The sequence below is a fragment of the Poromitra crassiceps genome (genome assembly GCF_964638095.1).
Source record: "Poromitra crassiceps genome assembly, chromosome: 21".
In the NCBI taxonomy this organism is placed as follows: domain Eukaryota; kingdom Metazoa; phylum Chordata; class Actinopteri; order Beryciformes; family Melamphaidae; genus Poromitra; species Poromitra crassiceps.
In genome coordinates, this window is record NC_139638.1 from 74,640 (window position 1) to 146,728 (window position 72,089).

The following is a 72,089-nucleotide window of genomic DNA, read 5'->3' on the forward strand; positions in this document are numbered from 1 at the left end:
TTCTGTCTCTCTACCTCTCACTCACAGGCCTCAAAGAGGGTAATGATACAGATATATCAGAAATGGGATTGGGGGAGCCATTTTCTAGTTCATCTCATATGCTCATCCAAGCAGCCACCTGAAGGGATAAAATATAGTGGAGGAGCGACCCTGGTGATGGGACACTCGGTGCAATGGAATGATGAGAGTGCATTGTGGTCTGGCAACAGACCGCCGTGGTCGAGGCCTTTAGCTTCGACTACACCTTCCCCTTAACCTAACCCTAACCCTAACCCTAACCCTAACCCTAACCCTCTAACCCTAAATTGTGCCATTGATTACTGAAGTAAAACAGAACATTTTCATCTCATATACTGTAATGCTATATCAAAGCAAGACAAAATAAAGATAACACTAAAGTCCAGTGTACTATAACAGGGTTAAACAAGGCTAAACGGTAGCAGCAGTTGACCTACATATTTAACATTTTCAGAAATAAAAATTATGTTCAAAATGAACAAAATCAACTATCACAGAGCCAGGCTACACTTGCCAATACTGCAATATTCTTCAACAAGGTCTATTTAAACATTTAAGAACAAGATGAAATAAAATTTCACTAAATCAACTGCACCACTGGCACAACTTAACCCAGGCCTTTTGACACAAATCACCCCATCCCCACCATTTTAACAAACTTGTATCATATACTGTAGGTGGTTTGGAGCTAACATCATGCTAACAGTATAGCCTCATATTGTAAATGGATGGACTGCATTTATATAGCGCTTTTATCCAAAGCGCTTTACAATGTGCCTACATTCACCCATTCACACACCGAAGGTGGCCAGCTTCCACGCAGGGTGCTGGCACAGACATCGGGAGCAATTCGGGGTTCAGTGTCTTGCCCAAGGACACTTCGACATGCGGACTGGAGGAGCCGGGGATCGAACCACCAACCTTCTGATTCGTGGACGACCTGCTCTACCTCCTGAGCCACAGCTGCCCCCGTATTGTAGCTTACTAAAACACTAACACATGTGTGAAATGTTTTCAAGCTTGTCTATAATTGTTCAGACACAACAATCAATAAACCTTGATCATAAAAAAATTACTTGATCAAGAGGCAAAAAACAGTTTTTTGAACTTGTGCTTAGCTCTTGTGCCATCTGCCTCCCTTCTTTGCAGAGTGAGTAAAATGGATGCCTCTTCAAAAATGTGTGGTCACATGACCAATTTCTTCTATGGTTTTCTAGATACAAGGGGTGGCACAACTTCCCCCCTGGCACAACTCACCCCACTCTCCCCTACAGCCTGACAATGACACAGAGCTGTTGTGATGATGAAAATGTACTTTTAGAAAAACATTTCTTAAAAAAAAATAAAAAAATAAAAAAAACGCTTCAGCGAGCATAACGAGCCCTACCCGACCCGAGACATAATTGTTTATTTAAAAACCAGGCCCTACCCGAAGTCTGAACAATCCTCATCTTGATGGTTTAATGTCTGCAGTCTGTGATGATGAATCAAATCCATTACAGCAGATCATGTGGTACGTGGCACACAACAACTTCTGTAGTCAGGTGTGGCAGAGGTCAGCAACCTATGGCCGGGTGCCACCTCTGGCTCGCGAAGGGATAACTTGTGGCACAGCAGTGCACAGTAGCAATCAGTGCACAACTGAATTTTTTGGTAGGAATGTTGGAGTGCCCTGCCAAATTACTATTTCACAGTCATTTGCAGTTGCGCGGCATGTTATTTAGGATATTTATAGTAGTGACCCACTCCTGTCTCTGATTAGTTGTCTTCCAAGGAGCATGCTATGTATCTGGTATAATGCTCTCATTTAAATGACCTGATTTTGGATGGAATAATATTACACATCTGTTGGAGATTTACATTGTGATGAGTCATTAATCTTGGTGTGGCACACTGATTGACAAGCAAATTTGAAAATGGCACTTCATCTCAAAAAGGTTGCCGACTCCTTTTTTTTTTTTTACTACCAAAGAGGATTTGGGCCATATGTGAAAAATGTATTTGAGTTCTGAGTTTAAGTCAGGATTCTGAGAATAAAGTCAGAATTCTGAAAATAAGGTTAGAAATAAGAATTCTGACTTTAACTCATTCAGTGCCAGCCACTTTTGGAGAACGGATGCTCCCAGTGCCAGAGTTTTCAGAGCGTTTTCAGTGATTTCTCGAGGCCCACAGAATATTGTGTGATATTACTATGTAAACACCGAACACGCACAAGAACGAGCTGGCTCTATTGTATCATCAGCAAAAAAAAGTTTATTGATACCATTTTCCGTTCTTTAGTTATGAGCCGGAGAAGATAGGTTGTTTTCAGCGTTTTCAGGCTTTTCAAATTATTAGCTGAGATAATCCGCCTTTTGTGAAATGCAGCATTTCAAGCACATTCACTGAGTCTGAAGATAATATTTTCTGATGTAGTGACGTAGTTGTTGTGTGATGCCCTGCGTGCACCACCCCCCTCCCCCCCTCCCCCCGTAAACTCCTCCCCACACTGCACACAGCCTCACGCAACCATTATATTTTCGGAGTGCTGCGTGTGTGTGCTGCTGTCGGCTCTCAGCGCCACAGCAGGGAAGAGCCAACCCGGATTGCTGAATGGTTTGGCGTCAGGGGCTGCTTTCCTGGCTGCTAATCGGTTGGAGAAACTATACAGACAGACAGACAGACAGACAGGGACAGAGGGGCTCAGTTGTGAGCGCGGATTGACTCCTGTTCGGAGCCAATGTCAGCTCCCGCGACAGAGCAAATGGCTCTGGGAGCATGCATCGGGTTGTCTTTGATCCACGGCTTTTAGGCTGTTTCTCGGACCTGTCTCTAATCTGGACTGCACCGAGCAAGCACTGTCGCCACCTAATGAGTCCGTAAAATAGGTTATACACCTCCAATAGCTACTATAGTTGTACAGGAGCTGCGGAAGGCTTTGATCGACGTCCCACCGTCAAAAAACGCATTGGACGTCGAAGGACGTCCGTGGCATTCTACGTCACTATTTAATTGGACGTCGAAGGACGTCCATGGCATTCAATGAGTTAATGTCAGAATTCTGGAGGGGAAAAAGTCAGAATTCTGAAATTAAACTCAGAATTCTCAGATTAAAGTCAGAATTCTGAGGGGGAAAAGTCAGCATTCTGATTTTAATCAGCATCAAAGGGTTGGATTTGGGGGGTTAGATCACCATATGATTCCCGAGCGCGGCACTGCTGCCGCTCACCGCTTCCGCTCACCGCTTCCCCAGGGGATGGGTCAAATGCGGAGAACAAATTTTGCACACTCAGGTGTGTGACAATCAGTGGGACTTTACCTTTACGTTATGCCCCAATTCTGAGGAAAGAAGTCAGCATACTGTTACATGTGACATCATTGATGATGTCATTGATGATGTCACTGATGATATTACCGATGTACCGAAACTTGAATGTCCTAGTTTTTATTTTCTGACTTCAAAGTTGGGTCACATCATGTGAAAAAAGGTTGGGAACCCCTGGTGTAAGGAGTAGGCCTAATGGAACCCCTGGTGTAAGGAGTAGGCCTAATGAACCCCTGGTGTAAGGAGTAGGCCTAATGGGCTCTTAAAGTGGGATCGTGTTTACCGTGAATATGACAGAAGTCCACTTGAACGGCCCCCTCATGTGGTGTTCACGACATGGACATTTTCTGAAAGCTTTGCGATCACGACTCGTGACGTGTCTCGTGTGACGTTTTCACAAAATGGCGGACGCCATGGAGGTGTATGGAAAGGAAATATATTGTTATTTTAGCCGTATAGAGCTTTTCATAGTCATTTTATAACATGTCTGAGGAACATTGATATTCTCAACAGTCTCATCTTTTTCCCTCTGTCATTATGCCTTTGCATTTCCTGCATTAATGTAGTTAGCTGCTGGCTAGAGTGGGAATTATCTGGGCCGTGATGCCCTGAGAACATGCCAATGTTGCGCCGTCGAAGGGCAGATAGTTCACTCATGTTTTTGCCAAGTAGGCCTACATTAATAACATGCCAGACAATCAACAGTGTTGTTGAGATAGGAAATAAGGATCTTTAACTGTGACTGTTTATGAACTTTTAGAAATAAAATATGCTTGGATAAGAGTCATTGATTGGTCTGTCATGCTACATAGGTGCAACTAAGGTATTTACCAACATTTGATAAAATTGCCCTGGAAAAGATCCAAAAATGCCCCCGAAATATATTTCACATGGACAAAAATAGCCATTGTTTAAAAAAAGTTAAATAAAAAACTGTGGAAGAAATTCTGCACATTTATTTGATGACCCAAATAAAATCTCCTGCGACACACCTGTGGGTTCCGACTCACCTTTTGGGAAACACTGTAACCTATGATGCCCCCCCCCCCCGAATGAAAAGTATGCTGCGTATCAGGTTTGGTTGACACAGCAATTAAGGCACATCAGCACATCAGTGTAAGTACTGTAAGTTATTTCAATTAATCTTCTGCCAAGTACTTAGCTGAGCTTGTCTAAACTTTTCATCACTCATTGTATTGAACTATGCTGGCTGGCAAACACTGATCTGGCACTCCATAGCAGGTTAAAAACCAGTGCAAGTTCAGTTCAGGTCAACTTTATTATGATCCAAGAGCACAATTTGTTTGACCCAAAGCGGCACAGCAATAAACAGCACAAAGAACAACACAAAAACAATACAAAAGTTACAATAATGCAGTGCGTTGTAGTCTAGGGGAAAGTACAGTGCATTACAGTAAAGCATTACTACAGCAAAGTGTGAGCGTGTATCTATTTAGCAACAAAGGAGTGTTTCCCTCTGTGTTAATCCTCAGTGTCTTCAACAGGAACCTGAGGGAGAGTCTAGAACTCTGAATGTATGGGGTTGTCACACCAAGAAGGATGGCATAGGCTTTCTGCAGGGCTTTCAGTATAGAACTCTGAATGTATAGGGTGGGCATTGGTCAACATCAAGCTTTCTGCAGGACTTTCAAGATTTCAACATGTTTATTGTCACTCCAGTTACACTCTTGTGAAATTCTCAGGCCATCTGTCTGTCTGTCTGTCTGTCTGTCTGTCTGTCTGTCTGTCTGTCTGTCTGTCTGCCTGCCTGTCTGTCTGTCTGTCTGTCTGTCTGTCTGTCTGTCTGTCTGTCTGTCTGCCTGCCTGCCTGTCTGTCTGTCTGTCTGTCTGTCTGTCTGTCTGTCTGTCTGTCTGCCTGCCTTCCTGCCTGCCTGCCTGTCTGTCTGTCTGTCTGTCTGTCTGTCTGTCTGTCTGCCCGCCCGTCCGCCCGTCTGTCTACTGACATGTATCAGGGTCTGTGAGGGCTGAGCCATTTCACAGGGACACATTTCAACCACTTTAACTCTGTTTTGAGGGGAAGCTGTGTGTCTGTGTGTGTGTGTGTGTGTGTGTGTGTGTGTGTGTATGTGTGTGTGTGTGTGTGTGTGTGTGTGTGTCTGTATGTGTTGGGTGCCAGCTTGTTGACTCAACCTCTCTCTCATGAGAACCAACTAGGTCGCCTTGCCACAAACACACCTGAAACCACACACGCGCGTACACACACACACCTGAAATGACACACACACAAGCACACCTGAAACCACACACGCGCGTACACACACACCTGAAATGACACACACACAAACACACCTGAAACCACACACGCGCGTACACACACACCTGAAATGACGCACGCGTGCACGCGCATACAGTACACACACGCAGCTGAAACCATGTGCACTCACTCACACACACACACACACACACACACACACACACACACACCTAAAACCATGTGCACACAGACACACACACCTGAAACCATGCGCGAACACACACACACCTGAAACCATGCGCGAACACACACACACCTGAAACCATGCACACACACACACACACACACACACACACACACACACACACACACACACACCTGAAACCACCACACACACACACACACACACCTGAAACACACCTGTACTTGTATTTTTGTCCGACGTGACATGTGCTTTTGCCTTCTTGGCCAGATCACCCTTGAAAAAGAGACCAGTCTCAATGGGTTTTTATTTTCTGGTAAATAAAGGTTTGACTATCTGTCTAGCTGTATAAAGTGTCAGCATCCTTAACTTTGTAGTGTTAACTATCTGCAGGGCCGGCCCGCCCTATATGCGAACCAAGCGGCTGCCTAGGGCCCCGGGAGTTGGGGGGCCCCCCCCAATTTTTTTTTTTTTTTTTTTTTAAATAAACATAGGCTATAATATTATAGGCTGTGTGTGGTAGTTAAAACATAGGTTGACGTTTATTAGTGGCCGGGCCAGCGAAGCGGCCAGGCCACTTCTTGTATTTGCCTTTATTTTTTTATTTTATTTGTTTTCCTCCCGGGAAGTTCGACTTCCCATGGATGAAAACTAACCAAACTTTGCACAAAGGTCCAGTCCCATGCCAAACGTCTTTGACACAAATTTGGGGCCAATAGTCCTAACGGTGGCACGACAGCGACCGTCTAAAGTTTAAAACTTAAAAAATTCATAAAAAAATCAGGCATACGTGCTACGGCTTTGCAACTTTCACCGAAATGTGCGCCTAAATGAGGGGAAACTTTTGTACAATGCAACCTATGGCCAATTATGAAGTTTAAAGACCGCAAAACTGCAAAAACTGCAAAAACGAATTAAACCCTACTCCTCCCACATTCTTTCTTCAAACGACACCAAACTTCAGTATCTGCATCGTTAGACTGTTCTACACAAAAGTATCAAACCAGATTCTCGATCGGTCAAAAATTTAGCCCACAGTGCATCAAAACGTTGAATTCTGGCCCCGTGTATAGCCTAATTACCTTAATTACCTTTGGCAATTAGGTTGTATTTGTGATGTCATCAGTCAGTCAAGCAATTGTGATGCCATCACTGATGTCACTCGAGCAATTGTGATGTCATAATACCTTAAAGCCTTGAAACTTGCCCAGCCACGACCCATTGCTGCGCAGCAGCCACTTTTTTGGCGCGTAATAACCCCCACAATTTCTGCGCCACATAGACATGCCCGAACTCAAAACATGCGGCTTATTGAGGACAGGTGTGCTATGACTTTTCTAAGGGTTTGGTCAAGCGGTTTGGCACTTCTTTTGAATGGACCCAGACCCGGCCGGGTCCGGGTCGGAACCTTGGGTATTCGGGGGGTCGGGCATACCCGAAGACCTCTAGCTCAAAGCCTTGAGACTTGCCCAGCCACGACCCATTGCTGCGCAGCAGCTATAATTTATGTTTGTAGTTTAAACAAAAACATAAATACTGTAGGCTACATACAACACAAAAGGCTGTTATTTACCTTTTGTCGCCACCTGGTGAGTAAATATATATGTAACTAAAACCATTAAAATTGACAACCGGTCCTGCATGTATCTACCGGTCCTTGGCACAAAAAAGGTTGGGAACCCCTGGTTTAACTGACCTGGCAACCCCTATGGCTGCTGGGTTCTACACGCTTGCTTGACACTGATAGGGCTACAAACGAGCGTCATTGTCATGTTTGTTTGTTTTAAATATTCTTCTAAATATGGCTAAAAGTCCAAAAACGTCAAATTTTCTTCGGCGCTGCCCTACCGGGCAGCACCGAGAGTCCCCTCCTTACAGCACCCCCTACTTAAAAGTACTTCCAGCGCGGATGCCCCCAAACCCCCGCCCCTGGGAGGGGGCCCCTGATCTATATCCTGCTTAGGGCCCCCAGATGGCTAGGGCCGGCCCTGACTATCTGTCTAGCTGTATAAAGTGTCAGCATCCTTAACTTTGTAGTATTAACTATCTGTCTAGCTGTATAAAGGGTCAGCATCCTTAACTTTGTAGTGTTACCTCTGTCTAGCTGTATAAAGTTTCAGCATCCTTAACTTCGTAGTGTAGCTATCTGTCTAGCTGTATAACGTTTCACAAATATTTTATAAATGAGACCAAATAAATGCATTTAGATTTCTCATCAGTGAAACAATATCCACAATTTAAATAAAAGACTGTGGAAGAAATTCTGCACATTTTTTTGGTGACCCGAATCAAATCTCGTGCGACACACCTGTGGGTTCCGACCCACCTTTTGGGAAACACTGTAACCTATGATCCCCCCCCCCCCCCCCCCCGCCCCCCTCCTGAATGAAAAGTATGCTGCGTATCAGGTTTGGTTGACACAGCAATTAAGGCACATCAGCACATCAGTGCAAGTACTGTAAGTTATTTCAATTAATCTTCTGCCAAGTACTTAGATGAGCTTGTCTAAACTTTTCATCACTCATTGTATTGAACTATGCTGGCTGGCAAACACTGATCTGGCACTCCATAGCAGGTTAAAAACCAGTGCAAGTTCAGTTCAGGTCAACTTTATTATGATCCAAGAGCACAATTTGTTTGACCCAAAGCGGCACAGCAATAAACAGCACAAAGAACAACACAAAAACAATACAAAAGTTACAATAATGCAGTGCATTGTAGTCTAGGGGAAAGTACAGTGCATTACAGTAAAGCATTACTACAGCAAAGTGTGAGCGTGTATCTATTTAACATCAAAGGAGTGTTTCCCTCTGTGTTAATCCTCAGTGTCTTCAACAGGAACCTGAGGGAGAGTCTAGAACTCTGAATGTATGTATAAATTTGAAAAGAGACAACAATAAGCAATAATGTGGGTTTAAATTGGCTAAGTGGGTGGCTGTCTGCCTGTGGTTGGTGGTCTGGTTCAGTCACGATTGTGATGTCATCAGTGATGCCACTCGGTCAATTGTGATGTCATCAGTCACATCAGTGGGACAACAGTGGGAGTATACGACAGGTGGCGCATCATCTCCAGAGTCTCCACCCTAGGAATCGAGGGTCATAGGTCCTATTAGTAAGAAGCATTTTGTCAATTTGCGATGTATGGTGTTTACCTCTGGACAATTATTTGGGTTAACAAGTATAGGCTACAACCCACCCCCCCACCCCATCCTGAATTAACAGCACACTACCTATCATGTTTGGGTGACAGCAATTACTAAGGAATTGTTTAACCCATCATGTGCAGATATATATATATATATATATATATATATATATATATATATATATATATATATATATATATATATATGTGTTATTGGAGTGCTGTCCTGGAGTAATTCCTTTCTGTGACATTTTTTGAGGATTCAGCACAGAAACTATTGAGGGTTGAGTGCATTTTTCCGGTATTTCGATTTGTCTTTGGTGAAAATATTGATAGATGCATATATGTTTCTCATAGGATGATTGCGGGATTGAATGATATCTGGAGGGGAAAAAGCAAAAAAAAAAAGCAAGCGCAATTATTTAAAAAAATTTGGATAAATAAACTTCAGTCCCCCATATACGTGACTAAATATGAGACTAGAACAACTGAAACTGAATCATATATCCCTATAATATCATTGGCATCATCGTTGTTTATTTTGTGATGTGATCTTTGTTGTTTATTTTGTGTACTGGTGTGGACTACTTAGCTATTTGTTGTGGCCTGTCTTATATAGGGTCTTTTGAGCTTCACATCCAAATATGTACCAAGCTATCCCAGCAAGCAAAATTACGTCATGATAAAGTTCATTTAGCAACTTAATACATAAAATATGTCCAGATTAACAATTATGCAACATAAAAAAAAACTACCCCATCCAGGATTTGAACCCAGGTGTCCCTTGAGGAAGCACAATATTTTACCACTGTGCTGATCATCCTCAAAATAAAATTATTTGGCACTACATCTAACCATAGCACTTCCGTATTCCTATGCACAGACGACAGCTATCAGGTTTGGGTGACAGTGACACAGCAATTACGAAGGAATTGTTTGTGTTTGAGTTGAGTGGCTTTTATCACATCATCCATCAGTTTCAGGGAAGTTATTTTAATTAAAGGCTATTGAACTTCGGTAAAGTACTTTCCTGTCATTATCTAAACTTTTCATCACTCATTCACCTATGCTGGCAAACTCCATCCATCTGGCACTCCCAGCAGGTTCAAACCAGTTCAGCTGAAATTCATTTCAGTTCAACTTTATTATGATCCCAAATCCCAGCCAAAAGAGGCACAGCAGAGCTCAACAGCAGGGTATTCGCCGTCTCTTGAAAAGTATTAAACGTTGATACATCAATTTAAGGAAAATGAAGGCCGTTAAAACGTCTTAAACATTCTTAATCGCCATTTGAGAGGTATTGCATTTTGTAGCTATTGTGCTGATGGCGTTAAATGGGCATATGATATCGTTCCATATCGATCACAGACCGCTGAATTGAATCAATATCGTATTGTGGCAGACTTTGTGATATCAGCTAATATTGTATCGTTGTCCAAAGAATCTATATAATATTGTATCGTGATGAAACTTGTGATTTACACTCCTATCGCCCATGTGACAAAAGTAGCGTGGTCTTGAAAAAGTCTTAAAAAAAGGTTAGACTAATTTCAAAAATGAAGACTACTTCTGCAGCCAATAGAGAGCCGCAGGAACGAGTCTGGAAATCATCGATGCTAACACTCCTGGTCCTTCACTGTTTTCGCCTATGCGATTTTTGAATGGGTTTTTGGCGCGATGCTTCTAATAAGGTCTCTGGGCAATGCAAGCTTAATCAAACGCGAACCAGTGTTTAGTAATATCATCTTCACACATGAGGACCACTTTTGTGAGTTTTTAAGCTTTTACGTGCCGTTAAACGGGCGGCTAGCTAGCAAACGGCTAAATGAGACTACACTGTTGAGTCGACGGGGATATTATACTGTACGTCAATAACGTCATCACTTCAAAGGACGAACACGGAAATTATCTTTCCCTCACCTGGCTCAGCCCGGGGTAATCAGTGCACAGCAGCACACACGTCAACAACAGTCCAGGTTGAGTGCTGACGTGACGGGGAAGCCTATACGACACTGTGTGTAGTTCTGGATTAGCTTAGCACAACTTTTTACTTCTAGGGCTCGCATTTACGCTTCAAAACTCATGAAAGTGGTCCTCATGTGTGAAGATTATCCGGGTGAACTCTGGGTCGCGTTTGATTAAGCTTGCGTTGCCCACAGACCTCATATCCGAACTCATCCTGGACAATAACATTGATCTTCTCCTCCTCACTGAAACATGGCAACAGCCCCTGGACTTCTACTCACTCAATCAGGCCACACCCACCCCCCCTTCCCCCCCCAACTACAGTTACATCGCCAAGCCCCGCCTCTCTGGGCGTGTGTGTGGGGGGGGGGGTCTCGCCGTTTTTCTTTCTTTCTTTTTTTTCAGTTTATTTGTCAGGGACAATGCAAGAGAACATTGTAACAAGTTACAGGAACATGAAACATATGCGATGCTTTAACACTCTTACATAACAGCTTGATAGTGCTTTTTTAATCTGTTGTATTCTTATTGTTGATTTTTTTTTATGCAATACTAGAGTTTTGTAAAAAAAAATTTTTTTTCAAATTTCTATTAGTTCTTTGTAATACACTGATAACGTTTTATTATTGTATTAAATGTATTTTAATGTCTTGGACCCCAGGAAGACTAGCTGACGTTACGGCGTCAGCTAATGGGGATCCGTTTAAATAAACAAATAAATATACGTAGGATATCTAGCCAAGGCTAATTTGCAATCCCTGTCCCTGGGTAGGCTGTTCTCCATAAACACTCTCTAGTCATCAATTAACTCAACCTCAACCTCCCATCCCTGTCCTCCTTTGAACACCTTGCCTTCTCACTTCCCAACTCCATCACTGCTCTTCTTCTTTACCGTCCCCCCAAGCCCCACCCCTCTTTTCTGTCTGATCTCTCTGAACTCCTCACCATCGCTTCTTCTCTTTCCTCCCGCCTCCTTCTCACCGGTGACCTGAACATCCACGTTGACCAACCCGACTCCCCTCTGACATCTGACTTCCTCTCTCTCCTCGACTGTTTTCATCTCACCCAGCACATCAACTTCCCCACCCACACCAAAGGCCACATTCTTGATCTAATCTGCTCTTCCTCTCTACCCATCTCCAACCCTCACCCTCTCTTTTTCCCTCTCTCTGACCACCACTGCTTCCTCTTCTCTGCTCCCCTGCCCTTACCCAGCCGCCCCAACAAACGCACCATCTCCTTCCGTAATATCAAATCCATTGACCCACCCACTCTCTCCCAGACTATATCCTCTGCCCTCTCCCCCCCGACTCCGCCCCCTCCTCCCCTGACGACTATGCCACCCTCCTCAATTCTGCACTCACTGACTCCCTTGACTCCCTGGCCCCCCTGAAAACCTCCACAGTCTCATTCATCTCCTCCTCCCCCTGGTTCACTCCCCAACTCTGCACGATGAAACAGACCGGCCAGCAACTGGAAAGACTTTTCAAGAAAACCCACCTCACTGTCTACGCCGAACTCTACAAACAGCACCTCTCCTCCTACTGTGATGCACTCCTAGCCGCCAAATCTGCCTACTTCTCCACCCTCATCAACAGCACCAACAGGAACCCGCGCACTCTCTTCTCCACTGTTAAAAAGCTCCTCCAACCCCCGGACAATAACACACTCTCCTCCCCTGAACTCTGCAACTCATTTCTCCACGCCTTCAACAGCAAAATCTGCAAAATCCAGTCCTCCCTGACTGCCTCCATCGCCAACCCCTCCGCCCCTCCCCCCCACTATCATCTTCCCTCCCCCTGACCTCCCCCCTCCCTCACTGCCTTCTCCCCTGTTGACTCCTCCCTCATCACCGTCATTATCACCGCCTCCAAGTCTTCCACCTGCTCCCTCGACCCCCTCCCCACCCCCCTGACCAAGGCCTGCCTCCCCGCCCTCATCCCCCACCTCACTGCCCTCTTCAATCAGTCACTCTCCCAAGGTCACGTCCCCTCTGTCTACAAACTCCCTCCAGAACCCACCCCTCACCCACATCGAAAACTGCATATCCGCAATAAAAACCTGGCTAACCCACAACTTCCTCCAACTCAACAGCGACAAAACTGAACTCCTCCTCATTGGCACCAAATCCACCCTCAATAAAACCGGACCCATCACCCTCACCATTGACGACTCCACCATCACCCCCTCCCCCCTGGCTCGCAACCTTGGTTTCATCCTGGACCCCACCCTCTCCTTCGATCCCCACGTCAGCTCTGTTGTTACAACCTCATATTTTCATCTCCGCAATATCGCCAAAGTCAGACACTGCCTCCCCCCCCTGCTGCTCAATCCCTTATCCATGCCTTCATCTCCTCCCGTCTCAACTATTGCAACTCCCTCCTCACCGGCATCACCTCCCGTTCCCTCCATAGACTCCAGATGGTTCGAAACTCAGCCGCCCGCCTGCTCACTCACACCCAGTCCCGCGATCACATCACCCCTGTCCTCCACTCTCTCCGGCTCTCTATTCCCAATTCACGTTATATCACCCCATGCATTGCTATGCACGCCCCCTTTCATTCATGCCTCTCTCCCCGTCCATTCAGTCTCCTATGCTTCCCCTCTCTGACAATAGCCAATCAGCTCACACTATTCCTTTCTCTCGCCTTTCCAATATCCAATCAAGCCATTCCTTTCCCTTGCTTTTTTGCTGAGCCAATCACCTAGTATATTAGTGTCCATGTTTTTACTATGTTGTTACTCACTTATGTGCTGTCACCCTCAGTTGCTGATCATCATTGCTGAAGCAGTTGTTTCGCCGCACCTCCTCCCCTGACCACCACCAACGTCATGACTCCTGAAGATTTATTGATGCCCTCGTCTAACATCTCATGAGGAGGAAAGGGATGATCAAAAGCTGCTCTGGTTAGATGGGGCTACAACACTGGCCCAACCACCTGTGAATGTGGAGAAGCAGACCACACTATGGAACATTGCCTTTTCTGCCCTCTACTACCCAACCCTTGCAGCTCAAAATTGCTTGCAGAGTTCAATAAAAATGCAAAGAACTGTGTAAAGAAAAGGGAAACTGTCATGACCATCATGCTTCAAAGAAACGAAAAGAAGAATCTCAGGAGGAGCGTCATTATATCATGGAGTCATACACCAAATTTAATTTGTTTATTGTATCCTTAATGTTTATTGAACCTTCCTACTAGTCTCTCAAAATCAGTTATGATGATCATCGGCTTATAGCAGAGATGCTCGCGTCATTTTTCGCAAGTCCAACTCAAGTCTCAAGTCTTTGAGCTAGAGTCCAAGTCAAGTCTCAAGTCTTTGAGCTAGAGTCCAAGTCAAGTCTCAAGTCTTTGAGGGGCAAGCCCAAGGCAAGTCTCAAGTCTCTTCTGGATGAGCGTTCTATCACCTGGTGGATGATGAAGTTACCAGATCATTTTTATATAAGTTAACTTTGATATTACCTAGTGACTGACCTATTCGGGCGCTTTTTTAGGTGCCTGATCACATTTTATGTGGTTGGTCCAGCATCCTTTATTTTGATACCGCAGACGTTGCATTTAGCTATTCTTTTGTTTGGGCCTTGTGTGAAATTAATATAGCCAAAGTCATGACAAGTGGCACAGCAGCTGCAGGTGCTGCCATGGTGTATTGCTGCAGCTTACAGTCACCTGTGGCTGCGCATACCAGATGCATAAGGTTACGCATGATAATGGGGGAGGGAATGACATCCAGTTCGTCCGACATTTCCTTAACTCATTGAGTGCCAATGACGACTAAAGTCGTCAATTGAAAAAGTAACGTTCAGTGCCAATGACGACTAAAGTCGTCAATTGCGTTTTTTGACGGTGGGACATGGATCAAAGCCTAATATATCTCCTGTAAAATTTTGGGGCATGTTGAATGTGTATAACCTATTTTACCGACCCATTAGGTGACGACAGTGCTCTCCAGATTAGAGAAAGGTCCGGAAAACAGCAGGAAAAAGCCCCGTGATCAAAGAGAAACCGCTCATGCTGCAGCCAGAGCCATATAGATGGCTCTGGCTGCAGCTGATGTTGGCTGCGAACAGCAGTCAATCCGCACCCACAACTGAGCCCCTCTGCCTCTGTCTGTCTGTCTGCATAGTTTCTCCACACGATTAGCCACCAGAAAGGCAGCACCCGACGCCGAAAGGCCAAACCTTTCCCTGTGTAGTGGGAACACTTGTGTTCATATTGGGAGACATTCCCTCAATCACTTGTGTTCATATTGGGAGACATTCCCTCATTCTTGAACGCACCCCTGCAGGACTCAGGTTGACTCCTCCCTAGCCCAACCCCCCTAATTAGTGACAGTATTTAAGAAACCTGTGGCATCATGGCCGTCTCTCTGCCTGGTTGCCATGCTGTGTGGGTTTCACTGCTCTTACTCTGAGGTAGGCGATGAAATCCCAAGGTTTTCAATCCTTTGTTGTTTATCCAGTGACTGACTCTATTTGTGTCACAGTCCCCTGTGTTCATCTACCTGGCAGTACTGGTGTCTGCTAGGCCTGACTTGATGTATCTTCCTTGAGGTATGTTTGCCAACTGTCACCATACATGTGAAGTGTATTGGCACTGCAACTGACCCTGGTATTTTGTCTTTTAGTTCCTGTCTACCCGTTTGTGTTGTGGATCGTAACCTGAGTCCTAAGACGATACACTTTGTGTCCAGGTAATGGTCACTGAGGTATAATGTATATACCTAAGGTAATGGTGACGTGGTAGACCTGGCTAATGTGTGGTTTGGTATTTTAGGTCTTAATCAGCTGCTGTTTTGCCTTGTTTTGATTCATTACTGTTTTAGCTTTGTTCAGTTTTACCATCACCTGAGTCCCATTTGTATTGGGAAATTGGTTTTAGATTGAACCAACTGGCTTTAACTTTTGTACTTTGACTTTTATTGCTTCTTTTAATTGATTATCCCCCCCCCCCCCCCCTTTAGTGGAGCATTGGCTGGCGGCGGTGGAGGCTAGGCACTCTAGTGTGGTCCCCTTCACCGGATTGTAGTGTTAAGCGCACTGGGACACCATATATTTCAAAGCAAAAAATGAGCTGCTTAGAGTTTTAAAGGTAAATCAATTTAAAGTAAAAGTAATTTGTACCTGCGTACTTCACAGTTAACAAACAGTGTACATCTTCAAATAGGTGATACGGGCAAGACACAAACGCAACGCGTTTCAACCGTTGGTTTTCATCAGGCTGTATGGGAGGGCGTCGGCCACCGCACCAGGTTAAATAGAGAACATAGCCTACGTGGCACAGGTAGTGTGGAGTGACGTGAAGGGGGCAGAGCCCTGACGTCAGAGGAAATGGTCTGCTCTACTAGGGTAGACAGAACTAGCAGAGATTCATACATGATGATATATTACAAAAATACTAATGCAAAAATAGGCTACATGTCACATCAATAATGCTGTAGGAAAATACAGGTCCTATCATGTTGATGTTGATGCCAAACATATCAGCAAAATCACGCAAGGATATGATGTAAGAATCACACAGAGTAATGCATCTAATTAATGAATAATATAAATATAAATATAAATATAGCATAACAGTAGGCATTCCAATACTACAGACTTCAAGATCTCCCTAAATAAAGCATGCAAGGTCCAGCTCCTCATTGAGTCCGTTAGGAGCGGAGGTATCCAGCCTGTGGATCCAGTGCGCTTCGCGCTGGAGAAGCGTCCTGTCTAGGTCGCCACCCCTCGGGTGGGATTTGACAATGTCTATGGCCCAGAAGCGGAGGTCTGAAACACTATGGTCATGTCGAATAAAGTGATCAACGATAGGGGCCTTGGTGTCCTGGCGCCGGAGCGCGCTCTTGTGCTCCGTGATCCGTGTGCGTAACGGACGCAAGGTCTTCCCGATATACCAGAGCGGGCAGGGGCAAGAGATGGCATACACCACTCCCTGCGAGGCGCAGGTGGTAAGGTGTTTGAGATGGACGGTGTGTCCGTTGGGGAAAGTGAGTGTTTTAGCCTTGGTGGTCTGTGGGCAGCAAGCGCAGTGTCCGCACGGGAAATGACCTATAGGGGGAGGACGGGAATCGATCGTGGTTTGTGTTATTATGTTGGGGGTGACAAGCGTCTTGACTAGACAGTCCCTAATGTTCTGATTTCGGGAGAAGGCGATCCTGGGGGGTGTGGCGAAGACATCATGGACCTGTAGCACTCTCCAGAATTTGAGCAGGCTCCGCTTGATTCTGTTGGCCAAGGGGGAGTACTGCAGGGTCGCTGTCACCCTAGGCGAGGGGGGGTCTGATGTTCTGGGCTGGAGCAGGATGTCACGGTGGGAGTGTAGTGCGCGTTTGTACGCATGTGAGATGGGTCTCCGCCCATATCCACGCTCCTGAAACCTCAATTTCATCTGTGTGGCTTTATTCAAGAAGTCACATTTGTCGCTGCATAATCTCCGGAGGCGCATGAATTGGCCTGTGGGGAGGTTATCTTTTAGATGTGAGGGGTGGTAGCTGGAGGCATGGAGCAGGGTATTTCTGTCCGTGGGTTTTCGATAGATGGATGAATGTAGTTTGTTTTGCTGTTTGTATACAGTGACATCCAGGAAATTGATTCGATCTGGGTGGTGATCAATGGTAAACCGGAGGTGTGGATTCCAGGTGTTGAGGAGTGTATGGAACTCCAACAGGGTGGTGGATGGGCCGGACCAGATCATGAACACATCATCTATATATCTGCGCCACAGGGTGATGGATGAGATGAAGGGGTTAACGCTGGGGTTGTAAACAAAGTCTCTTTCAAAGGCACCTACGTACAGGTTGGCAATACTGGGAGCCGCGGCACACCCCATAGCAACACCAGAGGTCTGTAGATAAAAGTCTCCGTTGAACAAGAAATAATTGTTACGTAGACTAATGTCAGCCAGTGTGGATATGAAATCATCCCTTCTACAAAGGGATGATTCTATTGTCATTCGACCAGCCGACAAAGGTGGAGCTGTTGTGGTCCAGAACCGTGCTGATTATATCACAGAAGCCATGCGTCAACTCTCTGACACATCTACTTATAAGCGTTGCATTAGTGACCCAGGTCCCCGCACCCGTACGACCATTAAATCTGTGATCGACACTGCACTGCAGGCGGGACAGATCACTAAACGCAACCATAGATTCCTGTTACACAAACACTATAGGACCCCAGCATTCTATCTCCTCCCCAAAATCCATAAAAACATAACCCCGCCCCCTGGCCGGTCTATCGTTTCTGGCAACGAGAGCTTACTTGAGCCTCTTTCTAAATTCATTGACCACCACATACAACCTTTTGTACAGAGTCTACCAGCTTATATCCGGGACACGTCTGACTTTTTACGGATCATTGAGCAAATTGACATTGATGTGCCATCTGCCTTACTTGTCACCATGGACATTGAATCCCTGTATACCAACATCCCACAGCAGGGGGCAATAGATACCATCAATCACACATTGATAGGTAGAATATCCACTCACCCCCCCAATGATTTCATATCCACACTGGCTGACATTAGTCTACGTAACAATTATTTCTTGTTCAATGGAGACTTTTATCTACAGACCTCTGGTGTTGCTATGGGGTGTGCCGCGGCTCCCAGTATTGCCAACCTGTACGTAGGTGCCTTTGAAAGAGACTTTGTTTACAACCCCAGCGTTAACCCCTTCATCTCATCCATCACCCTGTGGCGCAGATATATAGATGATGTGTTCATGATCTGGTCCGGCCCATCCACCACCCTGTTGGAGTTCCATGCACTCCTCAACACCTGGAATCCACACCTCCGGTTTACCATTGATCACCACCCAGATCGAATCAATTTCCTGGATGTCACTGTATACAAACAGCAAAACAAACTACATTCATCCATCTATCGAAAACCCACGGACAGAAATACCCTGCTCCATGCCTCCAGCTACCACCCCTCACATCTAAAAGATAACCTCCCCACAGGCCAATTCATGCGCCTCCGGAGATTATGCAGCGACAAATGTGACTTCTTGAATAAAGCCACACAGATGAAATTGAGGTTTCAGGAGCGTGGATATGGGCGGAGACCCATCTCACATGCGTACAAACGCGCACTACACTCCCACCGTGACATCCTGCTCCAGCCCAGAACATCAGACCCCCCTCGCCTAGGGTGACAGCGACCCTGCAGTACTCCCCCTTGGCCAACAGAATCAAGCGGAGCCTGCTCAAATTCTGGAGAGTGCTACAGGTCCATGATGTTTTCGCCACACCCCCCAGGATCGCCTTCTCCCGAAATCAGAACATTAGGGACTGTCTAGTCAAGACGCTTGTCACCCCCAACATAATAACACAAACCACGATCGATTCCCGTCCTCCCCCTATAGGTCATTTCCCGTGCGGACACTGCGCTTGCTGCCCACAGACCACCAAGGCTAAAACACTCACTTTCCCCAACGGACACACCGTCCATCTCAAACACCTTACCACCTGCACCTCGCAGGGAGTGGTGTATGCCATCTCTTGCCCCTGCCCGCTCTGGTATATCGGGAAGACCTTGCGTCCGTTACGCACACGGATCACGGAGCACAAGAGCGCGCTCTGGCGCCAGGACACCAAGGCCCCTATCGTTGATCACTTTATTCGACACGACCATAGTGTTTCAGACCTCCGCTTCTGGGCCATAGACATTGTCAAACCCCACCCGAGGGGTGGCGACCTAGACAGGACGCTTCTCCAGCGCGAAGCGCACTGGATCCACAGGCTGGATACCTCCGCTCCTAACGGACTCAATGAGGAGCTGGACCTTGCATGCTTTATTTAGGGAGATCTTGAAGTCTGTAGTATTGGAATGCCTACTGTTATGCTATATTTATATTTATATTATTCATTAATTAGATGCATTACTCTGTGTGATTCTTACATCATATCCTTGCATGATTTTGCTGATATGTTTGGCATCAACATCAACATGATAGGACCTGTATTTTCCTACAGCATTATTGATGTGACATGTAGCCTATTTTTGCATTAGTATTTTTGTAATATATCATCATGTATGAATCTCTGCTAGTTCTGTCTACCCTAGTAGAGCAGACCATTTCCTCTGACGTCAGGGCTCTGCCCCCTTCACGTCACTCCACACTACCTGTGCCACGTAGGCTATGTTCTCTATTTAACCTGGTGCGGTGGCCGACGCCCTCCCATACAGCCTGATGAAAACCAACGGTTGAAACGCGTTGCGTTTGTGTCTTGCCCGTATCACCTATTTGAAGATGTACACTGTTTGTTAACTGTGAAGTACGCAGGTACAAATTACTTCTTATTAAATTGATTTACCTTTAAAACTCTAAGCAGCTCATTTTTTGCTTTGATATTATAGTTGCCTGCTGAGTTGCTTTGGTCCACACCTTTTTGTGCGTTCCTACACCATATATTTCACCAGTTTGCAGTGATTGCCGTTTGCTGTGAGTACACGAGTGGTGGGTAAGTTGTGGCACTCCTGGAACACACCCTTATGTAGGCTGCCTCCCCACTGCTGGTCTTCGCCCACATTCCCCCTCCCTCCTTTTGTAGTTTGGTTTTTAAGTATTGGAAGTGTTATTAAAAAGAATGAATCTACTGTTATCTAAACTATTGTAATAAACCTATTGCTAAACATTTATAAACATTGAGATTTTCTCTACTAACCTATTTCCTCCACAGACACTTCCAGTCATCATTCATTCAATAAATTTACATTTACTTTTGGAACCACGTCTCTGTCTTGCTTTGAGGTGTTGAACTTGTGTTGCCCCTTTCGGAACTGCTAACATAGCTCACGCTACTACGCAGTCCCTTATTAGTACACCGCCGATGTAGCCTAAACAGGTCGCTCCGTCTGCAAAATTGTTCTAACTACTCGATAAAGTTTCGCAAATGAAATTTCAAATGTACTTACGGACAGAAAAGGGTTGTGTGAACCTCTGCGGATGATGTAGAAACACTAGCGACACTAATAAACATGTTTAATCCCTCACTGAACCCCAGGTCTAATTTCTTCAAAATGAATCAGCTAGAAACACTCGTCTTCTTCTGCGCTGCTGTCATGGGTGGTGCGCAAAGCAACCATAGCGCTCGCTATCACTTCCGGCCCCTGGCGGCCGGAAGTGGCACTTTTGTAGTCTTTTGTAGTTTTTTGTAATTATCGCTGGAAGATAAACAATGGAAAATAGGGGAAGCTATTAACAAAATTACTGTAATAATCACATGGCTGGCTGTATGTTACTTTTTTTTAATAGCTGAATTGGAGACATGTACTACCGGCCCCACAATATTTTTAAAAAACATTAATAGAAACACATGACATTAAAAACATTGGCAAAGTCATGACAGATTGTAGAGTTTAGTTACTTTACAACAATATTATTCAAGTAGTACTTCAAAGTAATCATCAGTAGGGAAATAGTAGTAAAAATCAGGCTTATTACCTTGTCCATTAAATTTCCAAAAAGACCAAAGCAGGCACTTTTCCCATATCCAGTTGGCAGGACAGCAAATACATTTTTGCGGTATACCAATGCTTTTAAAATTGCCTTTTGTTCCACTTTTAATGGAAAAGGTGACACCTCTTCAATTAACCTGTCGACATCCATTCTCACGTGGTGAGGGCTTCTGACTTCATGTGTAATGTGATTGATATAGCGGTTCCGACCGCCAGGGGCCGGAAGTGATAGCGAGCGCTATGTTTCTTTTTTGTTTTTTTTGTTTTGTTTTTTTTAACCATTGACTTTTAATTTACAACTGTAAGGCAATCATCACAAGTGTATACAACTTCGACAAGCATGAACAGACACAAGGCAGCACATTCACACATAATACAGGACAGACAGGGGGAAAACACGAAAAAAAACAAAAAATAAAAACAATTTAAAATAAATAAAACATAAGATGGCTAGAGACTTGTTAAAGATAAATAGAGGTCTTTGGTAAAATTCGATTTAATAAATTTCAGGGACTTCATGTAGAGTTGGGTTTCATTAAAGTAGCAGGTAAAGATGGGTGGAGTTTTGATATATTTGCCCTTATGAATAAAGAATTTAGCTAAGATTAGTAACACATTGATCATTAGGTCCAATTTTTTGTCTTCTAATATTACACCACAAACAATACTATTATAATCAAGAACAGGCATTACTGTGTTTTTTCCATGTAACCAATCGATGAATTATTTCCAGAACAGTTGGGTGTGAGAACATGAAACAAAAAGATGCTCAGTTGTTTCAATATCACCTTTACAGAATATACACTCATTGCTCTCAAATCCAAATCTTAATCTTCAAAATTCACTGGAAGGGTAGAAGTCATTCATTATTTTGTAGTGAATTTCTTTTGTTTTGGGTGGAACTGGATATTTGAAGAATTTTGTTCTCAATCTACATAGCCTACTGCTGGTTTGTCAAAAATATTCAAAATATTATTTCTACAAGAACAGGCAGTGTATAAATCATTTGTTAGAATAGACCTTGTGAATTGGTTTGAGCACCTTTTATCAAGAAAATGTATTCCATTGATAAAAAGAGTGCTGAGATGAGAACACAACAGAATCTAGCTGTGGCCGGACTGGATAATGATTTAAGCGATGTTCTGTTGAATCCTTTCGTTTTTATTTTAATTTGTTCTTTGCAATTGCTGCATGTATGCTCCGACATCGCGAACACGAAGCCTGCCTGCGCTTCCAAAACTCTTCTGCGCGCATCTTACAAAAAACTACAAAAGACTACAAAAGTGCCACTTCCGGCCGCCAGGGGCCGGAAGTGATAGCGAGCGCTATGGTTGCTTTGCGCACCACCCATGACAGCAGCGCAGAAGAAGACGAGTGTTTCTAGCTGATTCATTTTGAAGAAATTAGACCTGGGGTTCAGTGAGGGATTAAACATGTTTATTAGTGTCGCTAGTGTTTCTACATCATCCGCGGAGGTTCACACAACCCTTTTCTGTCCGTAAGTACATTTGAAATTTCATTTGCGAAACTTTATCGAGTAGTTAGAACAATTTTGCAGACGGAGCGACCTGTTTAGGCTACATCGGCGGTGTACTAATAAGGGACTGCGTAGTAGCGTGAGCTATGTTAGCAGTTCCGAAAGGGGCAAGAACTTGTGTAGCCTATGAGACTTGTATTTCATTTAGCCTAGGTTTTCATCTTATAGTTCCTGGGGTGAAATTCCCCAGGTGGCGTTGTCGGGTCATTTATATCTTCTGGTTTAATTACACCACCACCTTGCCACACCTGCAGTCCGCTTTGGCATTTCCGTGTCGCGCTGGGAGCCGACGCACAAAAACGGAGCGCTCCGAAAATAGACTGGGTGCGTGTTAGGCTGTGTGTTAGTGTGGGGAGGAGTTTGCAGCTGAGGGGGGGAGAGGGGGGTGGGGCACGCAGGGCACCACACAACTACACCACGTCACTACATCAGAAAATATTAGCTTCAGACTCAGTGAATGTGCTTGAAATGCTGCATTTCACAAAAGGCGGAATATCTCAGCTTCTAATTTGAAACGTGTCTTTTTGCTCAAAACAGCCTATCTTCTCCGGCTCATAACTAAAGAACGGAAAATGGTATCAATAAACTTTTTTTTGCAGATGATAGAAGAGAGTCTCATCGTTCTTTGTGCATGTTCGGTGTTTACATAGTAATATCACACAATATTCTGTGGGCCTCGAGAAATCACTGAAAACGCTCTGAAACTCTGGCACTGGGAGCGTCCATTCTCCAAAAGTGGCTGGCACTCAATGAGTTAATGTTAATGCACCAAAAAATGGAAAAAATAAAAAATAAAAATTGTTCACAAGTCCCAAATCTCAAGTCCAAGTCAAGTATAAAGTCTTTGAGGACAAGTCTCAAGTAAAGTCACTTGAGTGTGCAACTTAAATGGATAGTTCACTTTTTTTTTTTTAAGTCAAGCCCTACTTGCTACTTACCAATGATGTTGATTGATTGAGTTCTTTTTTGGTACATTTTAAAGTAAAAATGAATATCAAAATAAACTCGCGCACACTGTCTCCATATGCAAAAAAAGGGATTTAATCAGAGCAATAACGTTTCGGTCGTGAGACCTTCATCAGTTTCTCTTACAGAAGAGGAGGAGGGACCCAGTTAAATAGGCTAACAAACCTACTGTGGACCAATCGGGTCGCACTGCACCCTGACATCATAATTGAACACAATTACCTAGATAGAGAATGGCAGGTATGGGTCAGAGGTCTGATAATGCACAGCAATACCCAAAACACAAAACAGTGAAAGAAATAGTGAAAAAATATACACCCTTCATAATATAATATACATAGGCTACAGTAGGTGATAACAAATGTTATACACAATATAGGAAGGATGACATCGGAATAAGGAACACACATTTACCCATGAAAAAGACAAATAGGATTCTGGAGATAAATAGGATTCTGGTGCATAGGCATATAGGGATAAATCCTCCTAGAATCGGTCCCTACAAGAGGAGAGAGGAAACAGTATTTAAAATAGGTTATTATGGTAGCAAAAATATACCATAATCAAAATGGTTGCTACAAAAAAGTTTTAAAACACATACATCAAAATCATTGGGCTATAACATCACTTGGAGGAGGAACTCATCATTCAAGCCCTTAGGTGACAATGTCTGCAAGGTGAAAATCCAGAAAGCTTCTCTTCTCTTTAACACATTCACTGCCAGCCATTTTTTCAATACTGTAGGTAGGTTCTGCCAAGTTTTTTTTTTTAGGATTCTGGCTCATCTTTCAAGAGCCGAGGATTCTTTTCTGCTAAGATTTTGTGAACACAAATGATCTCAAAATAACTAATAGAATGTGTGCTTTCTCTGTCTAAAAGAGTTAGTTTGTAGAGTTAGTAGTTATGTAGGCATTAGCAGTAGAATACAGCATGGTTTCAGCGTCTGAAAATTTATTCTGAGATAAATGGCTTTTTGTGAAATTCGATAGAACAGTCACTTTAACCATTTATTTGTGGCGTAAGACGTCAGACATCTAAACAATAGTTTTGAACAGTAATTTCCTCCATAGCAGCAGGAAACCCCCCTCTCCTTCAAACTCCTCCCTCCGTGGGTGTGTCTCTAGTGGCTTTGCAGCGTTTGTCACAAGCGATGCTCTGCCTGTCTGTGCTGCCTGGCTGCTGGCGGCTGCTCTTTGGGCGAGTCTGCATGACGGTACGGCCACATCTACGCATCGTTTGACGCGGGCTGACGCTGCTGCCCATCCACTTTGTATTGGAACATGCTGCTCGACGCCTCGCAAAGCATGCTGGGAGACCAGACGACGCGTAGCAGGCTTGCGAAGCGACAGTGGGCGACAGAGGGGGCGGGGTGGAATTTGACAAAGTACAAAGCTAGCCAATTGAGCTCGTCCTAGCACCTATCCTACCCTTCCTGTCCTCTTCCACTTCCTCTCTACCACCAATTTTCGAAGAAGCAAAGTAAATCTAGTAGCAGCTAGCTTGGGAGCTAGCAGCTAGCTTGGCTTCCGGATTTCCACGCCCACCAAGCGTAAAGCGTCCATACAGCCAAGCGTCAGCCCGCGTCAAACGACGCGTAGATGTGGCTGCACCGTGAGTCGTTTCGGTAGTGAGCTCAGCTGCAATGAAGCTGCGTGCGATTGTGGGCTTTCTGCCGTGTTTCAAAGTGTGTTGCACGCATTATCTATTATGCAAATTTGCAATCCCCCACCGCCAGCTCCCAGCGCGATAATGCGCGAAAGCGAAAGCGTTTTCGCCAATCCATTTTACAGTATGATAATGGTTTCCTCGCGCGTTCCCCTGCAGTTTTGGCTGGGCTTTTTCTAGTCTGGAGAGCACTGTCGCCACTTAGTGGGTCGGTGGAATGGGTTGTACACGTTCGGTGGCTCCAATATTTTTATAGGAGACGTGGGGGGGCGTTGATCCACGTCCCACCGTCAATTTTTTTTTTTTTTTTTTTGACGTATCAACACGTCATTGGCAGTCAAGCGTTGGATTTTTTTTGACGTATCAACACGTCATTGGCAGTGAACATGTTAATAGAGCATCATGGTCGCCCCCTCTAAGCGGTAGGCTGTTTTGCATCATGTTTTGCATCATTAAAATGCACAGCTACGGGATAGTCCCGGTCATTCCTGCGTATAGAGCTTTTGTGTTCACTTATACGCTGTTTTAATTTCCTGGTGGTTTTGCCTATATACACCAGACCACAGGGACAACGTAGCAAGTATATAACAAAGGTGGAAGCACAAGTGATGACACTTTTAATCTGAAACTTTTTGTTGGAGTGAGGATGACAAAAACTGCTCGTTTTATATGTGTTATTGCACTGGGCACAACTGCCACAACGGTAGTTGCCATTGGGCAGTGGACTGAGTAGTCTCTGCTGAGGTTGTGGAGATTTATAGCATGCAAAATCAGCATTAATGAGCAGGTCTCTTAGGTTTTTGCCCCGCGTATGTACAAAAAGAGGCAGTTCTAGAACACTAACGTGATTTAAAGTCACACCATCACTAACGTCGGGTGTATTTCACCCGATGCAATATACCCCATAAAACATACTTCTCATCAAAATATCTTTAAGTACAACAATACATGGCAAATTTAGGTACTCTTCTTTTGTTTTTAAATGTGAAATATCACAAAAAACACAAAAAAGTTTATTATGGGGGACACTATAAAAAATATGTCAAATTCAGGAAAAATGAGGTAATCGTTATAAAAAATCCCCCCCCGCAAAAAAAAGGAGCTCCCAACTTCTCCTTCGGTCCACCCATTCATGGGACTTGTGTGGTGAAAAAAAAAAAAAGTCACCACAATACCATTGTAACTAACCCGAAGATATTTTACCCTCTATCACTAACGTCGGGTGAAAATCACCCGAACGCGTAGCCGGTAGAAAAAACCATGAATGGGAGCAGGGAAACAAACCTACATTCAATGATGTCAGTGAGCATCCTGAAGGTACCTAAGGACCCGCCCACCTCAGACAGCAGCAAGACAATGAAAATCACGTGAATTCAATTGTCCGGGTGAAAATCACCCGACGTTAGTGTTCTAGGGTTAAAAATTGGGGCTAAATCAGGATCTGATTTTAAAATATGCCAATGTTTTCTAAAGATTGGTTTTATGACATGAGAGTGGGGGGAGTAGGTGGTAATACATGTTACAGAAAAATTATTTTTATTTTTTTCACTCATTTTTAGAAGGTCTGAACGGGGCTTATTAAGTGCCGTTTCATAAGCCTTTTTGATCCATTCAATGGGGTATCCGCGTTGGACAAACCTAGCTCTCATGTCATCAGCTTTCACGATAAAATCCTCAGTTGACTCACACACCCTTCTGAGTCTGAAAAATTGACTCTTGGGGAGGCCTCTTTTTAATGGGGTAGGGTGGAAGCTGTTCGCCAATAACAAAGTGTTTCTATCAGTTTCTTTGCGATAGAGGGTAGTGGACAGTGTGCCATTGTGTTTTATGACCCACATGTCCAAAAAATGAACTTGTTCCTCACTGTGCTCCATAGTAAATTTAAGATCTTAAATTTACTATGGAGCACAGTGAGGAACAAGTTCATTAGGCAAAAACCTAAGAGACCTGCTCATTAATGCTGATTTTGCATGCTATAAATCTCCACAACCTCAGCAGAGACTACTCAGTCCACTGCCCAATGGCAACTACCGTTGTGGCAGTTGTGCCCAGTGCAATAACACGTATAAAACGAGCAGTTTTTGTCATCCTCACTCCAACAAAAAGTTTCAGATTAAAAGTGTCATCACTTGTGCTTCCACCTTTGTTATATACTTGCTACGTTGTCCCTGTGGTCTGGTGTATATAGGCAAAACCACCAGGAAATTAAAACAGCGTATAAGTGAACACAAAAGCTCTATACGCAGGAACGACCGGGACTATCCCGTAGCTGTGCATTTTAATGATGCAAAACATGACGTTTCAGCTTTACGCTTCTGTGGAGTTGAACATGTCAGCCTACCGCTTAGAGGGGGCGACCATGATGCTCTATTAAAGAGAAGAGAAGCTTTCTGGATTTTCACCTTACAGACATTGTCACCTAAGGGCTTGAATGATGAGTTCCTCCTCCAAGTGATGTTATAGCCGAATGATTTTGATGTATGTGTTTTAAAACTTTTTTGTAGCAATCATTTTGATTATGGTATATTTTTGCTACCATAATAACCTATTTTAAATACTGTTTCCTCTCTCCTCTTGTAGGGACCGATTCTAGGAGGATTTATCCCTATATGCCTATGCACCAGAATCCTATTTATCTCCAGAATCCTATTTGTCTTTTTCATGTGTAAATGTGTGTTCCTTATTCCGATGTCATCCTTCCTATATTGTGTATAACATTTGTTATCACCTACTGTAGCCTATGTATATTATATTATGAAGGGTGTATATTTTTTCACTATTTCTTTCACTGTTTTGTGTTTTGGGTATTGCTGTGCATTATCAGACCTCTGACCCATACCTGCCATTCTCTATCTAGGTAATTGTGTTCAACTATGATGTCAGGGTGCAGTGCGACCCGATTGGTCCACAGTAGGTTTGTCAGCCTATTTAACTGGGTCCCTCCTCCTCTTCTGTAAGAGAATCTGATGAAGGTCTCACGACCGAAACGTTATTGCTCTGATTAAATCCCTTTTTTTGCATATGGAGACAGTGTGCGGGAGTTTATTTTGATATTGTGTCGGGTTTTGCCCTTCTCCGATGCACCTGTTGAGTTTAGGTGTGCAAAAGCTTTTCTCCTTAAAGTAAAAATGAACCAATCTGGTGCACTTTGAGAGCAAAATGCAGAGGCTAGAGAATAAGAAACGCATGTGACTACTTTAAAATAATAAAGTGCTAAAATTTCCCCAAAACACCACCTCATGACCTTGGGGGGTAAAAACGTGATGCTGTGTAACAACTTTTGAGAATTTGAGATTTGTGCAATTTTGACAGTGTTGACGATTGGATGACGAGCACTATTTTCTGAAAATAGCTCAGAAAAACACACTTCAATGCACCTAGACATCCCATACAATCTTATGTATCTATACATTCTGGGTCTAGACTAGAGAGTTTAACAAGGCTGTGCTTATCCTACAGCTCAGCTCACAATAGGGCATTTTATACAGTATAAGGTCAAGGAAAAGAAAATGTATTATCACATTTTGAAATGGTTACTATGAGGCCATATTTCATCACACATGAATGTGATTGGGCTGTTTGGATTCACAAGAGCTTTGTAGCCATAGAGACACTGCGTAACGCGTCATCATTCAGAAACCACGCCCAAGACAGGGGAAAACGGAATCCCCCCTTCCAATCCTGGCGTTCTCCTGTCACGTGCATGGTTGAGTGTTGCACAAAAAGATCGTATATACGGAAGATGAACACTCCAACTTACTTCTTAACACATTCACTGCCAGACGTTTTTTTTTTACTGTAGTTAGCTTCTGCCAGAGGGTTTTTTTGAGGATTCTGGCTCATCTTTCAAGACCCGAGGATTCTTTTCTGCTAAGATTTTGTGAACACACAATATCTCAAAAGAACTAATAGAATGTGTGCTTTCTCTGTCTAAAAGAGTTAGTTTGTAGAGTTAGTAGTTATGTAAGCATTAGCAGTTGAATACAGCATGGTTTCAGCGTCAGAAAAATTATTCAGAGATAAACGGCTTTTTGTGAAATTCGATAGAACAGTCACTTGAACCATTCATTTTTGGCATCAGTAAGACGTCAGACATCTAAACAATAGTTTTGAACAGTAATTTCCTCCATAACAGCAGGAAACCCCCCTCTGCTTCCAACTCCTCCCTCCGTGGGCGTTCTTCTTGGCTGCAGCGGCCGTCACAAGCTTGTCACCAGTCCCACTGCTTTGCTGCTGCTGCTGCCTGTCTGCCCGGCCGCTGTTTGAGGAAGTCTGGATGGACTCGCTCGCTTCTTGGAGTTTTGGTTGAGAGCTTTGATGAAGGTTTTGCGATTCTGGTCATATTTATGCTGCGTGTTTCAAAGTGTGTTCCACCTGTAATCTATTATGCAAATTTGCAATCCCGCACCGCCAGCAATCAGCGCGAAAATGAAAGCGTTTTCCCCCATCCATTTTCATGAGAATGGCTGCTTTTTGCTTGCCTTCCTCTAGTCAGGAGAGCACTGTCGCCACTTAGCGGTCGGTTGAATGGGTTGTAAACGTTCGGTGGCTCCAATAATTATATAAGAGATGTAAAAGCGTTAGATGCACATCCCACGGTCAAAAAAAAAAAAAAAAAATTTTGACGTATTAATACGTCAGTGGCAGTCAACCGTTGGATTTTTTTTTGACGTATTAATACGTCATTGGCAGTGAACGTGTTAACAGCTCGATCCACATTTTTCTTCTCGCCAATTCTCAATGGCTTCCTTGTTTTGATCAGGAGTACAAAAAAACTTTAACTGGCGATTTTGTGCATGTGTACACAACAGCTTTTAGCTATGTTTAATTCAAGGAAAATGACGCTTGTGTGTGGAAATGAACGGAGCTTTTCCCCCCGTGATAGGCGTGCCCTATTTCATGCAGTGTCTCTATACCAAATGTATACAATGCCATGACTGTTTTGTTTTCGGTACCACAGTGTGCAGAAATAGGGAAGCAAATCAAATATAATGGTCGCCACTATAGGTACCCAATCGCGGGCCCCATCTGGCCCCTGGGCCGCGAGTTGAGTATCACTGGGTTAGACAATTCAGACAATAGACACACACACACACACACACACACACACACACACACACACACACACACACACATACACACACACACACACACACACATACACACACACACACACACACACACACACACACACACACACACAAAGGAAAAGGTTCATATTACATGCAGCATACCATCAGTGATGTTACTTATCCTTATGGAATGAATGAATGGATATCATCTCCCCCGTTTCTCGTTTTGACATGATCATATTCAAGTAGCCTAGTATTGTCAAAACATGTTGTACAAGATTTAAAATCTAAGTAGCCTATAGGCTATTAGCCTAATTCATTCCAGGTAATGGCCACGGGTCAGGCTGGCCAATGAAAGAAGAGGCGGGGAGTGGAGCCTATTAGCCTACTGAAGATTTTGGGTGATGTAGAGAAGAAAAAATAAAACAATAAAAGCTCATATTCATAGATTAGCTATTATTATAGATAGCTATTATCTTAAATCAAATAAGCATATAATGCAGGTCATCAAACAACTCAGATTTCATAATTGTAGGCTACATATAGGCTATATTTATAGTTCACATTTCATCCTTCATAGGCCTACTTAATAACTATTGTGAGCATCATCATAAATTAAACTGCTCCTATTATTGTTTATTGTTTATTTATCCCCATTAGGTGCGGTCGAAACGACCGCTATTACAATGGTAAATATAAACAATATTCAGAGCATATATTTAAATCCAAGGCTATTTGCATAACATCTCGCGCATTTTATACCTAAATGGTGAATGGAAATATCGATGGCCTTGTTCGACGGAGTGCACTTGTCGCACTGTGTTGCAACAATATTGGATTGGCTCTCCTGCGCCTGGCTGATAGCCTACAACTTTATTCATAACGTTCCACTTCAACGGAATTGTACTGGACTAACGTTTTATCCTTGGAGTGGAGTTTGATGAGCAGCGAGATCGGGATATATGGCAGCAGGCATGCAGGCTTGTTTGGTCAGACTGATCGCCTAATCAGCAGACAGGACATGACTGAAATCCTCCTCTCCTCTCCATGCGCAGCGCACAGGACGCACGGAGGCACATTAAACATGGATCTGGGTATCCTGAAACGATTTACCAAATGTTTTTCTGCTACCAAAATTGTGGTGGGATTTTCACTGCACTCGCTGTCTTCATACGCACGCAGGTGAGAGAGAGGGAGAGAGAGAGAGAGAGACGCAGCACAGCGTGACTGCTGCTGCTGCTCCAGAGGACATGTGGCCAGTCAGTCAGTCAGTGTTAATTGGCGTGAGAATTGTTTGGGCAGAGTGAGCGCGTGAGATTGAAGGTGAAAGAGTGTGTCACGCCAGAAACGTGTGAGTTGGCAACCCTGTGTAAAGGCCCGCAAAATAATAATAATAATTTAGCAAAGGAACTTGTGTAGCCGAGCGTTAGGCTGCGCCTATACTTGGATATAAAAACCAATAAACGGAGCAACTCCAACCTTGAACATTCTCATCATGAGACGCCAGCTTTATTGTTCTTCCGGTTCTCCTATAACCTAGAGTCAAGCCTCCCACAACTACAACCAAACACTTCTGTTTCCTGCCTTCAACATAAAAGCCTACAGTGCTGTCTAAAATGTAAACATAAATGATATAGCATAGCACCTTCATAAAAATAGCTTACACTTGCATTGATCAGAAGTGACAACTAATCAATCCATTGCAACACCAGTGCACAGCAATACTGCCATTTTGGCCTGGAGGAGACACCTCTGATTGGCTGCCACGGTTCGTGTGCTCTTGTGATTGGCCAACAGCGGCGCTGTCAAAAGTAAATGTGTCAACTCTTACCTCTTACCGTCAACACTCTTTCAGCCGCCCTAGCCTCCCTCCACCTCCCCCAAAGTGTTTAGTGTGTGTCAATGTGTAAACAGTAGCTGGGTAGGAGGGGCGGCTTTAGCTCAGGAGGTAGAGCGGGTCGGCCAATGATGCAAGGGTTGGCGGTTCGATCCCCGCTCCCTCCCAGCTGCTGTCGTTGTGTCCTTGGGCAAGACACTTAACCCTCCTTGCTCCCAATGGTGTGTAGGCACCCTGCGTGGCAGCCTGCCGCCATCGGTGTATGAATGGGTGAATGTAGACTATCTACTCATTGTAAAGCGCTTTGGATAAAAGCGCTATATAAATGCAGACCATTTACCATTTACCATTTACCATTTAGCTACAAGTCAAGTCTGCTGACTGACTGACTGAAAGATGAAGTGGATTTATCTCTCTGGCAATAAAAGAAGAAGAAGAAGAAGAAGAAAACGTGAAAGTGAACTGACACAAACAGCGGTCAGGTAGGTGAAACGTGTTCACTTCACTCACTCAGTCACCATTGTTGCACTGTCGGTTTGTTGTTGTCACTTCTGCAATGTCTAACGCAGCTATGCATATCTCCCTAGTCTGTATGTCAGTGTTTGCTTTTGCTAACCTAGCTAGCTGCATATGTTTAGACTGCTATAGCCTACCACATCAAATTGACAAAATGACACTAGCATTTAGCAACTTATGAAGACCAGGCAGAAAAAAACGAGACTGGATCATTGCACGCCTGATGGATGGATGGATAGACAGACAGACAGACAGACAGGCAACAGATAGATAGACAGATAATAGATAGATATATAGAGTCTATGTATCTATTGTCTGTCTATCTATCTGTCTGTCTGTGTATGATAGACAGACAGACAGATAGATAGACAGACAGATAATAGACAGACAGATAGATAGCCTACATAGTCAGACAGACAGACAGACAGACAGACAGACAGACAGACAGACAGATAGATAGTACTGTAGATAGATAGATAGATAGATAGATAGATAGATAGATAGATAGATAGATAGATAGATAGATAGATAGATATTCTCAGAGAGGAAATTAGGCTATATTCACATTTGGTGGTGGTGCACAAAAAAGATGCAATAACAGGAAAACAAAAACAATAACAAGGCCCAAAAATGCATTGACAATAATAAACGAGACAACATTTAGTCTATCAGACTCAGTCATGGTTTAGTTAAAAGTCTGGACTACTGCATGATGGAAAGCAATGGAGTGACATTGACTAAATAGCTATTGATTAAATATTAAATTAAATATGCTGGGCATACTGGGCAATATGGATGCACATTGCTCATTAAATAATGACCATCAAGTATTGCAGCCAAGTCATATAAACCGTATTGGTAACCCTTTATTTTACAGGTACCCTATTATGTAATAACTATTTGTAATTACACATGAACACCAAATGTATAAATGAAGTTCATATGTAGTTACATTGTAACAGACCTGTAAAATGGAGTGAGTCTGTTCAACTGTTAGTTCATAGTTACATGGTACCGGACCTGTAAAGTGGAGTGAGTCTATTCAACTGTAGTTCATATGTAGTTACATGGTACCGGACCTGTAAAGTGGAGTGAGTCTATTCAACTGTAGTTCATATGTAGTTACATGGTACCGGACCTGTACAGTGGAGTGAGTCTATTTAACTGTAGTTCATATGTAGTTACATGGTACCAGACCTGTAAAGTGGAGTGAGTCTATTTAACTGTAGTTCATATGTAGTTACATGGCACCGGACCTGTAAAGTGGAGTGAGTCTATTCAACTGTAGTTCATATGTAGTTACATGGTGCCGGACCTGTAAAGTGGAGTGAGTCTATTCAACTGTAGTTCATATGTAGTTACATGGCACCGGACCTGTAAAGTGGAGTGAGTCTATTCAACTGTAGTTCATATGTAGTTACATGGTACCGGACCTGTAAAGTGGAGTGAGTCTATTTAACTGTAGTTCATATGTAGTTACATGGCACCGGACCTGTAAGGAAGCTCTGGCCTGGGACAGAGATTGCTAAAACCCAGTGGTGGATTTGAACCACTGAACTGCAGATTGCAAAGAAGGCGGCTTTAACCACTCAGCCACAAAGGCTTTCCAACTTTCTTAGTGGAGTTTGAGAGGGTAACTATGTCAGTCAGATGTAGTTGCCACTTCATAGCACTGGGTTTTTCACCTAGATCCCTGAAATTACTGACCAGCATGAAGTGCACTATGGTGTTGAACGCTGAGCTGTAGTCCATGAACAGCATTCTCACCTATGCCCCTCCCCTCCAGGTGGGAGAGGGTGGTGTGTAGCCCCTCCCCTCCAGGTGGGAGAGGGCGGTGTGTAGCCCCTCCCCTCCAGGTGGGAGAGGGCGGTGTGTAGCTCCTCCCCTCCAGGTGGGAGAGGGCGGTGTGCAGGATGTGGTCGATGGCATCTGCTGTGCTCCTGTTGGGGTTTTTATGCAAATTGCAGGGGGTTGAGGGTGGGGTGGGGGATCATGGGGCAGGTGAGGGATTTAACCAGCCTCTCAAAACACTTGCTGGCTATGAGAGTTGCCTGGCTTTGGGAGTGAGGGTTATGTGACCCCAGTCATAGATCATCAATCATTTCCAGCTCAGCTTGAGAGACAATAGAACGGAGTTTAGAAATATTTCTAAGATGAAAAAAGGAAGTACGGCTCACACTCTTAATATGTTTATCTAAGCTCATATTTTGGTCAAAAAACAACTCCAAGGTTCCTGAGATTGGTTCGCACTGAAGAGGAAAGAGACCCCATACATTGCGTCACCTTAGGAATGATACTGCGTCCGGGGCAACAATAAGGACCTCGGTCTTGTCGGGATTCAACTGGAGAAAGTTGGCTGACAGACAGTTGAACAGGACAGATAGATTGTCCATTTTATCTGGCTCGAAAGAGCCTTGTGTCTTGTAAGCCCAGACGGGCTGGGCACCATGAATATGGTGCATGACACAGAAATAAAATCTATCTATCTATCTATCTATCTATCTATCTATCTATCTATCTATCTATCTATCTATCTATCTGTCTATGTATCGTCTGTCTGTCTGTCTGTCTGTCTGTCTGTCTGTCTGTCTGTCTGTCTGTCTGTCTGTCTGTCTGTCTGTCTATCTATATCCAATGTTGACAGCTGTATAAGGGGTCTATACCCCATTCAGTTTGGGCATGTCATTTCCGGCAGGTGAGCTGAAAAATAGGCTTAGGGATGAACAGGTTAAGTACATTGAGAGCAACATATACCAGAGTCAAATTCCTTGTGCTTGGCCAATAAAGCAGATTCTGATTCTGATAGTTTGAGACGGGTGGCGTTAACATGACACAATCCACAGTTTGAACGCCCCCGCCCCCCCCCCCCCCCCCCACACACACACACAAACACACACACACACACACCGTGAATGAATGGCACGCTACAGATAAACAATACACACTCAGGTTTGAGTGAAACAACAATTACTAAGGAATTGTTTGTGTTAGTTTGAGATGAGTGACTCCATCAGAACATCAGTGCCAGTGAAGTTATTTTAATTAAAGACCATTGATCTTCTGCCAAGTATGTGATCGGCATCATCTAACAGTATGTTGCTTATCAGGTTCAGATGAAACAGCAATTATGATGAAATAGTTTGTGACGGGTGGCGTTTTCCACATCAGGACAATTGGTTCCTATTTTTATTATCGTCATTATTATTATTATTATTATTAGCACTAGTAGTAGTTTAGTATTATTATTTAAGATGTATTTCCCCAGGGAGGGCCATTACCACTATAATCCAAACTATTTCAGCACTTTACCTTGCCGGCAAACCATCATGTGAGTGAAAATCCTGCGGTGACCTCAAGTCAACAGTGTTTATCATGGAGGGGGCAGACCAATGTTCAGATGCACAAGACCATGGCTGACCAATTCAATTTGGGGCCCGCGGGCCAAGTATAGCCCTCGCTCTGTTACACACACACACACACACACACACACACACACACACACACACACACACGCACGAGATTGTGGAACCGTCTATCTAATATGTCAGAGAGTAGAGTTGCAAAACAAGTGTTTAACTGGGATAAAGCACATAACTATCCATGGTGTAATGATATGAATGCTGTGTTCAGGGAAGCTGACCAACAATTTATTTTCAGAAACAGTTTACGTTGTAGTGTTCGCTATTAAACATAGGCTATTTCTTGACTATAAAGAGAAATGGGCCAATGACATCTGGCTCAAACCAAAACTCAGAACATATGTTCAAATTAAAAATATGTTTACTCCAGAACCCTATGTTACTTTACCCCTGGATAGATCCAGAAGATATTTATGTGCCCAGTTGAGACCGGGTACCCTCCCTTTGGCTATTGAGGTTGGCAGGTTCAATTCTATTGCTGAGGAGGACAGACATTGTACTGTATGTGAATTAGGTGTTGTGGAAGATGAATTTCATTTTTTGTTTCATTGTACGCTATATGAGGAACCAAGATTGTCTCTATTTCAGTTAATGAAAAATAAGAAACCTGAAGTATTTTGGTCAGTTGATGATGCTAAGTTGGAATGGTTATTCAGAGATGAAGTCTTCAGTTTGGCCAGGTTTATTGGGAGTGCTTGGAAACTCAGAATGGAGAAGTTGTTCATCTGAATATAATGTACAACTCTGTCTTGTCTTGTTTATGTTTGAGCTTTTTGTAGCTTGTTTGTTGATTTGTTTGCTGATTTGTTTGTATTGTTGAACTTAAATGATTTGTAAGTAAGTAAGTAAAATGTATTTATATAGCACCTTTCACAGAGCAAGGTCACAAAGTGCTTCACCGTTCACATCATCAAATACAGTTAAAACAATGAATCAGCAATGAATCATACAACAATGAATCATACAGAAACACACATGCAACACAGGTAATACACAGTGATAAACAAGAGGCTAAGCAAAAGCCAAACTGAAAAGATGTGTTTTTAGCTGCTTTTTAAAAATGTTGATGGAGGCAGCACATCTTAAGGCTAGTGGAAGAGCGTTCCACAGATTGGGAGCAACAGACTGGAAAGATCTGTCACCTTTTGTTGGAGCCATTGTGCTTATTCGAAGTATTCTCTTTCTTTATTCTAATATTCTCTATTCTAATTTCTCTATTTTAATATTGAAATGTATTTGCCTGCCATTTTGCACACTTTTCTAAGCTAATTGCTTTCTGAGCACCCCACCTGGCTTTAGACTGGTGAATTGCATGACGAGGGGTGACTTACAGACCTGTATCAGGAAATGGGTGGAGGCAAAATGTTTGAGAGGCTAGGAGAAAGGGCATACATTTTCTTTGAACCACATTTTTGGAATCCTGATTTATCCTTTTAATCCTGTGCTATTTTTTACAGGAGTTGACAAGAAAAGAAAGATTAAGTTGCATGTTTTGAGCTGCCCTGATTATTTTTGGAAACATTAAATAAATATCTGTTATTTTACCAACTTTAACTTGGACTCATGGACTCGCTTTTTTGGATGTGCGTATCAAAGTATGCCTAGTCGTCTCAACAATGGAAAACAAAATGGAATGGAAAAAAGCCGATACATTAAGTTCAAAGAAAATGCCATGGATGAAGTTTCAAGTGGAAAAGGCATCAACAAAGAACAATGTGAGTGTACCAAGTTGAAGTGTTGAACAAAGGCAAGTCTGCTTTAAGTTGGAAAGAATCTGCTGGAAATTTTGGATTTAAAGAACATTCATTGTCATTGAACATTAAGATGGCTCAGGACGAAAAGTTACACAAGTTGATTGGGCATCGTCGTTGGAGACTTGGAACGCTGACAAAGAGGAAAAATGAAATAAGTGCATTGATGAGCAGTGGCAATAAGGATAATATGGATTATCATGTTGGAGAGTTCAAGGAATTTCTGTCTGCATTCATGGAGGTGCATGCAGAGGTGCAGAGCCTGTTACATGAGGATGAAAGACAAGCTGATCATGTTGACTGGTATGAACCAAGACTGCTGGTTTTCAGGGAGTTTCTTGGAGAAGTCCACACTTGGTTGTATGGTGAACTGAAACCCAGTGATGATGATGATATGTTGCAAACTGAACCTGACTCTCATGCTTCTGTAACAAAAGAAAATGCTGCAATTAAGGAACCTGACTCTCACTCTCATGTCTCTGTAACAAAACAAAATGGTTCAAAGGAGGAAATGTGTTTAACATTACAGGACACCATTCAACCAGGTGACAGTATCTCTGCTATTTCAAGGAAGACACGTGACTCAAAGTCACATATATCTGCAGTATCAAGAACATCATCAGCCAGACTCAAAGCAGAAGTCGAACATGCTGCTTTGGAGGCTAAAGCTGCAACTCTACAAAGAAGACATGTCCTTGATTTAGAAGAGGCAAAGTTAAAGCTGGCAAGGGAATCACTGGAAGTGGAAGCCGAGATGGCTGCTTCTCGCGCAAAGATAAAAATTCTAGAAGAAGCTGAAAAATCTTCCCTTGCTCAAGCAAAAATCAGCTCAATAGTGGATGGCAAAATAAAGCGGGATGGAGCAGACAAAATGGCCGCTCCTCAGGAACCCACACAAACCACATCAAATGCACCTCCTACAATATTACAGGATTCATTTTCCCCAACTCCCCTTGACTCAACTCAATACATGATGCCGACCCCAGGGAGGCCAAGTCATGTAACAACAACAACAACAACAACAATAACTCCATCGCCTGCTCTATATACAAGAAGGGTACAGGCACCACCACCACCTGTTACAAGTTCAGGAGGAGGTGCTATACCAAGAACATATAACACACCTGCAGGCAATGCACAGGGTAAAGACACACTCGCCAGTGCTATTGAAAGACAAAATTACATTACTGAATATCTGATAAAACAACAACAGCTTTCTCTTCTGCCAGCAAGGAATATACCAGTATTCAATGGTGACCCTCTCCAGTATAGGTCATTTATGAAAGCCTTCCAACATGGTATCGAAAACAAAACTGATAACATGCAAGACAGGCTTTATTATCTGGAGCAGTATACAAGTGGACAACCAAATGAACTTGTTCGCAGTTGTTTGCACATGGCTCCTACAAGAGGATATTACGAGGCAACAAAACAACTAAAGATTAACTTTGGAAATTAAGTAAAGATAACTTCTGCCTACATGGAAAAGGCTCTCAATTGGCCCATCCTTAAACCAGAAGATGGAAATGGCTTGCGTTCATATGCATTATTTCTAAGAAGCTGCTACAATACAATGCAAGACATGCTTGATATGATAGAGTTGGAAAATGCAGCCCATCTTAGAACCATAGTCTCAAAGCTGCCATTCAAGCTCCGTGATAAATGGAGGGCGGTTGTGTGTGACTTTCAAGACAATCAACAGAAAAGAGTCAAATTTGAGGATCTAGTAGAGTTTGTGGAGAAGCAGGCCAGAATCATCCTAGACCCTGTGTTTGGTGACATTCAAGAGAGTACAACTCAAAAGGTCAAGCCAAGGTTAATGGACTTAAAACAAAAGACTAAACTGTCCAGCAGGGGGAGCAGCTTCGCAACAACAGTAGCTGCTGTATCAGAAAAAGCTCTGGAATCATGCCCTAATGAGAAAAATGATCAAAACAAATTAGAAAGTGCTTTTCAAATAAACTGCATATTTTGTGATGGTAAACATGCACTGGAATTCTGCCAGAAGCTGAAGCTCAGACCTAACAAGGAAAAGGTTGAATTCCTTAAAGTTAAAGGGATGTGTTTTGGATGTCTAACAAAGGGACATATGAGCAAAACCTGTCAGAAACGCATGACCTGTCAACAATGCCAGAAAAAGCACCCTAGTTTGTTGCACATAGAAATTGGAAACAAAAGAGGCAAGCAAACTGCTGAAGAGGAAGCACCAGTAACAAGTGCAATGGTCTCATTCGATGTCAGCAGTTCTACTGGGGCTGGTAAAAAGGAGTGTGCACTTGCTATTGTACCAGTTAAAGTGAAGATCTCAGAAGGAAGCAAAACTGTGAACACTTATGCTTTTCTTGATAATGGGAGTACAGGTACATTTTGTACTGAAAAGCTGATGACAAAGTTAAATGCAAAAGGGAAAAGAGTGGAAATTATGTTGACTACAATGGGGCAAGGTGGAAAACAGTCAAGGGTTGTGCCCAGTTTCAAAGTCACTGGTTTAGAGGTTGCTGCTCTCAATGGCGAAGCTTTCCTTGAGTTGCCAGATGTTTACACTCAGGAAGCCATCCCTGCCACAAAAGACAACATTCCGACAGAGGATGACATCCAACAGTGGACATATCTGAAAGATGTGGAATTGATGCACATTGATGCTGATGTTGAGCTATTGATTGGTGTCAACACACCAAAAGCATTGGAACCATGGCAAGTCATTAATAGCAGAGGTAATGGACCATATGCTACTAGGACTCTGCTTGGATGGGTGGTCAATGGACCACTGCATGATGACATCAGCATGAAAGATGGCCGCCACTGCATTAGTGTCAATCGTATATCCATTGAAAAGGTGGAAGAATTGCTCATTAAGCAATATAATCAAGATTTTGTGGAGCAACATGACAGTGATCAGTGTGAGATGTCTGTGGAGGATCAGCAGTTCATGCAAATTGTAAAAAGCTCCGCAACACTAAATGAAGGGCATTATCACATAAAACTGCCTTTTCGTAAGGAGGATATAAAAATGCCAAACAATCGCCATTTAGCTAAGCAGCGAGCATTACACCTCTTGGAGAAGTTTAAGAAAAATAAAACCTTTTTTGATGAATACAAAGGATTTCTTCAAGAAGTAATTGACAAAGGATATGCTGAAATGGTCCCTCAAGAGCAAGTGAAACATGTTGATGGCAAAGTGTGGTACATACCACACCATGGAGTTTACCACCCACGAAAGAAAAGCATTCGTGTGGTGTTTGATTGTGCCTCATCTTTTCATGGTGTATCCCTGAATAAAGAGCTTCTCCAGGGTCCTGACCTCACCAACAGTCTCATCGGTGTGCTCCTCAGATTTCGCCAAGGTCAGATAGCCCTCATGGCTGACGTGGAAGGAATGTTCCATCAAGTAAAGGTGGCAAATGAAGATGTTGACTTCCTACGGTTCCTTTGGTGGCCCAATGGCGACATAAGCAAAGACCTTGCTGAGTACCGAATGACTGTACACATTTTCGGGGCCGTATCATCACCAAGCTGTGCTACATTTGCACTACAAAAGACTGCAGATGATAATCAGGACGAATATCCACCAGATGTGATTAATACAATCAAAAATAACTTTTATGTGGATGATCTATTAAAGTCTGTCAACACAGAGGACCAAGCTTTGTCATTGTACAGAGAACTAAAAGAGGTTTGTGCCAAGGGAGGTTTCAAACTTACAAAATGGACAAGCAATGTTCGGTCCATTATCGCTCAAATTCCTGAAGAAGATAAAGCTAAATAAATAAAAAATCTCGACTTGGATAGGGAAATCCTCCCTGTGGATAGAGCTTTGGGAGCTCAATGGAACATTGAACTGGACCAATTCAACTTCAACATTACAGTTAAAAAGCAGCCCACTACAAGGCGTGGCATACTCTCAGTTGTCAGCTCTGTGTATGACCCCCTGGGATTCCTCTCTCCAGTTATTATTTCTGCCAGAAGAATCCTGCAGGATTTGTGTAGAACAAAGTGTAGCTGGGATGAAGACATTCCGGAGGTAATTGCTCACAAATGGTACAAATGGCTATCAGAATTACACCAGTTGGAAGCATTTCATGTTGCCAGATGCTTTATCCCAAAAGACTTTAAAATAAAGATAGCCCAGTTGCATCACTTCTGCGATGCCAGTGAAGCAGGGTACGGGGCAGTGACATATCTGCGTATCACTAGTGCTAAAAATGACCATCATGTTGCCTTTGTTATAGGCAAAGCAAGAGTGGCACCCTTAAAACAGACAACAATACCACGGCTCGAGCTCACAGCCGCCGTCTTAGCTGTTCGTTTGGATCGAATGGTGAGAAAGGAGCAGCAGCTTCAACTGGATGATTCAGTGTTCTGGTCTGACAGCATGACTGTTCTAAAATACATCTGCAACACTACTGCAAGATTCAAGATCTTTGTGGCAAACAGAGTTTCCACAATCAGAGAGCTGTCAAAGTCATCACAGTGGAGATACATTAGCTCAAAGCTCAACCCTGCCGATGATGCCTCTCGTGGCCTTCATGTCGACACCTTCTTGAAGTCCAATAGGTGGATCAAAGGCCCAGGATTCCTCTCAGGTCCTGAATCAGAATGGCCAACAGCTCCTAATGAGGCAGCAACAATCTCTACTGATGATCCTGAGGTGAGAAAAGATATCTCTGTTTACAACACGGTTATTAACAAAGAAGAAAATGCCACATGGAAACTTCTGAATCACTTTTCTTCTTGGCATAACCTGAAAATAGCAGTAGCTTGGATTTTAAAAGTTAAAGCACTGCTTAAAAGACTGTGTGAAGAAAAGAAAGGGCCTCCAAGACCCAGGACCCGTCAGTGGTCCAAACAATACAACAAGCAGCAGTTCCCCAGTCTGTCAGTTGATGATGTGGTCCAAGCAGAGACTGCGATCATATGCTTCATCCAAGAACAGAGCTTTCCTGAGGAGATTGCTGCAGTGAAAATAGGCTCAGTGAAAAAGTCCAGCCCATTGTATAAATTGAATCCAGTTTTGGTTGATGGAGTTCTGAGAGTGGGTGGAAGGCTTGGCAAGTCTGCCATGCCAGAGGAAGTAAAACACCCAGTTATCCTGCCCAAAAAGAATCATGTTTCAAGTCTGATCCTCTGTCACATACATGTGCTTGTAGGCCATGGAGGGAGAAATCATATGCTCTCAAGATTACGACGCAAATATTGGATTCTTAGTGCCAATTCTGCATCAAGAGCTGTCATACGCAAGTGTGTAACATGTCGACGCAAACATGGAAAAGTAGGAGAGCAGCAAATGGCTGACCTTCCTACTGAAAGAATCTCTCCAGATCTACCTCCTTTCAGCTATGTAGGAATAGACTACTTCGGACCCTTTGAAGTAAAGAGAGGAAGATCTTCTGTGAAGCGATATGGAGTGATATTTACATGTTTGACCTGCAGAGCTGTCCATCTCGAAGTGGCTCATTCTCTCAACACAGACTCATGCATCAGTGCCTTGCGGCGATTCATATGCAGAAGAGGACAAGTACTGGAGATAAGGACAGACAATGGAACAAATTTTGTAAGTTCCAAACGTGAACTAAAAGAGGCCATAAAGCAACTTAACCAAGAAAAAATCCAAAAGGTGCTTCTGCAGGACAACATAAAGTGGTCTTTCAACCCCCCTTATGGAGCCCACCACGGTGGTGTCTGGGAGCGGCTTATTCGTCAGGTAAAAAGTGTCCTACAATCAGTCTTGAACCAACAAACAATGGATGACGAAGCCCTGCAGACAGCTCTGTGTGAGGTGGAAGCGATTCTAAACGATCGCCCGCTTACTGCAGTCTCCGATGATCCAAATGATTTGGAGCCCCTCACACCGAACCATCTTATTCAGCTCAAAGGCAAACCCATCTTACCTCCAGGTCTGTTCAAGAAAGAGGACATGTATGCTCGAAAGAGATGGAAACAAGTACAGTACCTGGCAGACCTATTTTGGAAAAGATGGACCTCTGAGTATCTCCCTCTGTTGCAGGAGCGACAAAAGTGGAACACCATCAAAAGAAATCTAAGCCCTGGAGACTTGGTTCTTGTAGTGGATAGCACCGCTCCACGAAACTCATGGCTGATGGGACGAATAGTCAAAGCTATGGCAGACTCCAGAGGAGTGGTTCGCAGCGTGCGTATCAAAACAAAGTATGGAGAACTTGAAAGACCCATCACCAAGCTGTGTTTGCTGCTGGAAACAACATCTTAAAAAAAAAAAAAAAAAAAAAAAAAAAAAGTGTTGAAAGTTTATCTATTCTTATTACTTATTCTTACTTATTCTTCTTCTAAGACCTTCTTCTAAATTCATTAACTAAATAATGTGATAATATACACAAAAAGAGTTGGCTAAAATTAAAATGGTAAATGAACAAGGGCCAACATAAAAACAAAACAAAAAAACAATTGCTTTACAATGATGCAAAATGTTTGATGATTTATTGTATAACCTGGCTCCATGTGTTTCTTCTTGTGGTAATTGCCATGCTTATAGCATTTAGCAATTAGGGGCTGGCGTGTTGGAGCCATTGTGCTTATTCGAAGTATTCTCTTTCTTTATTCTAATATTCTCTATTCTAATTTCTCTATTTTAATATTGAAATGTATTTGCCTGCCATTTTGCACACTTTTCTAAGCTAATTGCTTTCTGAGCACCCCACCTGGCTTTAGACTGGTGAATTGCATGACGAGGGGTGACTTACAGACCTGTATCAGGAAATGGGTGGAGGCAAAATGTTTGAGAGGCTAGGAGAAAGGGCATACATTTTCTTTGAACCACATTTTTGGAATCCTGATTTATCCTTTTAATCCTGTGCTATTTTTTACAGGAGTTGACAAGAAAAGAAAGATTAAGTTGCATGTTTTGAGCTGCCCTGATTATTTTTGGAAACATTAAATAAATATCTGTTATTTTACCAACTTCAACTTGGACTCATGGACTCGCTTTTTTGGATGTGCGTATCAAAGTATGCCTAGTCGTCTCAACAATGGAAAACAAAATGGAATGGAAAAAAGCCGATACACCTTTAGTTTTAAGCCTCGAGCGAGGAACAGCTAGTAGGCCCTGATCCGAAGACCTAAGTGACCTGCTGGTGGAGTAAGGAAGTAATAGATCGCTGATATAGGCAGGTGCCTGACCATGCAGGGCTCTAAAAGTGAAAAGAAGAACTTTAAACTGGATCCTAAATTTGATGGGCAGCCAATGTAAGTGAGCTAAAATGGGGGTAATATGGCATCTCTTAGTGGACTTGGTCAACAGCCTCGCAGCAGCATTCTGGACCACTTGTAGTCGGTCCAAAGACGCTTTGCTAAGGCATGTGAAAAGAGCATTGCAATAGTCCAAACGAGAAGATACAAAGGCATGTACAATCATTTCCAGCTCGGCTTGAGAGACAATAGAACGGAGTTTAGAAATATTTCTAAGATGAAAAAAGGAAGTACGGCTCACACTCTTAATATTTTTATCTAAGCTCATATTTTGGTCAAAAAACAACTCCAAGGTTCCTGAGATTGGTTCACACTGAAGAGGAAAGAGACCCCATACATTGCGCCACCTTAGGAATGGTCTTGTCGGGGTTCAACTGGAGAAAGTTATTGGCCATCCAGTCCTTAATGGCTGACAGACAGTTGAACAGGACAGATAGATTGTCCATTTTATCTGGCTCGAAAGAGCCTTGTGTCTTGTAAGCCCAGACGGGCTGGGCACCATGAATATGATGCAAGACACAGAAATAAAATCTATCTATCTATCTATCTATCTATCTATCTATCTATCTATCTATCTATCTGTCTGTCTGTCTGTCTGTCTGTCTGTCTGTCTGTCTATCTATCTATATCCAATGTTGACAGCTGTATAAGGGGTCTATACCCCATTCAGTTCGGGCATGTCATTTCCGGCAGGTGAGCTGAAAAATAGGCTTAGGGATGAACAGGTTAAGTACATTGAGAGCAACATATACCAGAGTCAAATTCCTTGTACTTGGCCAATAAAGCTGATTCTGATTCTGAATTTCTGATAGTTTGAGACGAGTGGCGTTAACATGACACAATCCACAGTTTGAACCCCCCCCCTCCCCCCGCCCACACCCACACACACACACACACACACACACACCCTGAATGAATGGCACGCTACAGAGAAACAATACACACTCAGGTTTGAGTGAAACAACAATTACTAAGGAATTGTTTGTTAGTTTGAGATGAGTGACTCCATCAGAACATCAGTGCCAGTGAAGTTATTTTAATTAAAGACCATTGATCTTCTGCCAAGTATGTGATCGGCATCATCTAACAGTATGTTGCTTATCAGGTTCAGATGAAACAGCAATTATGATGAAATAGTTTGTGACGGGTGGCGTTTTCCACATCAGGACAATTGGTTCCTATTTTTATTATCGTCATTATTATTATTATTATTATTAGCACTAGTAGTAGTTTAGTATTATTATTTAAGATGTATTTCCCCAGGGAGGGCCATTACCACTATAATCCAAACTATTTCAGCACTTTACCTTGCCGGCAAACCATCATGTGAGTGAAAATCCTGCGGTGACCTCAAGTCAACAGTGTTTATCATGGAGGGGGCAGACCAATGTTCAGATGCACAAGACCATGGCTGACCAATTCAATTTGGGGCCCGCGGGCCAAGTATAGCCCTCGCTCTGTTACACACACACACACACACACACACACACACACACACACACACACACACACACACACACACACACGCACGAGATTGTGGAACCGTCTATCTAATATGTCAGAGAGTAGAGTTGCAAAACAAGTGTTTAATTGGGATAAAGCACATAACTATCCATGGTGTAATGATATGAATGCTGTGTTCAGGGAAGCTGACCAACAATTTATTTTCAGAAACAGTTTACGTTGTAGTGTTCGCTATATTAAACATAGGCTATTTCTTGACTATAAAGAGAAATGGGCCAATGACATCTGGCTCAAACCAAAACTCAGAACATATGTTCAAATTAAAAATATGTTTACTCCAGAACCCTATGTTACTTTAACCCTGGATAGATCCAGAAGATATTTATGTGCCCAGTTGAGAACGGGTACCCTCCCTTTGGCTATTGAGGTTGGCAGGTTCAATTCTATTGCTGAGGAGGACAGACGTTGTACTGTATGTGAATTAGGTGTTGTGGAAGATGAATTTCATTTTTTGTTTCATTGTACGCTATATGAGGAACCAAGATTGTCTCTATTTCAGTTAATGCAAAATAAGAAACCTGAACTATTTTGGTCAGTTGATGATGGTAAGTTGGAATGGTTATTCAGAGATGAAGTCTTCAGTTTGGCCAGGTTTATTGGGAGTGCTTGGAAACTCAGAATGGAGAAGTTGTTCATCTGAATATAATGTACAACTCTGTCTTGTCTTGTTTATGTTTGAGCTTTTTGTAGCTTGTTTGTTGATTTGTTTGCTGATTTGTTTGTATTGTTGAACTTAAATGATTTGTAAGTAAGTAAGTAAAATGTATTTATATAGCACCTTTCACAGAGCAAGGTCACAAAGTGCTTCACCGTTCACATCATCAAATACAGTTAAAACAATGAATCAGCAATGAATCATACAACAATGAATCATACAGAAACACACATGCAACACAGGTAATACACAGTGATAAACAAGAGGCTAAGCAAAAGCCAAACTGAAAAGATGTGTTTTTAGCTGCTTTTTAAAAATGTTGATGGAGGCAGCACATCTTAAGGCTAGTGGAAGAGCGTTCCACAGATTGGGAGCAACAGACTGGAAAGATCTGTCACCTTTAGTTTTAAGCCTCGAGCGAGGAACAGCTAGTAGGCCCTGATCCGAAGACCTAAGTGACCTGCTGGTGGAGTAAGGAAGTAATAGATCGCTGATATAGGCAGGTGCCTGACCATGCAGGGCTCTAAAAGTGAAAAGAAGAACTTTAAACTGGATCCTAAATTTGATGGGCAGCCAATGTAAGTGAGCTAAAATGGGGGTAATATGGCATCTCTTAGTGGACTTGGTCAACAGCCTCGCAGCAGCATTCTGGACCACTTGTAGTCGGTCCAAAGACGCTTTGCTAAGGCATGTGAAAAGAGCATTGCAATAGTCCAAACGAGAAGATACAAAGGCATGTACAATCATTTCCAGCTCGGCTTGAGAGACAATAGAACGGAGTTTAGAAATATTTCTAAGATGAAAAAAGGAAGTACGGCTCACACTCTTAATATTTTTATCTAAGCTCATATTTTGGTCAAAAAACAACTCCAAGGTTCCTGAGATTGGTTCACACTGAAGAGCAAAGAGACCCCATACATTGCGCCACCTTAGGAACGGTCTTGTCGGGGTTCAACTGGAGAAAGTTATTGGCCATCCAGTCCTTAATGGCTGACAGACAGTTGAACAGGACAGATAGATTGTCCATTTTATCTGGCTCGAAAGAGCCTTGTGTCTTGTAAGCCCAGACGGGCTGGGCACCATGAATATGATGCAAGACACAGAAATAAAATATATCTATCTATCTATCTATCTATCTATCTATCTATCTATCTATCTATCTATCTGTCTGTCTGTCTGTCTGTCTGTCTGTCTGTCTGTCTGTCTGTCTGTCTGTCTATCTATCTATATCCAATGTTGACAGCTGTATAAGGGGTCTATACCCCATTCAGTTCGGGCATGTCATTTCCGGCAGGTGAGCTGAAAAATAGGCTTAGGGATGAACAGGTTAAGTACATTGAGAGCAACATATACCAGAGTCAAATTCCTTGTACTTGGCCAATAAAGCTGATTCTGATTCTGAATTTCTGATAGTTTGAGACGAGTGGCGTTAACATGACACAATCCACAGTTTGAACCCCCCCCCCTCCCCCCGCCCACACCCACACACACACACACACACACACACACACACCCTGAATGAATGGCACGCAACAGAGAAACAATACACACTCAGGTTTGAGTGAAACAACAATTACTAAGGAATTGTTTGTTAGTTTGAGATGAGTGACTCCATCAGAACATCAGTGCCAGTGAAGTTATTTTAATTAAAGACCATTGATCTTCTGCCAAGTATGTGATCGGCATCATCTAACAGTATGTTGCTTATCAGGTTCAGATGAAACAGCAATTATGATGAAATACTTTGTGACGGGTGACGTTTTCCACATCAGGACAATTGGTTCCTATTTTTATTATCGGCATTATTATTATTATTATTATTAGCACTAGTAGTAGTTTAGTATTATTATTTAAGATTCATTTCCCCAGGGAGGGCCATTACCACTATAATCCAAACTATTTCAGCACTTTACCTTGCCGGCAAACCATCATGTGAGCGAAAATCCTGCGGTGACCTCAAGTCAACAGTGTTTATCATGGAGGGGGCAGACCAATGTTCATATGCACAAGACCATGGCTGACCAATTCAATTTTGGGCCCGCTAGGCCAAGTATAGCCCTCGCTCTGTTACACACACGCACACACGCACACACACACACACACACACACACACACACACACACACACACACACACACACACACACACACACACACACACACACACACACACACACACACACACACACACAGCCAGGCTCAGACTACATGAATAAATATGATTTGCTCGCAGGCGACACATTTTGAGCGTGGGGTCTCTTGTAGTGTGACATCATCAAAAGACCAGCGCCGGGGCATCTGGGACACCTCACGACACCCCGACAAAAACACTGCCAAGTCTTTGCTGAATTATTTTCTCAAGAGTCAAAGAGAAGAAGACACTGATGAAGGCTGGACGCTGAAACGTCCATTGTGCTCTCTGTCCAATGGTGTAATGTAACTAAGTATTAATACTTAAGTACTTTATACACCACTGTCTCTGTCCCAGGTTACTGTGTGCTCTCTGTCCAATGGTGTAATGTAACTAAGTATTAATACTTAAGTACTTTATACACCACTGTCTCTGTCCCATGTGACTGTGTGCTCTCTGCCCAGTGGTGTAATGTAACTAAGTATTAATACTTAAGTACTTTATACACCACTGTCTCTGTCCCAGGTGACTGTGTGCTCTCTGTCCCAGGTGGCTGATGAAGGCTTGACGCTGAAACGTCCGTTGTGCTCTCTGTCCAGTGGTGTAATGTAACTAAGTATTAATACTTAAGTACTTTATACACCACTTTCTCTGTCCCAGGTGACTTATTAAATAGTGAAAGGACATGGTGGAGTGCTGACCTGCTTCCTCTTGTTTTGGCCCTGCAGCCAAGGTGAACGTTTGCTTTGAGTGTCGCTCGCATTCGCTGAGTTTGGATGAATTCTTTTCTCGCCTAGTTTGACAACTATTATGACGAGTTTCGTTTGACTTCAGCTTGAAGTGCGGAGAAACACAGAGCGTGCCCTCCCCGTAACCATAGCAAATCACTCAATCTCTACCTGTCTGATGAGAGAGAAGAGAGAGAGCTGCAGCAGCAGCAGCATGCACGCACATTGTCACAATGCATGCACGCACAGGTGCTTACGCGCACAGACACACACACACACACACACACACACGCACGCACGCACGCACGCACACACACACACACACACACACACACACACACACACACACACACACACACACAGCTGGCCCAGAGATCTTAACTCATCACATCGTTTGACAACCTGTTGTTCGTAAGAAAAGTTAATTGGGCAGAGAAATAAGAGACACAATGCATCTCTTGTGGTGATGGGAGTGGTGTTTGCCTGAAGGGGATTCCATTCAACCGCCTCATTGTCTCTGTGAATGGCAACATCTTCATCGAGTTCCTCATAGTTGACTTCACAGAAGTGAAGTAATGCAGCAGGCTGTTATGGTGGTGTCGATGTTTTCCAGGTGGCAGTCGTATCTTTTCATCAAACACCGCCATCTTCCCTTGAGACGACCAAATGCCCTCTGCACTGACATCCGTGCCCTGCTGAGCTGCCAGTTCAAGGTTTTCTGTTCAGGAGGATCAAGCATGTTCAGGATCAACCATGTGAGTAGCAGGTAGGCAGCATGGCCTAACACCACCACCGGCACATCTACACCCACAATCCTCTCGGTGAGATTGGGGAACAGTGTGCCACTCTGACCCCTGTCCTAAACGCTGGAATTCCCAAACACTCTAGCGTCATGCACTCTGCCTGGCCGAGCCACATTTATGTCCCAGAACCTGAGTCGATGGTCTACCACACCTTGCAGAATGACAGAGTAGAACCCCTTAGGGTTGAAATACCCTGCGGGGGTGTCTGGAGCTAAAATTCCAATATTCAATATTCCAATTGATGGGATATTCCAATATCCGATCAATTGCACCTCCACATTGCGGGAAACCCCAACGGTCACGGAAACCTTGCATGGCGATCTTAAATTCATGAGCAGATGGTGTTTTGATGTAGATGGAGAGCAACTTGTCCACAATTCCAGAGGCAACATGGCTGGTGATAGCACAAGCTGTTGATAGACCAATACCAAATAAATGGGAAATGGACCTATACTCCACATTGGTGGCCAATCTCCAGATGCATATGGCCACACGTACACACATAACAGGGTCCCTACACATTCCACAGTCAGTGTCCATATCTCTGTAGTGTGTCTAGTTTTGTCTGTAGTGTCAGTATCTCTGTAGAGATACTAACTAACAAACTAATGATGGAGGCACATGCATCATTATCTGGGTCAACAGGTACACAAACATTTCCCCCCTTGTGTGAAAAAGCAATTACTTAAGGAATTGTTTGTTGGTTTGAGATGGATTGACAGCATCAGGAAATCAGTGGCAGGCAAATGATTTCAATTGATCGTCTGCCAATACTTTACTACTTTGGTTGAATGCTGGAAACTTGGCTACAGTTGGACGTCATGACAGGACACATGACAGGACACATGATGTGTTCTCAAGGTCGGAGCTAGGAGGGGGAGAGGGGCGGAGCCAGGAGGGAGGGAGGGAGCCAGGTGGGTATTTAAGGAGGTGCAATTGATTCTCAAGAGAATGACGGTTATGAAGATGACGAGTGTGGTGTCTCTGCTGCTGCTGCTGCTGTTGTGCTGTGGGTTCGGGCCGGGGGCTCGGGCCGGGCCACTGGGCGGGGAGGTCGATGTCAAAACCACCACCGAGCCCGATGTCTGGATGGAGCTAAAGGTGCTGAGAGAGAACTTGCATCTGATGGGAACCAAGGTGGAGAGTATGGAGAAGCAGAACACAGGTATGGGGGAGGGGGCGGGGGGTTGGCGTTTGACACTGTTTCCTCACAGCCCGCACATTTTTGGGGCTCATGCAGGGTTAGTGTGAGGTTAAAGCAAGATTCCACATACAGTAGTTTTAACATGGGGGTTATTTGGCTTGTGACCGACATGAAAACCATAATATATTTGATTGATTGATTTTATTTTATTAACGTGTCATGCATTAATTCCATGGAGCCCAACCCTCATGGGTTTCCAAGACACATACAAAGACGATTCAATCGGCGTTATCAGCGTCTTATCACTCATCACTTATCAGCCATAGGTTTACGTTTCACGTGTAAATCGTATTTTAATGCTTTTTGTTGCTTAATTCTAACCCTAACCCTAAACCTAACCCTAAGTTGTTTTATTTGCCTAAATATAAAGTTGTTTGATAACAGCCATTCCGACCTACTAGCAGGTTTATCAGCCATAGGAATGGGGCTGATGACGCACCTACTGAGTCTATGGGTGGCAACAATCAGATCGGGTGCAACGATACAAAATACAACAGTAACCACCGATACATTCAAGTGAAGACAGGTCGCAATTCAGCATACTGCTCAGACAAGACAAATCATTGCATCACGTTCTAAACAAAATGTTCTGTCTTTGCTCCCATGCCCGACAAATACAATTTGCTGTGGGGAAGGTGTCTTTTTTTAACACAACTCCAGTTTCTCATAGTCATCCAAATAAAAAAAAATACTCTTCCCTTGAATCATCATATGCGGTGCAGAACAAAAAATTTGTCTCGTTTTCAATTTCACGTAAATCACATAGTAAACAGAGTCTACATTCTTCAGGGGTATAGCATTAAACCTACCAGTATCTATTGCTAAGGGAAGAGTTCCAGAGCATACCTGGGCACACAAACCTTTTCCGTCTGTCCAAGTCAAACTTCACATAATGTTTTACACCGTAACTGTCTTTTAGGTGATGATAGGTTCTTAATTTGGTTTATACCATAGCCCAACAGATTATTTATCTTTATACAAAATACACAGAGTACTCATAGTCTCTCACTTATCACATACTAACCTGTTAAGAAAAATAAATGACAAGTAATTCGAATAAAATTGGGATTTCAAATAATTTGCCCAGGGATGACTACTGTATGGGCGATGTCCCAATTAAATATCTTAGTGAGTCTTTGGTCAGACCTTCCAAGTCTATTCCATAGTCGAAGCATTTGAACTCTGTGTCTGATGCTTGGGGATTCCCAACCCATATCTCCACTAATGGCCAGTACTGCGATGAATTTATGAACTCCTAGAAAGTAACGGATGGCTCTTTAATGCATAGTGTTACAGCTTGAATGATCACAGACACACCAGAAGCATATAGACACAGGACAGACACATGAGTTATGCAGTTGTGTGTAAAAAGCCCAGATTACCACAGTGTTTAACTTGATTCAGTACAGAACCGCTCTGCCCGCTCCTCTCCCTTGATGTGGGTCTAAAGTGTACTATTTGTGTTTTGTCTTGATTTAAGTCTCCATTTCCTGCACCATTTTTTGCCGATGTTCAACATGGTCTGTAGGTAATTTTCATGGTCAGCAAGTAAGACTACAGGATGTCATCTGCATACAATAATATGCCCACAGTCTGGTGGTCAATTTTGATTCCCTTGTTGGATGCCTTAATTTGAAGAGCTAAATCAGTAACAAAAATGGAAAATCGGGTTGGGGACACATAACATTCACACCGAATTGTTGGGGGAACCATCCGGTAGAATATTCGTTAACCTGGACACCAGCAACAGGTGCTTGATAGAGAGACTTGATGGCATAATAGAATTTTCCATTGACCCCAGAGTTTAACAACCTGAAGAAGATCCATATTTATCCAATCAAATGCCTTCTGGAAATCAATAAAACAAACAAAAATAGATTGTTTTCCCTTAATTCTTGCACGTACACTAGAGGTGACTGCATAAATATGATCAATACAACTCTTTCTTTTCTAAATCCATTTTGCTCATCCACAAGCCACCCGATCTGACGGTTGTCCATAAGTCTACAATTAAATAGTGAGGAGTACAATTTATGCACACAACTAAGGAGACTTATACCCCTATAGCTAAGAGGCAACTTGGGATCATTTTTTGAACATTTCTGAATGGGGAGAATCACACTTTTGTGCCACTGTGGTGCCTTTATCGAAACAAAACTGAAATAACTCAGATAAAACTTTAAGCAGCTTTGGCAACTTTAACACCTCATTAGTGCTTTCATCAATTCCAGTAGCTTTCTTCAATTTGCATTTAACTTTTTCATTTTTTTTATCTCATCTATAGAAAAGTTTGCATTTAAGTGCTTATTACAGCTGTTTAAATCAGCATTCATATTATTTTCAATTACTTCTTGCCTATTAATTATTTCCACCAAAAAGGCTTCATCAAAAGAATACTTCCAACCAGAAAACTAATCGGCAAAATCCTTTTTCCATTTTTGTAACACTCCTAGGACAAAGCTACACTCGCCATTCTCTAATTTGATCTCCATAGGTACAGTATATTCCTAGGTTTTTTTCCTAGGACGCCCAGTTTGTTAATTTCATTCCATAACTGTTGGGGGTTATGTGTTTATAAATGGTCAACTTGCTTTTCACGGTGCGTAACGGATAACCTTTTGTCAAATTTGGTTTGTTTTCCCATAAAATATATTCTCAGTCCCTTCCTCAAACTTTTGTCTTTACACCTTAGAAACAGTTTTTCAGCTGTTCTCACAGTAACCCACAGGGATTGCAGTTCAGGATTCCAGTAAGGCTTGTAAGATTTTTTGAAACCTTTATGTGTCACATATAATTATAAGTCACATTTATTCAATGGTGAGTGAATACAGTCACACAGCTTATCATACCAGGCATCCAGAAGTCCTTGGTTACCCTGCAGCAACATAACATAGCACACCTATATTCATATCCATGCAACATACTGTAGTCAATGCTCTTTATTGACTTAAGCATATTTACTTAACAAAATAATTCAAGAATTAATTTGAAATCAAACAGCATCATACCATTTAATCAATCCAATTAATTGTTTATGCAGAATATCAGAGCAATACATTCTGTTATTAAAGCTGTTAGTTTCTTATCTGACCTAATTCTCCCCACCTTTCCATCCAGCTGTTATAGTCCATGCCCAAGACCCCAAACCCAAGACCCCAAAAATCACAAACAGGCCACAGCTGGGTGTAATTTCTAGTTGTGTTTTTTACTTGGAATACATCTAGTTCATAGTTTGTCTTAGTTTAATGATTCAAAACGTCTACATAATGGTGTTGTGTATGGATGGAGACCACACTAGGAACTTAAATGAATAAAGATATAGGGCTCTATTTTCCCACAGGCCTTAGGCGCAGAAACTGGCCTTAAACGGAAAAAAACGCGTCTGCCTCGGGAAGATAGCAACATGGTTTTACGCCACGAAATGCGCTGTACGCCAAACAGGTGTGCCAGAATATGCCAGAATGGGCGTTTCGGCCTTAAATACTGGCCTAACGATATCTTCCCCCCTGGCGTTAATTTAGCGCTTTGCGCTTTTGAAAACCAGGCCTTATTCAGTGCACCGCGGATATTCCACGCACAGCTTCTGCTCTGCTGATCTCAGTTTGTCCCCCTCTCTCTCTCTCTCACTCCCTCGCTCAGACAGGCACAAGTCTGATACGTAGTATACCGTACGTAGTATAACAACATGACAGTTTTTTATAACATGACAGTTTTGAGCCTGTGACATTCAGAGGCTGTTGCATCATCCTCCCTGTGCAGTGGGGGAGAAGAAAAGGCGAGAGAAAACGAGATAATTCTGGCCAAACAAATGTTCACTGCCTGGCTTTCACAAATGTGAAATCTCGCAGCATGCATTGGGCTAATACATTTTGATAATAAATAGCAACCAAATGAGGCGAAATAGATAGAAAGGTATAATGTGTAATGTAAACACAACCTGCAATTGTAGAACATTTCAATATTGGACAAAATAAAAGATCGAAATCAAAACACAACCCTATGTAAAACATATATCTCATCTTGGGGCTATATATATCCCTTGCAGATTTAACGTGATTTAGATGAGTGACAGTGTAACGCGGTTCTACTGTCATGTCCTACTGTGATGTCCGCTCCAATAAATTGGCCCTACTCCACATTTAGTTTTACAATAAAAACACATTTATGCAATGACTTTACATAATGTAGGCTATATTTATGTGCATCATCCTACCTGTGCAGCAGGGGAGAAGAAAAGGTAGCAAAACGATATCATTCTGGACAAACTTTCACCAATCTAATCTCATCATGACATAGGGATGGCTATATTTTTCTAGCTGATGCGTTTAGAACATTCTTTTCACTTTGATCTTGCTATAGTGTAGCGTATTTACATGCTTGCAAAAAAAAAAAAAAAAAATTGCAGACCAGGCCACTCACTGAACAGCAGGCCAGTATTTATACGTGTTCCTAGTTGCGCAGATAGCAGGCAGGCAGGCTGCAGGCAGCCAGGCAGGGAGGAATGAGTTAACTTTTCAGTCAGAAGCTGCTGAGACCCCAGCGCGGGTGGGCGGGGCTTGCTGTTCAATGGTGCCAAAATGGAGAAGAAAAGAGGTGCAGAGAGGTGGGCAAGGAGCCTATGTTGTGTCTTGGGCTAAACTACAATATCAGTGGTAGACAATTATCTATTGCCTCTAGAATATTCGAGAGAAATTAAATCATTAACACTAATTTGTATTTATTTATTTATATTAGGCTATATAAAAAAAAACAGTAGTGACTAAACTGAAAGTATGGGTTGGATTGCTTTTGGGGTTTTCTTCACAAAAGTGGAGAAGGAGGCAGAAGCAGCACTAGCACTGCAGCAGGTGCTCCTGCAGAGCTGGAGGTGGTGTTGAACTTATCAGAATCAGGAACCTTCAGCTAGGCTACAATTTCACAGCATGAAGCGAAACATGTCGTCGCTGTCGTTCCAGGACCTCGAATTTCCAAAACAGAAACTTTTCAGGAAGTAAAAAAATCCTGTTTGCTCTTAAAATACTGAACCAAACGTCGTCAAAGTTGGCACATGACTTAATTATAGTTAGTTTCCCACTGAATGTGTCATTACTTTATTAATATCTTACCTGGATATAAGCTCAAATTATGTTGTTTATATTATCAGTCCGACTTGGAAGCACTTTCTCCCGGCCAGTCAAGCGGGAGAGAGTCGCATGCTCATGCACGAGCCCCCAAGCTCCAGGCCGCGGGGGCGCGCGCAGGAGCAACAGCATTGCCCCTCGCCTCTCATGGCCGAGGCGGGGGCTTTCGCATGGGGTGAGAAATAGTCTGACATAACGTAGCGTTAACGTTACTTTATTCTCGTCAGAAAACACTCCGATTTGCATGTTAAAACAAGTTTGCAGCCTAGGAATAAGTGGGAAACATTTGATTGATATATTAACGTCAGAGGAAGCCAGGATTAGTCAAAACGATATGAGAAATACACAGCACGTCTGCCGTGTGACTTTTCCGGGTTTACTGTCCTGCGTGGGGGGTACACACGGAGGTAGGGGACGAATTTCGAGGTTTGACTGACAGATTGAGGGCGAATGGCGTTACGAGATTTACTCACAAGCTCGTTTTAATGCTCTTCCATTGGTTGCATTTGTTAAAAACCACACAGAGACGTGAAGGGTGACCAATGGCACTGATTTATGACAAAAAGTAAAAAAGTGAGAAAAGGCACATTCGAGGTCCTGGCACAACAGAGACGATGTAGGCTATGCTTATTGCTTTCACATTAATGTGCTTTATGGGATTATCAGTAGGACTGCACAATACAGTTTAAAATGGAGATGAAGCAGTTTGATTTTATTATTTTTGTATTTGCATTTAACCTCAGACAAGACAAGACAGGACACTGCACTCTTCCTTAAATTAAGTTTGCTGTGAAGCTTTTGTACAGAGGCATGTTTGTGTTTTTACGTCTTCATATTATACTTGCAGTTATCTAGGCAATGTTGAATTGTATTAGTGAACAAATAGGTAACATCACGTTAGCATTACATACACCAAATCTTGCTTCAAACTGCCCACATTTTTCGGCGGCGGCCTTCGGTGGCCAGCATGTGTGTCTGCGTGTGTTGGCCTGGCCTGCATGGTATCTAATGCCTGGCCTGAATAGAGAGCCGCAGGGATGACGTATTTTTGTAGGCAGAATGCGGAAGCCCCGAACTTCCTGGCTCTTCACTGATTCTGTCTATGGGATTTTTGAATGGGTTTTTGCCGCGATGCTTCAAATACGGTCTCTGGGCAACGCAAGATTAATCAAACGCGAACCAGAGTTCCGTCGGATAATCTTCACACATGAGGACCACTTTCATGAGTTTTGTAGCGTAAATGCGAGCCCTAGAAGTAAAATGCTCGAGCTAAGCTAATCCAGAACTACACACTGTCGCATAGGCTTCCACGTCACGTCAGCACCCAACCTGGACTGTTGTTGGATGTGTGCACTGATTACCCCGGGATGAACGGGCTGAACCAGGTGAGGGAAAGAGAATTTCCGTGTTCGCCCTTTGAAGTGGTGACGTTATTGACGTATATATCCCCATCGACTCAAAAGTGTAGTCTGATTTAGCGGCTTGCTAGCTAGCCGTCCTTTTAGCACGTAAAAGCTTAAAAACTCGTAAAAGTGGTCCTCGTGTGTGAAGATGATATTACTAAACACTGGTTCGCGTTTGATTAAGCCAGCGTTGCTCAGAGAGATTATTAGAAGCATGGCGCCAAAAACCCATTCAAAACTCCCATAGGCGAAAACTGTGAAGAACCAGGGCTGTTAGCATCGATGATTTCCGGACTCGTTACTGCGGCTCTCTATTATGATCCCAGTCCGCCCCTGTGTGCAGGGGCGGACTGGGATCATAATTCAGACCGGGCATTAGATACCAAGCAGGCCAGGCCGATACGGGCCGACGTGCCGGCGAAAAATTTGGGCCGTTTGAAGCTCAATTTGGGCCGTTTGAAGCCCAATTTGGGCCGTTTGAAGCCAGATTTGGGCCGTTTGAAGCCCAATTTGGGCCAAGTCCAATTTTACAATGAGATGCACCCACTTTAACCCTGAATAAAGTAATAAAACCACTAGTAAACCAGTAGGCGGCGCCTGGCCTGCTGTTCAGTGAGTGGCCTGGCCTGGCCTTCAATAAAAAAAAAAAAAAAAAAAATTGCAGGCCAGGCCACCGGGCATTTGCCCGACGTGGCCGATTATGCAGTCCGCCCCTGCCTGTGTGTGTGTGTGTGTGTGTGTGTGTGTGTGTGTCAGTCCGCCCCTGGCCGCAGGAGCTGCTTTAGGCTTTCCCACCGCTGTCTCTAATTCCCCCCACTCTAACCAGAGTGAGGGACCACGGGCACATGCTCATTCTGATTGATTGATTGACTTTATTCATAGTTTCATTTATTAAAATTTTACTATTTGACTTTACAGTGATTAATCATCATAGATAATAGCTATGAATTTAGCAACATAAAGCCTGAAGGGCAATTTAAATAAACTAAATAAGATAAAATAATTTATAAAACAGTTTAGGGGTGCGAGGAAGAAAAGAGAGTTCATGTCTTTTGTCTTGTGGGCACAACGTATTCTCTGCGCCGGCGGAGAGAGTAAGTGGAAGTTGAGGCTGGATGGAGGAAACCATGCAGGGGGAGGAGCTATCCTTCAGTATGTTGGTGAGGGTATGCAGGTGTGGCCTCATCACACCTTTCACTCAAGATGGAAGAGAAGACGGAATTCCAATGATCCTGCAGCATCTTTTCTGTACGTTCTCCAGCTCCTCAGAGAGGCATTTTGTCAACCCACCACAGACTAGGCTGGCATACTTGAGGATTGGGCGAATGAAGATCAGGTAGATTTGTTTTAAGACATCACATGGAAGACCAGCTCTTTTGGCAACACTGAGGTAATGGATCCTTGACTGTGCCTTGGAGAGCATGGGCCCTATCTTCCCCCTGGCCTTAAAATAACGTTTAACGCCAGGCCGAGTGCTATTTAGTGGGTGTGGTCAGCGCATTCCATATTTTCCACTCGGCGCTACACCAGTGCTCGCCACTATCCGGAACCGCAGGGCTACCAGAACCTTATATGGTCAAAGGTGGAAGCTGTTCCAAGATTGGTGCAGAGAATGGGGTTACAACCCTTATCCTTGTTCTGAGAAAGTCGTTGTGATTTTTCTCCAGAACTTATTTGATGACTGCAGAACCTTTTCCACAATAAAGGTCTACCTGGCAGCCTTATCAGCTGGCCATTTCGGTCTTGGAGGTAAAGCCATCAGCCGGAGTAATCTGGTTTGTGCCTTTATGAAGGGGCCCACGCAGGAGCCTCCCTGTTTGCACGACCCTGGTACCTTCGTGGGATTTGGCTGCGGTTTTACGGGGGCTGAAAGTGAAAGCCCCCCCCCCCCCCTTTGAAGCATTGCAGGAGGCGAGCCCGAAGCACCTGTATCTCAAGACAGCAATGTTATTGGCATTGGCCTCGGCTAAGAGAGTCAGTGATCTACACACGCTGTCTGTCCACCCCTCCTGCACTCACTTTGCCCCAGGGGATGATGGGAAGGTGACTATGGTTCCTAACTCAGCCTTCATGCATAAGGATATGGATGCTTGTTCGCCTATCAAAGAAGCCTTTGCTGCTCCTCCTGGGGAACAGCAGGTCAGAGTTTGTGCCCTGTCCGTGCCCTGTGCACTTATATGGACACAACTAGGGGGAACATGCTGTTCGTCTCCTGACCTGGGCCAATCCTTACTTGGGTAAGCCCATTTCCAAGCAACGCCTCTGACATTGGGTTGTGTGGATGCTATCATCTTGGGACATACGAGGCAGGGCACACAGCCTCCCCATGGGCTCTGTGCGTGGGCACTCTACTCATGGGATGTCTTTGTCGTGGGCCCTCTTTAGAGGAGTTTCTCCCCAGGACATCTGCAGGGTGGTGAGTTGGCTCTTTAGAGGAGTTTCTCCCCAGGACATCTGCAGGGTGGTGAGCTGGCTCTTTAGAGGAGTTTCTCCCCAGGACATCTGCAGGGCGGTGAGCTGGCTCTCGCTTCTTTCTTGTGTCCGGTTCTATAGACTGGATGTCTCAGCCCCATGCACATAGCATGAGAGGGACCCCAATGACGAATGTGTGACCTCCTCTGGGGTTTGGCGATAAGCCTGTCTGACACTACGGGAGAGATAAGCCTGTCTGACACTACGGGAGAGATAAGCCTGTCTGACACTACGGGAGAGATAAGCCTGTCTGACACTACGGGAGATATGAGCCTGTCTGACACTACGGGAGAGATAAGCCTGTCTGACACTACGGGAGAGATAAGCCTGTCTGACACTACGAGAGAGATGACACTACGGGAGAGATAAGCCTGTCTGACACTACGGGAGAGATAAGCCTGTCTGACACTACGGGAGAGATAAGCCTGTCTGACACTACGGGAGAGATAAGCCTGTCTGACACTACGGGAGAGATAAGCCTGTCTGACACTACGAGAGAGATAAGCCTGTCTGACACTACGGGAGAGATAAGCCTGTCTGACACTACGGGAGAGATAAGCCTGTCTGACACTACGGGAGAGATAAGCCTGTCTGACACTACGGGAGAGATTATAAAGTGAGGTATCCCCGATCCTTGTGTGATAAAGCATAAGGTTTTTGTTAGGTTATTGTCCCAATTGTCCCGGTTTATGGACAAGGTGAGGCGATACCTCACCAGACAGGCGGTTTGAGAGGAGAGCTTGTCATACTGAAGAGGCGCCTCCCTCTGCCTGGGATATACGGGGCTCCGCCCACTATTCCCAAGGCGGAATGATTTTGCATTTTTCTACCAACCCCAGCACACATGGTACTGGCATGATGCCAAGCAGATAAAACTCACCATTTCTTTCCAAATGAGTTCAGTGGATACAGGATGTCCGCAAGGCGAGCTGTTTACTCTCTTTCTCTAACATAACTAATGTTAACGAATAAGATCCAGACCTCCGATGATTAAAATCATTCATCCAGTGAAAAGATATAGTTAAAAATGACCAATATCTAAAAACGGACAGTCATGTGACTTGAAAAAGTAAGAAAATTGTCTAGAATTTCCCGGATAATCCAAGTAACAGCTGGCTCGGTGATGACATCATCGACAAAAAGCGAGTCGCTCTAACTGTCCGTGTTATTGATATAATATAATATAACAAACTTTTGAAAACATTTGGGATAATGTAAGTGCATAAATAAATAATATTTAAGCAATATCACATGAGAGGGAGTGCTGTTGTTTGCTAATATCGGCACTGCTGTGATTCGGGCGTAGGCACGAGGCCGCAGGCCGAGTGCCGAAGATAATCACAGCAGTGACGATATTAGACAACAACAGCACGACCTCAAGTGTGATATTGCTTTTATACAACAGTTCTATTAAACAAAGCTGATTAAAAAAATGACAAAAAGCTGAGAAAATATATGATTTCTCTATTTATTCCTCCGCCAACAAAAATAGTCCCCTCAGAAATATCGGCACTGGTAGGATCCCTCTTGTCCAATCAAATTGCTCGGCCGGAACTACCTGTTGTATAAATACTGTATAACAAAGGTCTACTCGTTTTTAGACATTTTAATGCTATAATATTATAATGATAATGCTAAAGGTTACATATTGCATCTTTAAATCTTTAAAGCCCCCCTCCACTCAGTTTTTCCTACCTGTTTCACGTCGATGTTCGATGAAAACGTACATATAATTATGCATGCGCTGTAACAACGCACGTCACCATTTGTGCCAAAAAGCTTACATTGATAGCAACCGAAGACACTTTGTTCCACTGAAGCAGAAGAGCGTCTCCTCTTGTCTTCAGTATACTTTGTCTGTGATAAAACAGAAGTAGCGGCCATACTGGTTCAGTCATATCTCAGTGAAAAACATTTTTAGAAGCCAAAATATCACTTATTGTCAACAAACCAGGCCAACAAATATCAAAGCTGATGCACCTTATGGAAAGAGCACAACTCGAACTGGTTAAAAGTTACTATCGCAGCATTTTGAGCCTGGGGAGCACTTAGTTAGCAAACGTAGTGGCTAACGGCTAAGAGCTAGCTAATGGAAGATCATATTTACTGTAAATATTGTATTTGTCTCTGACATGTCACTCGTTAGACAACATAATGTCTGACGTCATCATCCGTTACAAACAGCTTAGTTTTAGGACTTTGAGCCCAAAATAAGGTTATTTGCATTGACAGTACATAATATCTGGACCACCTTAGCTATATGATTTTGACACGGCAAAATGAAGCTCACTTCCCGATATTGTTTGATTTCGTTTGATTGGATGAATGGATTTTCCTGTTGCATTGTGGGAAATCTGTTCAAACCTGGAGCCGGGAAAACAGGAAAGGGCGTGAGCGTGGACGGGACTCGGGGGAGGGTTTCCTCCGCCACGGCATCCATCTTGTTCATGTTATTTTCCCTGCTAGCCGTTAGCTTGGCTAACAAATGTTGCTAACGTTAGTTGCTATTGCTAGCCTTGCTCCATTGCTCTCACATTGAATACAATAGCCCGAAGAAAAACCAGAGTATTATTTCCTCCAGACCTCGCGCGGCGTCACCAGCCTGCCGCTTGCATCTTCCACAAAATCGAGGTAATCTTATTTTCTAACGTAACGCTAATTACATAGCATGACATTAACGCTAGCTACGTTAGACTAGAGTAGCATAAGTTAACGTTATACAACGTTAAACAGTATTGCATGCTGCACAGATTCGGACGTAGACAGAAAACAAACGCAGTTCTGTTTACCTAGGTTACCTCTTTGAGATGAGGCAGACTCAAAGCATACTCATGATCTACCAGCTATAGCGTTATATATCTAGCTAACGTTAGATCAACTATCAATCAATGAGAGGGAACAAGGGGGTTAAACTCCTCTGGATAGTTTATCCACCTCTGCATTTACAGTATTTACCAATTGCACGTAGTGTTGGGTAAGCAAACGTTAACGTTATACAGTGATTAACAGTGTCTAGTATTGCATGCTGCACATATTCGGACGTAGACAGAAAACAAACGCAGTTCTGTTTACCTAGGTTACCTCTTTGAGATGAGGCAGACTCAAAGCATACTCATATGATCTACCAGCTATAGCGTTATATATCTAGCTAACGTTAGATCAACTATCAATCAATGAGGGGGAACAAGGGGGTTAAACTCCTCTGGATACTTTATCCACCTCTGCATTTACAGTATTTACCAATCGCACGTAGTGTTGGGTAAGCAAACATTAACGTTATACAGTGATTAACAGTGTCTAATTCGTTTCTTCCAGGGGTAGGCGCCGTCCAGTACCGATGGGACACACAACAGAGGATTAGAATATTGTTATATTTGCTTGTTTTAATGCTTTTGTCAATAAACATTGTCAACAAAGATAGCCTTGTTGTATATTATCATGTATCTGAATGTCGCAAATATGATCGTGCAGAACGATCCATTAGTTGTCTGGTCAGAGGCAGGTTGGATAAAATGATCAGATGTGATATAAAGATTGTTGATGTCGAGTGAACACGAACTACGAACCGAAGATTGGACCATGAGGACATGACGACGGAGAAACAAGCGATCAGCAGTCTGCTTCAAACAACGAATGCTTTATATTTATTGAAATGAAATATGGTGATATCTGGTGGTCTGAAATTACTCTCTCTAGCTAGGCTAACTGGCTCATATTATGTCATATTATTGTAACGTCTGAATCAGCGTTTCATAACTTTATAATAGCCTAACGTTACTGTATAGCCTGGATGACAAATGCTACCCATCCTTCCATTGGTGTATGCTGCCTTTAGCTTGTGGTATTATGGTACAGTAATATTGTCTAGCTACTAGACAGACAAGTTTATCTGAAATCAGGGTGACAAGATCCCTGCTGCTAGCTCGTCTGCCTTTCTGTGTCACAGAGTATCTAGCATGTTTACAGTATCTTAACAGACTGCATTACATGCTACACCATGCAAATATATTTCGATATAATTCAAACAATGGTTCCAATCCTTAACCATACCATGGTGGGCTGGACTGTATGTATTGCTGTGAAAAAGTTAAATTTGATTGTTTCAAGTGTTACACGTTATATTTTTAACTGAGCTTTGCGGAATACCTCAACACAATTGTGTATCAGCTTTAAATGTCCAATATATACAGCATTAAACAAACGACCAGCAGCATTCAAATGTGCAAAAACGTTATATTTATTGAAATGTGGTGATCATGTCACAAGTCACATTACATAACGATATAGCGTTAGGTGTTCTTTTGATCAACAGACCTCGGGGGCTCTATACTGTTGCTACGTTGCTAGCTAGCTAGCCGCAGATCAGCTCTGAAGCCCCAACTTCAGAGCTGCCCGTCCACTAAAACCCGATTTCGATATAGCGTTTTAGGTGTTCTTTTGATCAACATACCTCATAACGGGGATCTATACTATTACGTGTGTCTACTAACATCATTAAAATATCATAAGGGTAACGCTGTTTCTGTTATTTTACTTTTAATCTCTGGCTACGTTGCTAGCTAGCTAGCTAGCCTGCCTTGGCAACTGGTTGGGCTGGCTGGTGTCAAAGAAAATCCCGCCCCCAAAGTTATAATTTTTATCGGCTCTTTTACTCGAAATGGGACCATAATTTAGAAAACGGAGCCCAGGAGAGCATGAAAAAGACTTGAAATTGTTTATTCAGACCATAAGCTCATTCGGAAAATGTTTATTTAAGACACAGAACGAGAGAGAAGTCGGCTCATTTTTACATTGGAGCCAATGTACGTGTCGTCACTTCCGGACCTGACGTGCGCCCCCCCTGCGGACTTTTCGAATTAATGGAATTTCACGACTGGCTTCATACATTACCTAATTCTGTTGCCCACTGGTTATTTGTCAAAAAAATACACTGGGGAACTATCAAACCGTAGGCTCGCCCGCTGCGGGCTTCCCGCACGGCCTCAACCGCTTGGCTGCTATGTAGCCTTGCCTGCTCTATTGGCACATGCAGCGCACAATTGCTCAACTTCGCATCACTGATCACATCACTGTCACTGATGAAGTCACAATGTGACATCACTGATGATGTCACATTGCCTATGACATCACTGATGATGGCACAACCATTGAGATATAATATGAATGGAGGGAGTGTCCCTATCTCCTCCCTGTATGTTCTTTGGAAGCCAAAATCCGGCCAGATCACTGAACCAGAGTCTGCGCAGTAGCTCCCTTGATTGAGAACCTGTGAGAGCTCCACGCCCCTCTGAACTTTCTTATGTAGAGCTGCTGTTTCTAGAATGCGCACAGTGCGTTGTGTATTTATACACAGTCTAGCTCTGTAAATATAACACTTTAAGTTGTAATATTTTTTGTCTCGCCAAAAGTAACCGGGAAGAGTCCCACTATGAGATCAGTTTATCAAAATGACGCCTGTACGAAAATCTGATTTTGGTTGTCGGAGATTTCAGACCTCCGGGCTGCTGCTGACTGCTGATTGCTCTCTCTAAGCTAAGAGGAGCCAGGGCTGCTTGGCTCTCACTCAGCCTCTCACTGGGGGAAATTATCGGATGAACAGCTCTGTGTTGATTAGCCTAATGTTTCCGTGGCATTTTGATTAACTTTATGATTACATTTCTTTTGGCGCAAATGTTGGTTTAACAAATTTAACCATGAGGCTACGTTGTTGTACCCCCCCGGTACAGTGTGGGCAGCCCAACCTAACGTTAGCCCAGTGAGTGCGTGAGCCAGGCTGCCTGGTCTATTGCCTAGTATATCGTTACTAAGAGAGGAGCTTGTGAAGAATGAACTGTAGTGTCACAGTCAAAGCATTTCCCCCAGATATGCATATAAAAACGTTTGTTGCTTTAATAGCCTACAAAAAATAAAACGTCTGTTTGTATGTCATGCTAACCCGTTAGTGATGAGCTAATGGTGCTTGTGTACTACTAGGCCTCATCTCATCTTATACCCGGGACGGGAGTTAACGTTATAAAACACATTTCCTGTCAGTTGGACAACCTGGTCAGTTCTGAAAACATGTGTCTATTATTGTGTTATTCCAGCTATCGTTATCGGTTGTTAAGTAATAGTAATATGAAAAACAGCCGACTAGCGCAAGCAGCTAATGCTAGCCTGCATGTTAAAACCATTGTGTAGCCTACCTATAACGTAGCTGGAGTAACTCATAAAACACATATTTTCTGAACTTACTTCAGTCCCCAACCAACGTTAATTCCTCGCGCACAAAACATTTGTTTTCATTCCTCAAAACAATGTTCTTTTTATTGGGGTCCATTGATGTCTGGTAGCCAGCACAGCCAACCATGAGCCACCCGACTTCCAGAGAGCGTTAGATAACATGAAGCCGCGTGTGTTGTCTATGACGATAGATCTATAATGTGCAGAGCCTGTCCAGCCAATGACGGCTTGAGACTGGCTGCCACAGCTGTCAATCATCCATTTTTATCCCTTTTTATATGTCAAATAACTACTTAAAAACAAACTGATCAGAAAAATGACCACTTGCACAGGCATTAGCATGATAATGACTATCTAAAATGATACAAACCACCTTTGGAAAAAAATTATCTGACGTATACTGTGATTATTTCGGTTGTGATTTTCCCATCCACTAACATGGGGAGGCGGGCCTGGTGACCTAATAGACCAGAAATGCGTCGCGTCTTCAAGCGCCCAGCTCCAAGGCCGCGCCCCTTTTTAGGGGAAACCCACCATAGTAAACGACGGTACAAGAAGCCGAAACCACTTCAAACAAACTATTTAAAACGGTTTAATTTGATAGAGATATGCCGAAGAGTTGCTGTGTTGTTATAGTTTCACTAACAATAAAACAAAACAAAAAACTGGTCTGCGATAGGGTAGGCGTGACACCGTCAATGTGGACGATGCATGTAACCTGGTGGAAACTGGATACAGCGTTCATATAAGGCAAGTACCTCGTGTCGATGTATCTTGCGCATTCTATGGCCGGCCGAGTTGAAATATATTGTCATGTCATGGTGTCTTTGGGTCATTTATAAAAGAAATTCATTCTTTTGGGTACTGCTATTTTACATTGAAGTCAACGCGAGTGGCTTGTGTTATCCCCTAAAAAGGGGCGCGGCCCTCAAGTTTTGCAAATTACCCGGATGTGCTGTTCTGGTCTATACTGGATTCAGCCGTCAGGGCGGCGATCTAACATGCAGCGGCTTCACTAAACGGGAGCTGAAATGGCGTCCATCTTTATATAGGTCGATGGTCACAACGCCTATGACATCTGTGCCTATGACATCATCAGTGAGACAAAAATGTAAACAGACAGACAAAGTCCACTTGCTCCCTCTTATATTGGGATATATTAATTATATTTATTTATTACTTTTTTTTTTTTTACTGCAAATGATAAATAAATAAAATAAATGTTTTTATTTAACCTTTATTTAACCAGGTCAGTCCCATTGAGATACAAAGACCTCTTTTTCAAGGGAAGCCTGGCCAAGATAGCAGCATAAAAGAAATACAATTAAGTAAAATAAAACTTTGTTTTATCTCACTTCAATCATTTTTTATGTTTATTTAATAGTCATAAAAACCTGTCATAAATGTTGCATGCATGATGCACCTGACAATTAATATTGTGATACTTGGCTGTGTGTATCGATATAATATTGCCACACAGAATATTGCGATACTATGCTGTATCCCCCCCCCCCCCTTCCTAGATGACATTTGATCGAATTAGCTATACCTTCTTTTACAGTATTTTATACAAATGCTTCTGTTCGGCAATAATTACATTGATGTTAATTTGTATTTGAAGAAAGCTTCTTGTTGTGTTCAGTGTTGGACCACAGAGTGACAGAGGCAGAGGAGAGGGCAGCATGTCTTGGAGCCAAGCTGCAGCACAATGGAAATAAGCCCTTGGGCTTTGTTGTGTTTTATTCCTTTTGTTTCAATGAATCTGGTCTTACGCTGTATTTCTCGTGCCATTGTTTCAATAAAGTATTCAATCAATCAATCAAAGCTGCAGAAGGAGAAGGCAGAGGATCTGGAGAGGGAGAACGCAGGTGGGACGCCCAGGGAACTGCACATCACAGCTAGTACTTACTTACACCTAGTACTCTGTGGAGTACCGATAGTTTATCCCAAAACGGGTACATTATTTTGATGTGTTTTGTGTGATAGTTACTAGTGCTGAAACTAGTCTGCAATTGATTGATTGATTAATTATAATGGTGAAAATCGATTAACCGTTTTAGTCATTTATCAAGTACAAATATCAAGTTCCAGCTTCACAAATGTTAAGATTTAATACATCTCTTTCATATCATACATTTTTTTTATTCATTTATTTATTTTGGTCTTGTCGTGGCCCAGAAAGAAACCCCAAAGAGCAGGCACGAAAACCCAGACAGAATTCAATGTTCTTTGCTGAGAGTTGGAGTATTTACAGATGGCCCAAGGGTTGAATTATGCAGTGCAGTTTGCTAGGCTGGAGGAGGCTTGAGGCTTGCAACTTGCTTGTCTCTTGTTAACATTTATTAAGGGTTTACATGTTAATTAAGGTACTAACTAATATTAGTAAATGGTTGATGAAGATGTTAATTAACATGTACGCTATGAAATTGAGGTTTGCTGGTTCCTTCATGTGGCAGCATGTTTTCAGCCACACTGGAAGAAGACAACACACACACACACACACACACACACACAAATGATTGTTGTGATTTGTCTCTGTGCTTCCAGCTCAAGACTCTGCAGTGTCGTCCCTCAGAGACAGAGTGAGCGACACCGAGAGGGAGGTGGAGGAGCAGAGGAAGGAGGCAGCAGCTCTCAAAGCTGAGCTGAGCACGCAGAAGAAGAAGGTGGAGAATCTGGAGAGGGAGAACACAGGTGGGATGCCCTGAGGAACCACAGCTAGTACTGTGTGGAGTACCACTACTGAAAAATACTGCAGTACCTGGCTTGAGAAACTTTATTATAATGTTTCCCCCAAAATCGGGACTTTATTTTGTTGTGTTTCGTGTCAAATTGACTAGTGCTGAAGCTACTCATTTTGGTCAGGTTCATGCCATGATCAGTGTATGTGACATCCCTGATGATGTCACACTTGATATTGTGACATCAACGTGGCAGTGGTGGCCCAACAGTTAGAGAAGCGAGCGAGCTTGTGACTATCCCCAGACCGGCAGGATAAACCTGGGTGGGGAAAGTGAAAACACATCTAACCTTATTCATTTATTTCAAGCTCTAATAAACACATCTAACCTTCTTCATTTATTTCAAGCTCTAATAAACACATCTAACCTTCTTCATTTATTTCAAGCTCTATTAAACACATCTAACATCCTTCATTTATTTCAGACTCTATTAAACACATCTAACCTTATTCATTTCAAGCTCTATTAAACACATCTAACCTTATTCATTTCAAGCTCTAATAAACACATCTAACCTTCTTCATTTCAAGCTCTATTAAACACATCTAACCTTATTCATTTCAAGCTCTATTAAACACATCTAACCTTATTCATTTCAAGCTCTATTAAACACATCTAACCTTATTCATTTCAGACTCTATTAAACACATCTAACCTTCTTCATTTCAAGCTCTATTAAACACATCTAACCTTCTTCATTTCAAGCTCTATTAAACACATCTAACCTTCTTCATTTCAAGCTCTATTAAACACATCTAACCTTCTTCATTTCAAGCTCTATTAACACTAGCAATGCCGGGACATTTTTACCTACCACAAGGGCCAGAAGAGGGGTCGACTGACCCCTAGTCATTTGAATGAGAGGCTGTGCATTTGCACCTCTTGTGTGGAGTCTCCCTGTCAATTCTATTCAAATGCGAAATGAATTCTATTCAAATGCTAAATGTACTGGCCGGGGAGAGGGGAGGTGTCTCTGCTATCATGGCAAATTTGTCCTCCACAAGGCCGGGCGCCCTTGTGCTCTTGTCATCAAAGCGTAGCATCAAAGCATGATATCGGTCTGATTTTGAAAACGTATGAACACAGGGTCGTACAACAGACATATTTAGGAAAAGTCAAGAAAGTAGGGATTTGGAACTCGATCGAGTGCAAAGATATATTTTATTTTAACTCACAGGGGTCACGTGACCCCTTTGACGGCCCTTCTAGTGTTAAACACATCTAGCCTTATTCATTTCAAGCTCTATTAAACACATCTAGCCTTATTCATTTCAGACTCTATTAAACACATCTAGCCTTATTCATTTCAAGCTCTATTAAACACATCTAGCCTTATTCATTTCAGACTCTATTAAACACATCTAGCCTTATTCATTTCAAGCTCTAATAAACACATCTAACCTTCTTCATTTCAAGCTCTATTAAACACATCTAACCTTATTCATTTCAAGCTCTATTAAACACATCTAACCTTATTCATTTCAAGCTCTATTAAACACATCTAACCTTATTCATTTCAAGCTCTATTAAACACATCTAACCTTATACATTTCAGACTCTATTAAACACATCTAGCCTTATTAATTTCAAGCTCTATTAAACACATCTAACCTTATTCATTTCAGACTATATTAAACACATCTAACCTTCTTCATTTCAGACTCTATTAAACACATCTAGCCTTATTAATTTCAAGCTCTAATAAACACATCTAACCTTCTTCATTTCAAGCTCTATTAAACACATCTAACCTTATTCATTTCAAGCTCTATTAAACATATCTAACCTG